This window comes from Ctenopharyngodon idella, chromosome 2 (genome assembly GCF_019924925.1).
Source record: "Ctenopharyngodon idella isolate HZGC_01 chromosome 2, HZGC01, whole genome shotgun sequence".
Classification (NCBI taxonomy): domain Eukaryota; kingdom Metazoa; phylum Chordata; class Actinopteri; order Cypriniformes; family Xenocyprididae; genus Ctenopharyngodon; species Ctenopharyngodon idella.
This window is the reverse complement of record NC_067221.1, coordinates 1884471-1956559: the sequence shown is the minus strand read 5'-3', so window position 1 is coordinate 1956559 and position 72089 is coordinate 1884471. Positions and strand designations below refer to the sequence as shown.

The 72089-nt window shown below is 38.2% G+C and overlaps 2 protein-coding genes across 7 annotated transcripts in view; both read right to left on the bottom strand.

The window, feature by feature from the left end:
• Positions 1 to 11816: 11816 nt before the first annotated feature.
• On the bottom strand, positions 11817 to 47978 carry uggt1 (UDP-glucose glycoprotein glucosyltransferase 1). Of its 6 annotated transcripts, XM_051916124.1 has the most exons (41): positions 47783 to 47978; positions 46881 to 47019; positions 46720 to 46799; positions 44941 to 45071; positions 44730 to 44842; positions 41604 to 41778; positions 41420 to 41516; positions 41249 to 41330; positions 41039 to 41139; positions 40337 to 40436; positions 36855 to 36915; positions 36009 to 36100; positions 34878 to 35028; positions 34678 to 34797; positions 34456 to 34541; positions 33109 to 33244; positions 32710 to 32841; positions 32325 to 32489; positions 30558 to 30678; positions 29929 to 30027; positions 27298 to 27321; positions 25937 to 26031; positions 24238 to 24444; positions 23953 to 24084; positions 23741 to 23871; positions 22015 to 22110; positions 21831 to 21933; positions 20978 to 21057; positions 20612 to 20801; positions 20176 to 20334; positions 19998 to 20083; positions 19813 to 19897; positions 18322 to 18410; positions 18127 to 18231; positions 17306 to 17390; positions 16834 to 17016; positions 16247 to 16407; positions 14712 to 14826; positions 14501 to 14617; positions 14237 to 14402; positions 11817 to 13125 (listed from the first exon to the last, which is right to left on the bottom strand). In XM_051916124.1, the coding sequence occupies exons 1-41, from the start codon at positions 47904 to 47906 to the stop codon at positions 13100 to 13102; spliced, it is 4740 nt and encodes a 1579-aa protein (XP_051772084.1). In that variant the 5' UTR covers positions 47907 to 47978; the 3' UTR covers positions 11817 to 13099. The 6 variants fall into 6 exon arrangements, with proteins under 6 accessions (XP_051772084.1, XP_051772065.1, XP_051772098.1 ...); XM_051916105.1 differs by having other exon boundaries at positions 18127 to 18410; XM_051916138.1 differs by lacking the exon at positions 27298 to 27321.
• Positions 47979 to 52006: 4028 nt separating this feature from the next.
• The window catches only part of hs6st1a (heparan sulfate 6-O-sulfotransferase 1a), a 136854-nt gene continuing 116771 nt past the window's right edge, over positions 52007 to 72089 (bottom strand). Inside the window, exon 2 of the mRNA XM_051916282.1 lies at positions 52007 to 55970. Coding sequence (XP_051772242.1) covers positions 55247 to 55970 — 724 coding nt within the window. The 3' untranslated portion in view covers positions 52007 to 55246. The remainder of the gene's footprint in view (positions 55971 to 72089) is intronic.

The following is a 72089-nucleotide window of genomic DNA, read 5'->3' as shown; positions in this document are numbered from 1 at the left end:
ATTGAGACAAAGCATTAGATTACAAGTTTGTTTTTCTCTTGCTGTTTATGAAAACCATTAAAAAAACAAAAACAAATAACAATAAATATAAGACCCTTCGCACCCGAATCACAACCTCAATGAGATCTTTCATTACAGCTGTAATTTGATGCAATCATAAAAACCGATAACAGGATGACTGACCTGACATTTTTCTTAGAAGAGGCAAGAACATTAAACAAAAGATTCTATTTGTTCTCATTGAATGGCAGAAACAGATATTAAAGAGATCTCATTTGTAATTGTTCTTTCCTGTGGGAAGAATAGAAGAACAGAAATCAAACAGAATGTTGTCCTTTATAATATTATTTGACAATCTGATATTTTCCAAACACTGAGGGGAACGTTCCCCTCTCTCCCATGGGATGTATTGTAAACACCCGATGCCTGATGAGAAACCACATTAATCCCTTTCTTTGGGATATACACAGATCAGGCATAACATTATGACCATCTTCCTAATATTGTGTTGGTGCCAAAACAGCCCTGACCCATCGAGGCATGGACTCCTCTAGACCCCTGAAGGTGTGCTGTGGTATCTGACACCAAGATGTTAGCAGCAGATCCTTTAAGTCCTGTAAGTTGCGAGGTGGAGCCTCCATGGATCGGACTTGTTTGTTCAGCACATCCCACAGATGCTCGATTGGATTGAGATCTGGGGAATTTGGAGGCCAAGTCAACACCTCAAACTCGTTGTTGTGCTCCTCAAACCATTCCTGAACCATTTTTGCTTTGTGGCAGGAGCATTATCCTGCTGAAAGAGGCCACAGCCACCAGGGAATACCGTTTCCATGAAAGGGTGTACATGGTCTGCAGCAATGCTTAGGTAGGTGTTACGTGTCAAAGTAACATCCGCATGGATGTCAGGACCCAAGGTTTTCCAGCAGAACATTGCCCAAAGCATCACACTGCCTCCGCCGGCTTGCCTTCTTCCCATAGTGCATCCTGGTGCCATGTGTTCCCCAGGTAAGCGACGCACACGCACCCGGCCATCCACGTGATGTAAAAGAAAACGTGATTCATCAGACCAGGCCACCTTCTTCCATTGCTCCGTGGTCCAGTTCTGATGCTCACGTGTCCACTGTTGATGTTTTCAGCGGTGGACAGGGGTCAGCATGGACACCCTGACTGGTCTGCAGCTATACAGCCTCATACAAGTTTGATATAAAATCACATTGCGAGATATGAAGTCACGATAATGAGAAACAAACTCACAAGTACTCTTTTATTTTGTTATTTTGATGCAGATCAGGTTTATATACCTGCCTGTGTGAGAATGACGAACTGAACTGAACCTTTCACTGTTTCTGTCTATGTGTGAGTATTGGTAACAGCATTGATTGGTTGGCGCTTGTGGACATCTCTTAGCCTGATGAAGAGTGAGGTGTTACAGCTAAGGAACACTTCTCTAATCACATTTTCATTTTGTTTTACCTAATGGATATTTCTCGCTCTTGCTTTTTTTTTTTTGGTGCGGCATTACGATGATTTAAGCGTTTCCTCTCGCCTTCAAAGTGTCTGCTTAGCATTTGCTTTCATGACTGGCTTTATTTATCTCTCTGTTTTCAAAAGTAATTTCAAGTCTTAATGAAATGCATCGGGTTGTCTAAATCCCTTTTTAAAGGGGAGTGATGGATGGATTGATGGCCGCTTGAAAGAGTGTGGCCATACGGAGGGGTGTCAATAACTCTATTAGCCCACTGGCCAACGCTTGCACGCATATAGTCATAAATCCTTCTCTAATGCATAAAAGCAACCTTAAAGTGCCAATGATTCTCTAAAAGGCATTGCGAAAGGCGTCTCCACCTTGACAAGAGCCATGACGAAATATCCATATGCTCATTTCCATTTCAAAATGATTCTTTGCGCTGGCAAGGACAGAGTGTTAGTCCTTTTAACGGGTATTTTAGATTTATGTTTTGTGCAAAAACACTGGTATTATTATTGTCATCATTCCAACATAAATCATAAGGCACTGAACTAAAGGAGTTTTTTTTTTTACACTAAATCCTATAAAAATGGTCTTTTAATCCATCAAGCTTGTGAAGTTATTAGCGGTACAACCTGTGATGGAAGGAAGTGAGAGATTTCAGAGGGAGGAATAAACTGTGGGCTTCACAGAACAGATGGACGGGTCTCAGCTTCACCTCCACCTTCTGATTCCTGTGCTCCTCCTAATGATTTCAGAAGATTTTCTCAAAGCTCTGATGGACATGAAAGCAGGAAGGGTGTCCGTGGAGGTGGCGGACCCCCCTCTGATAGCCGGTAGTTTGATGTCTGGTTGATCTGAGGGGCAGATGAGGTCTTCTGCCATGGCTTGTCCTTTGCAAAAAGGGGGAACAGAGTTAGATTTATACTTGGTAAATAGGGGTGTAACGGTACATGGATTCGTCCTGAACCGTCACGGTTCGGTTCATACAGTCAGACGACAAATACAGTCAGTCACAGGCGATCCACACTCCAATCCAGAAGGGGGCGCACACGGTAATGCAACACTGTTTGCTAACTGCCACAACAGGAAAAAGCGCAGAAGAACAAGAACAGAGGATCTATGCATAGATATGTTTACGTGTAATCTCTCAACCAGTGTTTCAACCGCAGAAAGACATCAATAAAACAGCTTGAGAATAATATCTCTCGTAGCATTACATTTACCTCAGGCAAGTCATTTAGTGTCCACAGCATGTTAGTTCACTAGAGAAATCAACTCTTTCACTAAATATATGCACTATATTAGCTTATATATTCATTATTTACTTTACCTGTAAGTGATGTCTTAATTATTTAATATATGTTTAAATAAATTTGTCATGGAAACAAGTTATGACAGTAACTGTGTAAATAATTATATTTCAAAATATGCCTGGGATTGACTCTTACAGACAGATACAAACCCAGGCTGAGAAAAACCTGTGAAATAGGCCATTAGTACTGATTTTCCATCTTTATATGAGTCGTGTGCTTTCATTTAGCATCTAAGGGTAGGCAAGAAATGCATGTTTCATGCCCTCGTACACTTCCTCCTCTGTCTGCCACCGCATCACCAGTCTGATTCCATTTTCCCTTTCATGTCCTGCCAAATATCACTTTTTCCCAAGCTCCACACACCTGTTAACCTGCATCTCTTCAGCAGACGGAAGCTCTTTATGGCGTTATATAACAAAAGCATGATTCTGAGATAAATTAAGAAGATGCAAATGATATCTGAATTGTGGTGATATCTCAATTAGGGATAAATGGAGAAATACGTTTAAAAGAAATGCACTACAGTGCAACTCTTCTAAGGTTTTAGATGAGATCTCACTGTCTCAAACTGTGCTAAAAAAAACAACTTGTCAAGAGGAGTCTGTTCTACAATCCAGCGCCCTACAAACTACGACCACTACAAAGAGTGCTTACTTAAAATAATCCACATAATGCTTTGAGTCCCACTACTATGGAAGCTTGTTTCCGCCACGAAAAAAAAAAAAAAAGGTAATTGTGACTTTTTATCTTACAATTCTGACTTTTTTCTCAGAATTGCGAGATATAAAGTCAGAATTGTGATATAAATCAAAATTGCAAGTTATAAAGTCAGAATTGTGTGATTGATTAAATAATATGTAATGTATATATAATGTAATAAATGTGTAATAAAGGTAGGTTTAAGGCACTTAATTAATGACATTTTCCCATATTGCATGACCAAATATAAAGAGAACTATTTACTCCTAATAACCAATTACCAATTCCTTTACTATGAGCTAATTAAACAATAATAATTGTTAATTACAGTGACAATAAATGAAGAACTCACTATTTGTATATCTGCAAGATATTAACTATGAATTAACTATAAACTAATAGTTTATGATTTGTAAGTACTGTATACTTACTATAAAGTGTTACCCACAAGGCATATCTCAGTATATAGTATCAATAATTAATTTTTCTGATTTTGTCTCTTCTAAGAAAAACAATAAAAAATTGAAACTGAGTGATGAGAGATCAACTGTGAGCAATTAAATTTTCATCCAGGTTGAAATGAGAGCTTAACATCCAAAACATTAACAATTAACTCTCTTAACATCCTTCCCTCGGCCTAATTCAGCTCGCTTTTATTTCCCAACATTGCATTGACCAGAAACACGTTTCCACAAAGACACTGACAGGTTCACTGATAATACAGTTTTCATCGCAGACATGATTAATTCAACTAATCCTCCTGTTTAACCCTCTCTGCACTGTGGTGGGGAAATAAAAGATATTTCAATTCGGCTCTCCTCAGAGTCAGGATGTTGTCCACATTTCATTTGAGTACTTATAACGCTGTTGTGCCGACAAGGCTGGAGGGAGTCATTAGGCTGAGGCCCCGGTTCCTCCGTTCTGGAGCGAGAGCAGGACAGCCAGTACACTCACCAGGGAGGACACAGGGGATCAAGGGCAGGGAAAGCGTGCAAACACAAGCTCAGGGCTGAGTTATCAGTATTGACCGTGCTTCAGGCAGGACGCCGGAGGATAGAGGGGCTGTGTGTGTGGTAGACGTGTTCGCGCAAACCTCTTTATTCTTTCAACACCTGCTGAAGGTCAGTCAGATGCGGTGTTGCCAATCACCTGCTGGGCGTGAGGTTGCAAAACACATCCCGCGCCACAGCCTCCTTACCCATGTTAAGTGACGCTTGTCACTTCTTAGAGGATGTCAATCAATGCTAATCAGATTTTCTCTCTCGTTTTAATCTTGTTTTTACACCAGATGCATTTACAACGTCCTTTTGTGTACCTTCGTCACAGATTGACAATAGGAATCACGCCGAGGAACCCCTGCCATGCCTTTGATTTTTTACAATAAAAACACACTCATTTGATGAAAGTGACATGAACTTGTTCTCTGTGGACATCTGAATCAAATGATCAATAGATAATTGTGTCTTTGTTTCTGTGTAGAATTTGTGTTCTTTAAATTCATCGTAGCCTGAACTGTGCTATGGTATTTGTACATGCACTCGGTCATATTATGATTCTCATTTCATACATGTTTACATCTGATCAGACCTAAAAATATTGACATAGTGGCCCTGAAGATAATTTAGGGTACATTTACATGACAATGATGTAAAACAAAATGGAAGTTTTTCTTTGTATAGATGATCCGCGAAAATGACTAAAAACGCTGTGTTATGCATGCCAGGCCAGTAGATGGCGATGTCACTTTGTAAAGAAAGACTACACGCTTGCGCACATACACAATATTTTACAAAGCACGCGTACCAAACGCACATGCCTATGGACTAAAAGAGTAATATGCATGTGCATGCCGTCAACGTTTTCACAGATCCACGTTTTTGTTGTTTGCATGGAAATAATAACAGTATAATTTTCAAAAATGTGCGTTTCCAGGCCACCAAAACACCGTTGTCATGTAAATAAACGGCCAAAATGCATAAAAAGTTAGTTGAAAACGGTGTCATGGAAATGGTCCCTTAGATGTTTGAAGAACTGAAATGAAAATTCTGTCATGAATTACTCACCGTCATGTCGTTCTTTGAAAAACAAATGAAGATATTTTTTAATGAAACCTGAGAGATTTCTGTCCACGTCCTTGTCGCTTTAAAAAGTGCATATTAAAAGAAATCCATATGAATTGAGCGGTTTAATTCAAGTCTTCTGAAGAAGCACAATCACTTCACATTGAGGCTTATATTCACATATGAAGATTGATCAGTGCACATACACACAGAGTAAAATCATTTTTAATAGTGAACTATCCCTTTAAGGCACACTTCAGATGCATGAGTTTGGTTTGCATTATATTAATAAATCATTGAATCAAACTGCAAACAAATGATGCAAGATGATGCTCAGAACAAACTTTCTTTATGAAGTGTGTTTTGCTTGAAAAATGTATTTGTGCTATCTTTCTTTAAAATAAATGCCATTTGTTTTGACATTTTGTTATCGAATGCAAAGACATGCAAACATTAAATGCGTTGTAAATACTTTTTGGCGCCACTGTATGTCAATAACTGAGGGGTCGTATAATAATCTAGTCAATCTGATTGAGCAAGGAGGAAATAGGGCGCCGTTACCTTAGTCTGAGGAGTGGGTCTGTGTATTTTCTCGCTGTTGAAACAACACATGCAGTCTCTGAATAATAATAAAAAAAAAAAAAAATCATAATTTAGGGTAATTTATGATGCTTTGCAGGGAAATGTGAACATGGTAAATGGCAAATATGGTGTGCAATCATCTCTTTATCAATGAGGAAGATCTAGATTTCTGGAAGGCTTCACAGACCTGGTTAATCAGCAGTGAGATCCTGAAGTCATCAGTCAACATGCTGTGCTCTAACTTCTGACGCCAAAAGCTTCATGATGATCATAAATGGGACCTCTGCCACCAAAACCTATTAGTCTTGGCTAATCAAGTGAAAACTCATAGACTATACGGTCTGTCTAATCAACTGTGAGCAGCACGTATATATGCACTGGCTGACACGCATCACTAACTAAATGTGTGAACCAAGGAAACACGGTTTGGCTGGTTAGCATGACCCCGTTAGCCGCCGCTGCGTAGTTATAAAAAGCATTTTTCTGAACTGAGTAACATTCAGAATTAGCCATGTTATGTCATAATAAAAACAAGCAACACATAAATTGCTAATATTTTATTATAGCTGGGAATGCTTAGCTTTATAGACTACAGGCGTTCTTGGTGTGGACACACTTTCGCTGACCTCAGGCTAATGATCTAAACATAGAGCAGAGTCTGTGCTGTGGTTAACAGTAGCCAAAGGCTAATTTAGACTGCTACAATGATCACTAGCTTGTGAGGTCAGATCACAGGCAGTGTGAAAATGACTCATCAAAATCCAACAACATTTAAAGTTTGAAATGTTTGAAGCCTTTGCTGGTGCGTGTGTGAATTAGCCACCAACAAGAAACAACACAGACATCCTTCACCCTGTCTAAGATGTCAATTCAGAGCAGTGAATGATTTGAAACGTATTTGTACTCCTAAAAGACATTGAATGGATGTTCTCAAAAGAAAAGTGCAGTAAAAGCAATAGCTTTATTCCCTCTGCCATCATCTTTATATCTGAGAGTCACTTTGAACAATTAACTATTAAATCCTAGCATGTTCATCATGTTCACGGTTTGCCGTCAGTGACTCGTAGAGTAAGAGCGCCACCCAATGGCTCAACACATTACTGCAGAACGAACATGGCTGCATGCTAAATAACATCCTCAGATTTGTTTGGCTTGTTTGTTCATCTATTATGCCATTTTGAGACAGGTATAGATTGGATATATCCATCAACAAAAAGAGCAGCCCGCTTTTAAAATCAAGGAATTCTTTAGGGGTCTTTTACTGAGAGAACTGACCAGCAGATAGAAAAGACAACAGGACACACAGAGGCAAACTGTGAAGTGAGAATGACAGAAAGGTTATGGGAGGGTGTACCATCACCTGCTGACCCCACCTGCTAGAAGATGAAGGCTAGAAACAGAGGTCAAGGCACCTGTATGGATGAGAGACTTAACAGGAGGGCTGGGTCAGAACAGTCATGGTATGAAAGGCAATCGGATGACACATTTTGCTCCTCAAGATTTTCTACAATCAGCTCAGAATTGCTCTTTGTATCAGCATGACAACTCGCCCACTAAATGGATGTGTCAAGGTGAAAAGATATAAAGGCAACATTTGCACATCCTTTCTAGTCAACAGTTTTGTTATTGTCAACTAAAACAACTAAAATCTATTTTAATTTTTTTATTATTATTATTTTGCTATTTAAATTAAGCTGAAATTAAATAAAATATAAATATTAAAACTAAACAAAAAAAGTAATAAAATGACTAAAACTAAAAAGAACTAAGAAGTTCTGTCATGACAACTTTTGCATGGTAATGGATATGACAATGTTGATATGTTTGGTCTTGGCAGAACAGATCTGCTGCTGCTGCTTTTACTGCTGGTTATTGTTGTTGCTGATAGTTATTGTTGCTGCTGCTGCTGCTGTTGCTGCTGTTGGTTATTGTTGCTGATAGTTATTGTTGCTGCTGTTGTTGCTGCTGTTATTGTTGCTGCTGTTGTTGTTGCTGCTGCTGGTTATTGTTGCTGCTGTTATTGTTGCTGATAGTTATTGTTGCTGCTGTTGGTTGTTGTTGCTGCTGCTGTTATTGCTGCTGCTGCTGTTGGTTGTTGTTGCTGCTGTTATTATTGCTGCTGCTGGTTAGTCAAGTGAAGTCACCTTTATTTATATAGCGCTTTTAACAATGCAGATTGTGTCAAAGCAGCTTTACAGTGATAACTGGTATATAATTTTGGCTGCACAGCAGCTCTTAAAGACAATGGTGTCAGTATCCATCTTAAGTAAATTCAGTATTGATTCATTCTGAAGTAAGAGTCAATAGATATTAATTTAGTTAATTTATCTATATCAGCACTGGAGTAAACAGTGATGTCATCATATAGCTCAGTTCAGTAGCTGCTGCTATTGTTGCTGCTGTTGGTTATCGTTGCTGCTGCTATTTAATTTTACATGTTAGTAATGTTATTATGTGTGTAGTGTGCATCATTTTGTCAATTTAGCTTTTTTTTAAATGCCAGTTTTAGTTTAATTTTAGTACTTCAATTGCCACATTTTCTTTTTCAATTAGTTTTTAGGTATATGTTTTCCCATCTAATATATTTTATTTTAGCTTTATTTCAAAATTAACTATACTTACCAATAACAACACTGAACCAGTTGATTGGGTTTGACTTACACTATAACAGATCAAATCTGCACAATTGCATTTAACCTACCAATCGGACTGGATCTTGCATTTTTGACAAACCTCTTTCCATTTGTGCGTGCCACATGAGCTCAGACTACTGGGCTGTTGAACATTTATCAATAAACTGTGAATTTACTGCAGCAAACAAGATAAAGGCCCAGTCCCAGCTGGCAAAATGCTACTGAAACTGTTCTCCCGCTGGGCCGGGGGTGACATGGGTACAGGCGGCACACGGACAGCCTCCTGCCCAGACCGACAGCCGCTACCGAGATCAAAGTGTAAAGGCAGAAGGCATTGGGATGCCCGGAAACCCAGACAAGGGACGTGGCTTAACAGATGTGGGTGTTGGTCATTACTATCAGTGATCCGTTTTAATGTGCCCGCTGAGTAAGGGACGGCTGACCAGTGCCATCTGGACAGAGACTCCCTCTGTTTCAGCTCTGAGAGACGGAGTCTCCCCCAGCAACAGGAGGGCTGCCATTTTCTGTCCGTCTCGCTCTCTCTCGTCCAATATGATGCCTCTACATCACTTCTCTCTCTCATGAGGCCTCAACAGACCGAGATCACCATGACCAGAGAGCAGAGAGAAAGGAGACCGCAGTGACGGAGTAAAGGTCACAAAAGGAGGGAAGAAAGATAAAACCATGGGAAGAGAGAGAGTCGGGGAGTGCGGTAGGAACAGACAGCACAAACTCATCTAGATGCAAATTCATCCTCCTAAAAAGAGGTCTGGAGAGAAAAAAAAATGCGGCCAAAGCGGAGGACGAGCAGTCTGCGCCTAATGTACAGAAATAAATGGCATGCGTGTTGTCATGGTAACTATGAAGTGACAGAGAGAAAGAGAGAAAGAATGGATCCAGGCTAAAACTATCATCTACATGTAAATGATCCTCTTTCTGGCTCCACTGCTCTGCTCTCAATTGATATTGACAAACTTTTTGTTTTTTTTTCTTCCTCTGTAAATAGAAACGTTAACCCTTTATGCTCCTTGTCAGGAGATTTCCCCACTGAAATTAGGCTAATACTGAAAACTTCTCAAACACTAAACTGAAAGATTTTGATTTGATCAAAATACAGTAAAACAATAATATTGTAAAATATTACTACAATTGAAAAGAACCGTTTTCTATGTGAATATATAGTAAAGTGTAATTTATTTCTGTGATCAAAGCTGAATTTTCAGCATCATTACTCCAGTCTTCAGTGTCACATGATCCTTCAGAAATCATTCTGATTTGCTGCTCAAATAATAATTCTGATGTTGAAAGTTGCTGTGCGGCTTAATATTTTTGTGGAAATTGTGATACACATTTTCAGGACTTTTTATTGAAAAGAATGTTCAAAAGATAACAAGACAACATTTTTATTAAATTATATATATATATATATATATATTTTTTTTTTTTTTGTAAAATTATAAATGATTTTACCATCACTTCTGATTAAAGCATCCTTGCTGAATACAAACAAAAAAAAAAAAAAAATCGAATTCAAATTATCGCAGAAGTACTGGAATAAAAGTTTATAGTTCGGATATAAACACTGATGTCTACGGTAGTGATAAACATTGAGCAAATCACCTTTGACACTTCAAATAAAGATTGTTTCAATTACACAGTTACACCAGTAGGTGTCGACAAGTGACGGTTAAAAAAATATGTATCTGTCCTTGAATCATTCATTCCAGAGATTCGTTCAAAAATGCAGATTTATCCTTTATGAGTGAGTCATTGAATTATTCACTCAAACCATTTTTTTTTTAATAATTCATTCAAATCAATTAAAAATGTTTAAATAGACTGCAGCAATTAACATTTTGTCAGAACCTCTAGTAAATTATATGTCATTTTGTTCAGTTGTCTGTTCAGAATTGTGGGGAAAAAGTGAACTCTCTTTTAAGAAAAAAAAAAAAAAAAAAAAAAAAAAAAATCCAGAATCATGCAGCTCTACTGTATATTTTACATTTTAAAACAATATCATGTTGCATGTCCAAAATCCATGGTATTACTGAGTCCAAATATCAGCAATACCAAGGTACTTTGTTGTGTCAAAGCTGAAAAAAACTTCACAATTCATTAAACCATTGATCAGAGTCAATGACACTTCTGTAGTGCAATAACGAGGGTTTGAGGAGTTTAATTGACTTCATCACTGAGGGAAAATGAGCTCTAATTTGTCTACATAACTGCATTGTTAACGATCATTTGTGAGCCTAATATTATAATGTCAAAACTGAAAAGAACATTAGGAAATGCACTGAAAAAACATTAATGTCCTGCAGATGCGAGACAACGACCAAATAACATGAAACTGCATCACAAATACAGAGGAATCTAAATTTTCAAATATGAACAGTATGCTTTGAACTTTTCATGTGAATAATAAAATGGCAAAAGTTACAATGGCATATACATATATTTTGCTCGTGCTTAAGTTTTATAGCAGTTTCATGATAAATTAGGGGATGTTTAATTATTTACTCACCCTCAAGTTATTCTAAACATGTATGAATTTCTTACTTCTGTTGAATATAATGGAAGATATTTTAATGAATGCTGATAATCAAACAGTTATTGTTCCCCATTGACTTCCATATAGAAAAATACTATGGAAGTCAATGGGGAGGAGAAACTGTCTGGTTATCAGCATTCATTAAAATATCTGCTTGTGTGTTCAACAGAAGAAAGAGATTCAAACAGGTTTAGAACATCTTGAGGGCGAGTAAATAACAAAATTGTCATTTTTGGGTTAGGGTTAGGGAACTATATCTTTACGTGCCAGAGACAGTGCATCTAAAAACAAGATAATAATCATCTCTCTCTCTCTCTCTGCATTATGGTCATAGTTTTACTACTGGATTGCGCTGCCATCATGTGGTAGAATAATTCATTGCAATGAGTGGATTTTTTTTTATTATTTTTTTTAAAAGAGTTCAAAAGTAGACAGAAAAAACTTTAAATAATAATTATTGAATATTTGAATTATTAGCACTAGGCTGTAAAAAAATGAACGCTTCCATTTGGTACATCTTTTATTACAAAACATTGTCATCCCACAATTAATCTTACAGTAATTCCAAAGGATCATAGTTTCGAATCAGTAAAAGAACAGCAGATAAACCACAAAGACACTGTATGCACCTCTCAAACAGAACCAAGGCACTGTACAAGCTTTAAAATCGGACATTATACAGACTCTGAGATCTACTGGCCATTTCCAGGTAATAACCAGAGACGAAAAAGTCTGAACACATCTATATTACTTAAATGCAGAAAAACAAAATCCCAGCCCTTGGATTATGATCAAATGTATGAAGCTAGTGGTCATTCTCAAACCTACAAGAGCACTGCCACAGAAATGGACGTGTAGAACTGAAATCCAGTGATTCTAAAAGAAAACGAACAACCTGTAATTATTACCTGCTAGCAGCGTCTCTGGAGCGTGTTGGTGTTTCTTTGCCCCCTCGAAATCTTCTAAAAACATCAATTTAATCCTGTAGGGCTAAAAGAACCACTGACTGAGTTTCCATTAACTGAATGTCATTATGAATCATTTTAATGTAAAGAAACCATGAACCAACATTAGACTGTGACAACACTACTGGAGCTTTTCAAAGCCCTCAGAGATTTATCCTCCTGCAGAAAAAAAATAAAAAATTCTTCAGCTGTGATTAAATCAACCGAATAGCTTGTTCCTGAGTTAAAAGCTCTTTTGATGAGTGGTGCGATTTTAACATTATGGAAACACCAGAATCCAAAGATGAATCTGGATTTTTACACTAACTGAACTGTGATGCGTCACATCTGTGCTTCGAAGTTTAACTATTATGACATCACTTTGTCGCCGTGGCATTTTCGACACAGTCTGCATCTCATGTTTCACGATTTAATAATCATCTTCATGAGGGCGAGTCAGTGCCTGATCTTACAGCTGAGAGGGACGTTTATCAAATCTGTTTTATATTAAAATTGCGCACATGCAGTTTCTTCTTCAATTAAGTTATTCCCTATGGTACTTTTTGCTCGAGTGGATCTGGTGTTGTTTATGGCAAATGCAAGAGGGTTGTAGGGGGTTAAACATCAAAAGTGCCTGGAAAGAGGAGACGTCCTCTGCCTGTGTCGTTTACCCAGAACCTCCACAACCGCTCAGGTACAAAAGAAAGGATTTTGCATTAATTCTGTTCAAGTCAAGTTCAGCACGAATGTCAACCCATTCCTGGAGGATAGGCTTGGTTTAAAAAGGGTGAAGAAAAGACGACTCTTTGAACAGAGTCCCCTCTCCTTATGTCGCAGAGCGTCAGCTCAAAGCTCTGTGTGTGATTTATCACCTGACAGGAAGAAGAGCAGAAACAGGCGCAAATTAAGCAGATAATTAGAAGAAGGTATTTGGCACTTTCCATGATGAGGCTAAGTGTTGTTGTTGTTCTGTTACATTTCTAAAGAGAGAACTGGAGATATATTAGATAAACTTAATATTTATACACTATCATTCAAAAGTTTGGAGTCAGTGAGATTTGTTTTTATTTTTTTGGAAAGAAATTAATACTTTTATTTAGCATCAACGCATTAAAATTGATCAAATGTGACAGTAAAAACATCTATGTTACAAAATATGTCTGTCAAATAAATGCTGTTCTTTTGAACTTTCTACTCATTAAAGAATACTGAAAAACAATACTACCGTTTCTTCAAAATATTAAACAGCACAACAAATCAGAAATGATTTCTGAAGGATCATGTGACACTCAAGACTGGAGTAATGATGCTGAAAATTCAGTTTTGATCACAGGAATAAATTACAGTTTCCTATATATTCACATAGAAAACAGTTATTTAAAATTGTAATAATATTTCAAAGTTTTACTGTATTTCTATATAAAATAAATGCAGCTTTAGTGAGCAAAACTTATTTCAAACACATTAAAAATATCTTACAGACTCCAAACTTTTAAACAATAGTGTCATAATCTTGACATATGTTGAATAGATATCCAATTTATTGTAAACAAAAACTGAACTGAATTACTGAAATGTTGAGTTAAGTCATTTTAATGATTAAAAAGTAAATGATTGCATAACTTCCCCCCATCAAAACAAAAGAAACATTATTTTTTAATTGTGAAACCAAGGAAATAACACAATGTGGACCCTTAAATGTCAAATAAATACAATGTATTTATGTATGTTTTTAATATTTACATTCTACATATTTTATTTAATTTTATTTATTTCATAAGACATGCAGGCTTGCAAAAAAAGAAAGGGGGAAAAAAAGTACTGTATAATTATTTTCCCTCATGAAGTTGACGAACAACGTTGTTAAGAATTTATATTCTTATTATGCACCATAATCGTGGAAAGTGCCATTCACAGATTACAACATCTCAGTGACAATTACTTCCACAAGACACTAAAAGGAAGAGGACAGATCGGTCTCACCTGGGTGTTTTGTGCCTGTTGTCTGATGGCTGACTGTGGCGCTTTTCTCTTTCTCTCCCAGGAAGTTGTTGTAGATTCTCTTTAGCTCCTGGTCATAGTCGCTCCACTCGGCTACGATACGTACAGCCGCCTGCAGCTTCGGCTCTTTCGTCTGAGGGTTGTTGCACTAAGACAGACAAATGCAAAGTGTCAATTAATGTCCACAAACATGACATGAAAACCCAGTTTTAGTTGCTTTTTATGTGCAGAAAGCAATGGACCTACCAAATCTATAGTCTTGGCTTTCTTTTTAGATGCATCATCACACCAGGTCTCACACCAGAGCCACTCCTGAGGAAGTGACTTGATTGGCACCTGGTGGATCATGTTGTTGGGCAGATCCTGAGAGAGGGAAACAAACAATCAAATCACACTGATAAAGCCTGTTCTGTGTGGGAACTGATAGAGGAGAACAGTTTAAGAACGAACGCCCCACCTGGTCCAGGTTGGACAGGCTGTTGGGGTCTTGACTCAGACCCTGGTACTGGCCTCTCAGTCTGTCTCCAGCTGCGATCTTCCTGAACTTCTTCAGATCCACCACATATAGAGCACTGAGGAGAACACACACACACACACAAATCAAGTCACATTTGCTTATATAGCGCTTTATACAATATAGATTGTCTCACAGCAACTTCAAAGAAATAAAGGGATAGTTCACCCTAAAATGAACATTAATTCATCATTTATTCACCCTGGTGTTGTTCTAATGCTGTATGCTCTTCTTTCTTTTTCAGACTACAAAAGGAGAATTTTTAAAAAAATATCCAGGGTGAGTTGGAGTGAAGTGCAGCACTAATAGAGTCTCATGAACATGCAGTCGCGCGTGTTGAGCATGTGAACTCAATGGCCAATCAGAGACATATCTGTTGAGCGCATGAACTCAATGGCCAATCAGAGAAATATCTGTTGAGCACATGAACCCAATGGCCAATCAGAGACATATCTGTTGAGCGCATGAACCCAATGGCCAATCAGAGACATATCTGTTGAGCGCGTGAACCCAATGGCCAATCAGAGACATATCTGTTGAGCGCATGAACCCAATGGCCAATCACAGACATATCTGTTGAGCGCATGAACCCAATGGCCAATCAGAGACATATCTGTTGAGCGCGTGAACTCAATGGCCAATCACAGACATATCTGTTGAGCACATGAACCCAATGGCCAATCAGAGACATATCTGTTGAGCGCGTGAACCCAATGGCCAATCAGAGACATATCTGTTGAGCGCATGAACCCAATGGCCAATCAGAGACATATCTGTTGAGCGCGTGAACCCAATGGCCAATCACAGACATATCTGTTGAGCGTGTGAACTCAATGGCCAGTCGCAGACATATCTGTTGAGCGCATGAACTCAATGGCCAATCAGAGACATATCTGTTGAGCGCATGAACCCAATGGCTAATCAGACACATATCTGTTGAACGCGTGAACTCAATGGCTAATCACAGACATATCTGTTGAGCGCATGAACTCAATGGCCAATCAGAGACATATCTGTTGAGCGCATGAACCCAATGGCTAATCAGACACATATCTGTTGAGCGCGTGAACTCAATGGCCAATCAGAGACATATCTGTTGAGCGCATGAACCCAATGGCTAATCAGACACATATCTGTTGAGCGTGTGAACTCAATGGCCAATCAGAGACATATCTGTTGAGCGCATGAACTCAATGGCCAATCAGAGACATATCTGTTGAGCGTGTGAACTCAATGGCCAATCAGAGACATATCTGTTGAGCGCATGAACCCAATGGCTAATCAGACACATATCTGTTGAGCGCATGAACTCAGTAGCCAATCACAGACATATCTGTTGAGCGCATGAACTCAATGGCCAATCAGAGGTTTTGACAACACTAATCATGGGTCTACCGAGCCACTTTAAACTGCCAAAATGAATCTGTTTGATATGTATCATCATCTAAAATAAAGGTAGATGAAAAGGCCCTTCTTACCTGATGTGGTATTTACGTCCTGCCAAGTGACTGGCCCAGTAGCCGGACTTCCAGAAACGGTATCCGTCCATTTCTCTTCGGCTCTCACAGAAAGGCGTGTAACCGTACGGTGCCCCCTCCAGATCAAAGTCCCGCAGCTCCTTCAGGTCGGTGCGAACTATCTGTAGGACAAAGCACATTCATCAATCCTAGACTGTCTGATTTTTTTTTTTTGGTCTTTTCATTCACAGACATATTAAAAAGATCACTAAGATCACTGGAAATGAGGGGTGAATGGGATCAGGACATGACATGGTAAGACTTAAACATGCATTTCCCACAAGAACATAAATACTTAAATATTATAATATTTTTATTTATTTGTTGTTATTGTTAATATTTAAACTCCAACTGTATTTTTCTTCACCCAAAGGTGGCAGCAGTGCATCATCCGCTGCGTATGATGCTCTCTCCAGTTCGCATAACAAACACCCTGGGATTACAACTTCTATGAGTGATCTGTCTGTACATAAACGTGCGAAAATAATCTAATAAGGGCAGACGGGTGCTTAATGCTCACTAGAGACTGCATTGCTATGTTTCTGTACCTGATCCGCATCTACAAAGAGGAACTTGTCCACAGCCAGGGGGAAGAGCACATCGAGGAACAGGATCTTATATCCCCAGATGATCCTTTGCTTTTCCGTCTGCTGGTGAAGCCAACGTGGCCATTTATATTGAACCAACTCGTACTGGAAACCATACTTCTCTGCCATATATGGAATAAACTCCTGCAAGAGACACACACACACGAGTATGTAATGTACATACTGTTCAAATGTTTGTAGTCAGTAAGGCCCTGTTTACACCTGGTATTAAGTTGTGTTTTGGTCGATCAGATCACAAGTGAACAATGATAAATACAACCAAAACACATCTTAATACCAGCTGTAAACAGGGCCTAAGATTTTTTTTAAAGAAATGAACACTTTTATTCAGCAAGGATGTATTAAATAGATCAAAAGTGACAGATTTGACAAACAGCCTATATGCCATCATGCTAAATCTTGAACCCAGTACCTTAAAAGTTGGAGACAGGTAGTTTTTGAGGAACCAGAACTTGACAGGTGTCTTGGTGTGTTTGAGCACAGACAGCATCATTATCCTGCAGAGACAGAGAGAGGTCAAAGGTCAACACGGTGTGCCTGCAGTGACAAGCCACAGAAGAGTTATGAGAATGACCTTCTAAACGGAGTTGCATTACACAACCAATAACACTGCCGCTAACAAGATACGGCAAGTCTAGAGATCAGCATTTCAAAGCAGGCCTATTCCCTCAAAACAACAACAACAACAACAACAACAACAACTTTATTTAAGTAAAATGTCACAAAAAGTCAAGATGTGACCCAAGCCAGACGGTCACGCAAAGTTATTGCATTTTCTTAATATGTGAAATTAGAAGATGTATGGGTGTCATTTTTCAGCATCACATAAGGATATACACAAGAGGATTTGTCTGTATTACATGTCAAAGCAGTAGCAATAAGATATCATTGCATAAGAATGATATTAAAGTCATATATTTGTCATAGCAGAAATGTCAGGATCCATTTGAGAACATGAACAGGGCTTTACGCTAACATTGTTTTTTTGTCTATGCAAACAACGGCAGCCCTGAGAGACTTTACTCTGAGCCAGGATATTTTTTTTAATATAACTCTGACTGTGTTTGTCTGTAAGAAGATAGTCATATACACCTAGGATGGTAAATATGGGATAATTTTCATTTAATTAATTTGCATCTCTTTAATATTCAAGCAGAATACCTTAATTTCATATTGGGGTGAAAATCCAATATTTTTGCTTTACAAAATCCTAGTGAAAAGTAGCTGTTTTACCTGAGGAACCTCTCGTACAAGTGACCGGAGGCCACGGAGAAAATGTTGATGACATCGTCTTTCTCCTGTTTGGGCTCTTCTGGCTTTGAAGCACCAGTAAACCCTCTGAAAGAGAGAAAGAAAGAACCATTGAGTAGACAAATATTGTAAGTGAGTGCTGAAGTAGAGCTGAACAGAGCTGCTGGGTTTGTGTACCTGGTTAGAGATGTCCAGAATCCAGAGTCGTTCTCATGGGTACCATCACTGAGAAGCTCCTCGTTCATCATATCAGGCTTTTTCTGCACCTACAAACATGATATAGGGCAACAGAATCTATGCATTAAATCCCATCGCACTAATGCTGAGCACATGCGCTGGTTTAAGACAGTTTATTATGGTAATTCTGAAAAGCTTCATTCACAGACAGGCAGGTTCCTGAAAAAAATGACCAAATAAATACAGCTTTGGTAAGTAAAGACTTTTCAAAAACAAAAATTTAACCAACCCCAAATTTTTGAACAGTTTGTACATCATCTAATAACTTCTCAGTTATTAAATCTCAGTTAAACGCTCAGCTAGGAAGTTAAAATTGTGTCCTGTATTGTTGTAACTTCACAACTCCATGGAAGCTTGTTTTCGCCATGAAATAAAAAATAAAAAAGGTAATTGCAACTTTTTATCTCACAATTCGGACTTTTTTTCTCGAAATTGTGATTTAAATTGTGTTTTAAAGTCAGAATTGCATGATATAACGACAGAATTGCGAGTTATAGTCAATTTGCGAGTTATAAAGTCAGAATTGTGAGTTATAAAGTCAAAATTGTGAGTTATAAAGTCAGAATTGCGAGATATAAAGTCAAAATTGTGAGTTATAAAGTCAGAATTGTGAGATATAAAGCCAGAATTGTGAGTTTTAAAGTCAGAATTGCGAGATATAAAGTCAAAATTGTGAGTTATAAAGTCAGAATTGCGAGATATAAAGTCAAAATTTTGAGTTATAAAGTCAAAATTGTTAGTTATAGACAGAATTGTGAGATATAAAGTCACAATTAACTTTGTTTTATTTTTTTTTATTTAGTGGCAGAAACAAGCTTCCATACAACTCCATGTGGCGACATTCCAAATGACCCACTAATAGGACAAAAAAAGGTTAAATTCCTCTGTTATAAGGACAAACAAATATTTTATTCAAATGCAAAATGCTGTTTCACAAAAAAAAAAAAAATCAGCGGCATTAAATTTATTTCTCAACGTACCAGCCACTGGCAAGTGAGGTTAATTTTGACTGCCAACTTCTGATAAGGAACCAAGCAACCAAACCCTGAGACAAGCACTGCTGCATAAACAAACACATTCCCGGTGGCCCATACAGTATACTTAAAGCCACAACGTGTCAAAAACTCAGAGATATATATATATATATATATACTCATTCTTAATCCACCCACAGCCCCACAGGAAGCAGCACACCTCACATCGGACACACACCCACACACCTGCTGACATATGACAGCCTGTCAGATATTAGAGTATATACTGGAAACGTGAAGACACTCTCGCTCTCCATCTCTCCAGTCCAGCAGAAGAGGAAGGAATATCTCACAGCCACCCAAGAACATTCATCTCCGCTAATACCCTCAGACTCCAGAGACCGAGACCTCTCATGTGACCTCACCCCGACACCTGACCCAGAAACCCATTACTTACTTTCACTTTAATGATCTTGCTCTTGAAGCTGTTGAGGACGACGATTAAATCATCAGATTCGGCAGGAGAGTCCGTGCCATCGTGACTGCGACAGGGGAATTAAAATAGTGAACCGACAAATCAAGTGAAGAGACAGAAGTACATTAGGAAAGACAGACGTGTGACACGCCATAATAATAGGGTACCTGTAGATTTTGTAGATATCATCCGACCTGCCTTTCCGCAGTCTGAGCATCCAGGCTCCTGGGTTTGCTTTTAGCTGGAAATAACCCTGTTACAGACGATCACAGAAAGGGAAAGTGACCTCTGAGACACTTATTGAGGCAATTATTTTTCCCAGATGAGTGTGTGACGTCCACTCACCAGGTTGGCCATGACGATGGTGTCGACTCTGACGGGGTCAGACGCAGTGCCCAGAGTGAACTGCAGCCCACGGGGCGGCTGACCTGTCGTTACGTCAAAACAATGACCCTCCAGTAATAAATGTTCCAGCTCATATTCAGCGGCCACGACACTGTCAACCTGCACAGAAGAGGATATGACTTAATTATTAATGAACACAATAATTAATATTTGCCGATGGTTTAATAAATTGCATAATATATATATATATATATATATATATATAAAACACATGAATGAAATGTATTTGGTAGTATACAAGAAAACAATATTGGGTATTTGTTATAATACAATAAAATGCCGTTTACATCCAGTGGTTTTTTATGCAGTCTCCCAAAATGCCCATAAAAATCAGGTGTATGGATCAACGGCTAATAAGAGTGACGAGGTCTCTTACCTCTTCGAGGTAGATGTTATCCAGATCGTAGAGTGTGTGGACGGACTCAACCATCCAGCTCTCGGGAGTGTTCAGATTGAGAGTAAACAACGGCGACTGAGGCATATCCAAGAACTTCGCCATCGGACCAGAAGCAAAGCTGCTAGCTGTCAAGAATGAAATCTCCGGTTCCAAGACGTATCGATAAAAACTGAGGGGAAAAAACAAATCCTGCTGATGTTTTATCAAAAACAAACATTATATTATACAAAACAGCAAATTATAAAATATTAACTGGAAGATTTAGTGCTTTATATCTTGTAAATTAAACAGTGAAACATGAAGGTGACTCTGGGTGTCGTCAGAGACAGTTTTCTCTCCTCTAACCTTTTCAGTGGGAGATCAGAGAGCTTGGACTGGCAGTTCATGAACACTCGCAGGTTGACGTTGACCAGCTGCTTCAATACCTGAGTGGGCAAACAGGAAGTGACATGAGTCAAGGTACAAACAACCAAATGAACCGGCTCTCACCGACAGCTGGTCTCAGATGCTGACTGACTGTACCTGTGAAATGTCACAGAGGGGGACCAGATGTCCTGTGATGACTAATGCAGGTATATACACAACACATAAGACAAGCAGGACATGATCCTGGATCATCATCCTTTGCTCAACATTCCTGTCAAATAATAATGGCTCTAACATAACCCAGAGGGTCAAGGTTGGGCTGGTTAGCATGGTCCAGTCCAGCCCCTGCAGGTAGATTCGGTAACTCAACCATCTGCTTCCACATGGCTGTCTTGTGTAACTCAAAGGGATACTTCACCCAAAAATGAAAATCCTGTCAATTACTATCATGTTTTTTTTTGTTTAAATATGCAAACTGATCCTCGTGATTTCAAAATAAAAGTTTAAACCCTCATTCTAAATTTGCATGTTTTGATGTCCATATTTTTGTTGAAGAAATTACTGTGGATGTAGCAAAGAAGTGGCCAAATGTTAAATATTAAGTGAACATTTGAATTAAATGTCTTTTGGCTAATATTAAACAAGGATTTGATTTGCTGTAAAGTGTAAAAACACCATGGAGGGACAGAAATCTCTCATTTCATTTAAAATATCTTCATTTGTGTTCTGAAGATGAACGGAAATCTTACGGGTTTGGAACAACATCAGGGTGAGTAATTTTAATTTTGGGGGTAAACTCTCCTTTAAAGTGAAGGTGTGCTGAAGTTCTCACCAGGAGGAGGGGTGCCAGTTTCTGAGCATCTCTGGTCACCGGATCCACAACAGCTACAACATCGAAGTACACTTCCTCTTCCCTTGGTCTGATCTTCACAGCGCTGTGAAAAGGAATGGAGAGGAAGAAGTTGACAAATGAATTCTACAGATTTAAAGATGATGAGAAAAAATAAGCGACATACCTGTATCTGTCTTCTGCAAAAGTGTGCTCAATCCGGGCCTCACCTTTGGGCTGGGAGGACAGCAGGGCGTCCACCTTCATCACCAGATCACTAGCTCTAAATCACAACACACACAACACAAACACATTCAGGTTAAGTCCCAAAATCTACTCTACACATGAATGAATGCAAATGTTTTTCCATGTCGTCACATTCAGAAACGTCAGAACAAATCAGTTTGAAAAGAATTTTGCTGAGGATCATCATTTTCCCCTAAAGGTGATCGAACAGACCAAACCGTAAACTTTGAGGGCTGGTAGTACTCACACTGTCTACAACGTCACCATGGCTCGTCCCGATCGGCCTGACGGGGCGCTACAATGGTCAAAAGTATGTAATGGCTCATAACTCCTAAACCGCTCATTGCAGGCTGTGTCTTATATCATTGGAATCCTTGGCTGAAGGCGGACAAAACATATGTCTCGGAATCTATGGGAATTTTAGGGTATTTTGGATTTTAGTTGTAGGTTTTTGGCCCGATCGGAACCAAACCATTGCAGAGAGAATCTCTGAAGTCTGTCCAAATATCGATTCACATCCGCGATGGGACGCCAAAACGTTCAAAGTGGGCCACTTTTACCAAAACGGCTGTCGCTCTTGAACGGAATGAGATAATTTCACCAAAATTGGTACACACATGTATGGGTTCGGTCTGTGGTCGCTTGAAAAAGGACGTGGCAACTGGCCACTTGGTGGCGCTATAAATGAAAGAAAAAATAAACAAACACAAAAACGTTTATGGCTATGCAACAGTCTATCCGATTGATTTGAAAACTGGCATGAGATGTCTTTGTCCAAGGCGCCACGATTGTCTACGAGGACACTCACATATCTCGAAAAACACTGCCGCCGCCGGCCAATGAAGTTTGAGCAGCTGTCAGACAATCATACCATATGGTAGAACTCCTCATACTGAGAAACTTTGCCTCTAGGATCGCCGCTGTCCATTGAATCGTTCGTTAAATATTGGAGATTATTTTAAAAACCTACTTTTGCAAACTAGTCCTAGGTTTTTGGTTTTTATAACTGCTAAAAAGCTTTAAAAACCATATATTTCCTTAATAAATTGCCCGTTTTGGCTGTAAATGGTCTGCAATCTATGATCTAAGTGGTTACATGTTTGCTAAATAAAACATAATACCTTTTTACGCATGTGCTTAAAGGCTTTAAAGCGCTTGAACCCTGATAATTGCTGTTTGCAGCTATATTGTTATTTATTTTTGTCACTTTTATTGACGCACATAATAGAGAGAGGATAAGAAACTAGATCCGAACTGGTATTGCCCACAAGAGTGCCACCAAAGCTGAGCAAATGGCAAAGTTTGTTCAAACTCTCTCACCGAGACCCAGATTCAAGCGCTGATAAAGACAATCACTGCCTCCTCTATTACAGCCAACACTTCAATAATCAGCCCTCTAAAAGTTTACTGAGAGGATAATGAACATGGTGTCACCGACTCAGTCTGCTCTTCCAGTAAATACACATAAAACGCAACGTTTATTACGTCTCCGTCTTCAAGGCAGACGGACACACTTCATTAAGAGGAAGTAATTACTGCAGAGAGTACATGTGTAATGCATCGTAATCCTTCCACAGCTCTGACATGGAGCTCTGCTATTGGTTATACATGCAATCTGATTTGAATACATAAACGAAAGCATCTGTAACTGGATTGGTCTAGCATACCTGTCTTCTACCATGCCCAGCTGTTGAATCTTGCCCTTGATGCGCTCCCCTGATGTCTTTAGGATAATGCTCTCCAAAAGCAAAAAATCATCCTGGTTAAAGACCTCCCCTTCTTCCAATGGACCAATGATCTGCAGAGAAAAACAGGAAGCTAAATAAAAGCAGCTTTCACAGTATCAGAAGTCTTGCTATACAGCTATCATCTAACTTACTCTTCCATTACTGATCACAGCTCTCTGGCCCTTCTTCAGTTTGAGGACATCCTTGCAGTAGGCAGAGTGAGCCAACAGGAAGTTCACATTGGAGGACTCGTATGCACTCTTAAACAGAGGAACATCCATGCCCTGTAGTGCAGAAAAATGCAGAAGGATCTGGTTAAATTGGTTCTATATTAAATTCTGCAGTTAAAAAGTGACATTCGCAGCAGGAACAGTGAAATAACCCTGAGCAAATAATCCATCACAACTGTAAACGAATTACAGGAGAGCTTATTTTACCCCGACAGCAAACTCCGCAATGTCACTCCCTCCGTAAAGAGCCTGTGCCGTCTCTTCTTTAGCCATTTTGGTGATGAAGTTTTTGGCGTTGTTGGAGGTTTGGGTCTGCATAGCTGACCATATGGCTCGAGCAATCAGGCTGTTCTCATTAGATGTGTTCTCGCTGGGATTATTGATCATTCCTAATCGTACATTATTACTGGTTTTCTAAAGTTAAAAAAAGAAAACAAATTATGGTTAGTTCAGACTTGTTTTTCCCACTCTGTGACAAACATTTAAAGGTTAGAGTTGTATAAATGGAGCTGTTATATAAATGCATATAAATGGCATGCTAGGTTAAAATATCCAGTGTTGTTACTGATTACTAACACTAATGAAAAATTAAGTGAAATAAAGCTGAAACAAAACAAAATATAAATATTAGATAAAATAATTAAAATTATATATATTGCCTTGGCAATTAACTGAAATAAATTAAGTACTAAAAATACTAAAACTGATTATTAAAACTGTAATAGAAACAAAATAGAGCCAAAAAGAAATATAAAAAAAAAACTAATGAACATTATTCAGCACAGAACATATGCATGTCTAAAATTAACATTCACCAAATGCCAAGAAAAAAATATTCGTAACCATGTGAATGCAGCAAAAATAAAATAAGATGAAATAAATAAAACATTTTAATTAAATTAAATATATATTTGTGCTTGAATGTGCCTCTAAATACATATTAAAATTTAATTTGTAAAAAAATTGATATACAAAATTATGGAAGAATAAAATGAACTGTCCAGTGGGATTTTCCACTATTTTCCTATAAATATATGTATACCAAGATTTGGATTGTTCTAGAAAAATAGTTCTAGAAAATTGCAGAAAGTTCTCAACAGTCCAGAAAGTCTTAGTTTTTTCAATTTTTTATCTGGGGTGACCTTTTATAAGAAAGTATAGCCTTTTTCATTGAACTTTTGCAAAAAAACATTGATTAGTTCAGGATACAGGAAATCTTTTATTTAAAAAATAATCAAAAAGTTATAACCTTATTGCGCAAACACATACAGTACCGGTCAAAATACTGGACTCATGACTATTTATTTGATCAAAAATACAGAAAAATCAGTAATATTGTGAAATATTATTACAATTTAAAATAATGTTTTTCTATTCTAATATACTTTAAAATATAATTTATATCCTGTGATCAAAGCTGAATTTTCAGCATCACCAGTCTTCAGTGTCACATGATCCTTCAGAAATCATCCTAATATGATGATTTATTATCAATGTTGGAAACAGTTGTGCTGTGCAATATTTTTTATAACCTGTGATACTTTTATCAGGATTCTTTGATGAATAAAAAGCAAAAAAAGAAAAGCAGTTATTTAAAATAGAAATATTATGTAACAATATACACTACCGTTCAAAAGTTTGGGGTCAGTAATTTTTTTTCTTTTTATGAAAGAAATTAATACTTTTATTCAGCAAGGATGTTTTAAATTGATAAAAAGTGATAGTAAAGACTCATATTGTTAGAAAAGATTTATATATTTATATATTTGCATCACAGAAATAAATTATATTTTAAAGTATATTCAAATTATTTTAAAATGTAATAATATTTCACATTATTACAGTTTTTCTGTATTTTTCTGTACAGCTAACATTGACATTAACTGGCTCAGTGACATTGGCCTACCATGTGACGTATCGCATCATACAGCAGCTGGCGTCCCGAGGGCTGGTCAAAGTCTCCTACTACCCAGAAAGTCACTGGACGGATGATGCCATCATCTGCAAGTCATTGAAGAACAGACACATGAGCTTAAGGAAATTACACAGCCGAGACATGCCGTCCTCATGCAATCTAAAGAGGTGAGTGAAAATGATGTGAGGAACTGAAAGGATTCTTGCTTTAACAATCGAAAAGGAGTTTCTGAAGTGCCCAAGCGGCACACAAAGACAGACAGGCAATTTCAACCTAGATATAAACCTGTAAACGTTTGTAAAAGAAAGATATTACAGGGGACCACAGGATAGAAGGAGATTCTCTTTCATCCATCACACGGTGACAGTTCGGACAGATGACAAATGCACAGCTGTGCGTAAATCAATAGCAAGCTTCAGAAAACTGTTAAAAGAAAACAACAACAAAAAACAGACTTGCAGACACACTTAAAAAGGAATATTCTGGGACATTTACATCAGTGGCATGCTGTCAATAATTTAGGCTCATTCTCAGTATATTTTGAAGAAACAAAAACAATAAACGCTTATTTGCAGGAATGTACTTATGGAAGTCTAGAACATTTCAGAATATGAAGCTTGTGTTTTTGTTCAAGCGATAACATTAATTATTCCATTTGTTTTCATAGCAACTTCCAGTTTCATTCTAACTTCTTCCTGAGTCTCTCCATCAGTGTCGACTCCGGTTTGAACAATGTAAGGCTGAACACCGTTACTGACAATCCTCATTTTGGCTGCGTGAGATTCTCCAGCTTTTTTGTTGTTAAACGACTGAAGCGTGAGCTGTTTAAGCTCCGCCCTCTTCTGAAAAGGGGGCCGGGAGCAGCAGCTCATTTGCATTTAAAGGAACACACACAAAAACTGTGTGTTTTTGCTCACAGTCAAATAGAGGCAAATTTGACAAGCTATAATAAATGATCTGTGGGGTATTTTGAGCTGAAACTTCACAGACACATTCTGGAGACACCAGAGACTTATATTACATCTTGTAAAAAGGGGCATAATAGGTCCCCTTTAAATATTTATAGATGTTTTGCACACTATAAGTGTATTCCTGTAAATGTATTTCCCATTTGTGTACACAAACTGTGAGACAGAGTCAAAATTGTTTCCTGTGGTAATCGACAGCATGCCGCAGATGTGGTACACAGACATCAAGTTTTGAATAACCCAGAATATTCCTTCAAGCAACAGAGAGTGTTATGTTAATGACAGTAATGTAGGAGTTTTCTAACAACATTTGCACTACGTTTAGATGAGATCTATGGGAAGTGGGCCGTCAGTTAAGTGAGTATAACAGCTCAATGCAATTACCGGAAACGTCCCTGGTTGACATCCCTGAAAACAGCATTCAAGAAAAGAGAAATGAAGAAACAAATAAAGACAGACAGATATATTTAGTTTTCTGTGTCTAAAGTCAGGTGTACGCTGTAGTTGTTTCTGTTCTCCATGAGTGTTGCCTATCAGATAATATACAATGAGGCCTAGGGCTGCTCGATTATGGCAAAAATGGCTGCGTGACATTCTCCAGCTTTGTTGTTGTTGAGCAACCGAAGCGCGAGCTGTTAAAGCTCCGCCCTCTTCTGGAAAGGGGGCGGGAGCAGCAGCTCATTTGCATTTAAAATGACACACACAAAAACGATATGTTTTTGCTCACACCTAAATAGGGGCAAATTTGACAAGCTATAATAAATGATCTGTGGGGTATTTTGAGCTGAAACTTCACAGACACATTCTGGAGACACCATTGAAAAACTAATACTTAATAGCATCTTTACACAGCAGAGTTAAGCCAGCTCTGTGCCTGTTCAAAATTCTGTGTAAATACACAATGCCACATAAAAGAAGACCTAAAATATACCGGATCTGACCCACCTCAGCCCCTAGAATCAAAGGTGACACAATGCGGTTTTGGTTCAGTGTAAATGGAGCACAAAATAATGCTGCCCTAAGCAGGGCTGCACGATTACTAAAAATTAACTCGAAATCGCGCTTAAACCAATTGTAAAATCGCAAAGCCTGTGATTTATTTTACGCGCAGCTGGTCAGTGAAGCACGGCTCTGTGATCAGTAATAAATGCTGCTCCATCTGAAATCACTGCTAATTTGAGTCGCTTATAACGTGCTTTTGAAAAAGCAACAGGCGTCAAACATCTTTCCAAACATGAGAAGCATTTATAAACCTCTTGTCCAACAAAAGACAACATTTAATGACATGTTTTTACTCCAAACTCACTCCATAACATCAGTTGAGTGTTTGAAAACATCCGTCTGTGAGATGATGTGGCTTCTTACACAGAATAAGACACAACATATTATTTCATAGTATTTACTGTGATAAAGGCTATGTTGATTAGCATTGCATTATAAATGTACTTTATTTTCATGAAAATACCCGAAAAGGGTTGAATAACTCAGATAATTTGCAGCCTTTGCCAAATCTTAAAATTCTTATTAATTTCCAATTTCATATTTGTATTTATTTCTCATTTTGTATTTATATTTATTTTTAATTTTAAACCTTAATTTTATAGAATTCATTTTTGTTAAAAATGTTATTTTCCCCACTAGTTTAATTCCTGTGTAAATGCATTTATGCCAGATCAAAACAGGATTAAACTGTCTGTGTAAATGCACATTTTCCTGGTTCTATTCTTCAGAATTGGTTTCTAGGACGCTTTTTCCTGTTTAAAGATGCCCTATTATGTAAGTAAAAGGTACTCAAATCAGTTACAGAAGACAAGTAAACAGTCAGCAATACAATAACAACAAAGAGACGAATTATGACGAATAAGTAATAGCGTACAACAGAAACTGAATAAAGTAATGAAATGTAAAATAACACTGCTGTATACATTAAATATAGACTAATCCTTATTAAAACTACTTATGTTATTCATTCAAGAGCAGCCAGTGATTTTCTCTTTGTCTTTTGTTGTTTGATTAACATTAATGACAGCAGCAGATTTATTAGGCTGCCGTCACTTTAAGAGCTGCACTGATCCATTATACTGTTACACACGTGTTTTCTTTCTCAACTGTATACATTTACTTAAGACATAACCGACTGTGTTTACTAGGATACTCGCCAAAACGGCATTTCAGAATTTTTGTGTCTAGGCTATATGACCTTTTAGGCATGTATCCGAAGCCCACAGTATTTTTCCCTGGGGAAAAGCGTCTCTTTCGTGGCTTAAAGCGCTTTTAATAACACTGTTAAATATCAAGCAAGTCCTGCAGTTTAGCAGCAGTAAACTGCATTTTACAACACACTTATTCAGCTGATTTGGATGTTAAGAAAGTGCACCGCTGTGAAGGAAAGGAAGGTGCGCTGGATGTAATGTGGCACAATAACTACATAATTAATAATACCTCAATTATCTTGTTTTCATAATTGCTGGAAGCCAAAATTTAAATCGAAAAATAAAATCAAAATTAATCACACAGCCCTAATGAGGCCAAAGCAGACTATATGACATTAACTGTCTTTTATGTCAGACAGTGTCAAATATGCCAGTCAAGACTTTGGTCACAATAGACAGTGTTGACTGGTTGATATAATTCACAAATCCATGTCCGTCATCTCCATTTGCATGTGACTGTTCATTCTCCAAAGTGAACTATTATAACTCAAAAGGAACACTAAATAATGAGATATTTGTTGCATATGATATAGAAAACAATTTGGTATCAATTACTATTTCTCAGTGAGCATGTCACACTTGGCAAACCTAGACTGCCAAACTCTCTTAAGACAAAAATCTTTGACGATTTCTGAAATTTCTCTCAAAACCGCAGTGTTCACCAGGCAATTAATGTAAGATGGGCAGAACCAGCCAAGAAAGACAGATTTCATTAAAGGCTCCATAGAGAAACCCTCCATTGTTCATGTTTATGTAGGCCAGAGTGTTTCTCATGGAGATCAATAGCAGCAAATCGCCTCACCTTTCTTTGTCATGTAGTTCATGCTGTTGGCCACCGCTGCGTTCTTGTCTTTGGTGTCCAGAAAGAGGAAACGTGCATATTCGTCAATAAAATGATTATCTGGAAAAGAAGAGACTTGTTTTTTTTGGAGATCAGGTGATGGCAAACACTTGGGGAGAAAATGAAAACAAGGTCGTGCTTTGTTCTCAGTTAGAGGTACATTCATATTCATAATTGAATCTAACCAAAGTCATTTCGAATGCAGCTATTTCTGAACATCGAGTGCTATTTGAGTTCAGATTGAAATGAGTCTTTTTTTTCTCAGCTTCCTGCAAATATACTATTCAAAAGCTATTCAAATTCAGTTTCATATTCCTTGCAAAAACAAAGTAGTTTATGAATATCATTTCCGCGTTCTCATTTGTACGTCTTTGTAAATAAATGGGCTTTCAAGAACAAACAAGACATTTAGCACAGGATTCCCAAAGAGGCAGATATTCATTCCTGAGAGAGCATACGTGTTGTATTTCTAAAACTAGCTCGTTTACAGAAAGAAAAGCTATTTATGATTCAACAGGAAAGAACTGCAGAGCAGCAAAACACTGAGGAAACACAAGTTTTTTTAAGAACACAGTCAGGCAAGAACTCACTGGTGGCAGAGAGGTCCAGATAATTCCTGCTGGTGCTCAGGATTCTGGAATTGATTCGTGGGACCACGTTGGGCTGATTCATGATAAAATCCACCACATCATGGTCACTGTTCAGCTCACCCTGAAAGGATTATGGAAAGCATTTCAAAAGATGACACTGATAATAAATAAGCCTGAACCGTACTTCAGATAAATGCAAAAATAAACGCATTAATAAATAAATAAACTCGCTCTCTCTATACAGGGCTTGACATTAAAGGATTAGTTCACATTTCTGAATTCAAATTTCCTGATAATTTACTCACCTCCATGTCATCCAAAATGTTTATGTCTTTCTTTCTTCAGTCGAAAAGAAATGAAGGTTTTTGAGGAAAACATTCCAGGATTTTTCTCCAAATAGTGGACTTCACTGGGGTTCAACGGGTTGAAGGTCCAAATGTCAGTTTCAGTGCAGCTTCAAAGAGCTCTACATGATCCCAGACGAGGAATAAGAGTCTTACCTAGAGAAACCATTGGTTATTATCTAAAAAAAATTTAAAAATTATATACTTTTTAACCAGAAATGCTCGTCTTGCACTGCTCTGCGATATGCAACGCATTACGTAATCATGTTGGAAAGGTCACGCGTGATGTAGGCGGAAGTACCGCGGTAGGGCGAAAAACTCCATCTCATTTTCTCCTCCAACTTCAAAATCGTCCGACATCGTTGTTTTACTTTTTTTTGTAAAGGGCGTTTGACTTAGTCTTTGCACGTTCTCTTTGTAGACTCTGAATCGGTACTTCCACCTACGTCACGCGTGACCTTTCCAACATGATTATGTAATGCATGGAGCATCACAGAGCAGTGCAAGACAAGCATTTGTGGTTAAAAAGTATATAATTTTTTTTATTTTTTTAGAAAATAACCAATGGTTTCTCTAGATAAGACTGTTATTCCTCGTCTGGGATCATGTAGAGCTCTTTGAAGATGCACTGAAACTGACATTTGGACCTTCAACCCGTTGAACCCCAGTGAAGTCCACTATATGGAGAAAAATCCTGGAATATTTTCCTCAAAAATCTTAATTTCTTTTCAACTAAAGAACGAAAGACATAAACATCTTGGATGACATGGGGGGTGAGTAAATTATCAGGAAATTTTAATTCAGAAGTGAACTAATCCTTTAATGTCAAGACCTGTCAGCAGGTTTATTAGGCTGCTGTCACTTTAAGAGCTGACGCACGGATCCATTATACTGTTACACATGCGTTTCTTTCTCAACTGTTTACATTCACTTCAAAAATTACTGACTGTGTTTACGTGAATACTCACCAAGACCGGCATTTTGACATTATTTTGTGTGTATTTGACTGTTTAAGTGCAATGATCAGTGAAAAAGGACTCAATTTAGTACTGAGAGGCGGCTTTATGTGGCGCACACTGGGTGTGAGAACAAAATCTGCGGGAATGAGTAAAATTATGCGCAATACGCGCAATCCCACGCCGAAATTCAAGCCCTGTAACACCAACAATATTCATCTGGAGCAAATGAAACGAGGCGGTTTGTGTGCCAACTCGCTGTCGGAGAGATGAGAGAGAAAGAGCAGCTGGTGTCGTGTAACTATTCTGTGGGAAATGAGTATTGGAAGCATTTCAGATATTTCAGTATCGAGTGACGTGTGATACGTTTTAGCTATTTTTTAGAAACAGTGCAGTAATATAATGTGCTACTTTTTAAAGTAATGTGCAGCTACAGAGACTATGGGTGACAGACATGTAATTCTCACCAGATAGACGGTGCGCTGAAAAAAGCTGGTGGTCTCCAGGATCTTGTGCATGACAACGGTCTCGAGTTCATCGGGGTCCAACTGCTCACGCTGTAAAGGCATTCCATTATACAACACCACGGGCAGCGGGCCAACACCAGTCTGTTCATAATATGCCTTTCCCTCCTGTGGAGACAGAGAAGATATTACCTCAATAAGGGTTATAGTTACTGCTAGAAAGAGCGATTAGCGCAGGAACCACCTCTGGCTGACAGTTACATCTCTACAGTTGACCAAACATTATCACATCCACTATATTTTTTCTCTTTCGGCATTAATATGACATCTGAGATGAGGTACTGCTGAAATATTTAAAGCATACACACTAGAAAAACAAATTCCTCACTTTTCTGTTGTTGTCGTAGGCAGAGTCGGGCCCCAGGATGCTGCTGATCTCTACATACGGATATCTCTTCTCCAACACACCCACCACATGCTCCACCTTCAGCTTGCCTCCGCTGGGAACTCTGTTCAACATCTGAGAGACAGAAGATGATCACAACACATCCCTACATCAACATGTTTGTGGTTTTTAGTCCACGTCTATTAGATTTGAGTGTGCTCCTAAACAAATACAAAATTCACTTGTAGCTGATATACATTTAAAATTCATAGTCTTTCTCTTTTGGAAAAACAGACCAGAAATACTGAGCACTCACTGATTTTGTCAATTGCTCCCCCAATACCACCTACTTCTGAATCTAAATTGGTGTTGTACGAAGCACTGGTGATGATGCTGACTTACTGATACGATGGCGTCAAAGGCCATTTGGCTGTCCGTGTCATCAGCGATGTAGTTGAAAGCTCGAAGCAGAGCCACACCAGCATCCTGCATCCCATCAACATCATCAGAGTCATTAACCACAAACACCACTCCAATCCTGCAGACAGACAGAAACAGAGAATCACAACAGCTCCACTGACAGCTTACAGAGACGACCAGCCACTTTAAGCCTAAATGAGAGAGTTTATTTACAAAAAAAAAAAACAATCTTCAGGATGATTAAAGGGATAGTTCACCCAAAAATGAAAATTATCCCATGATTTACTCACCCTCAAGCCATCCTAGGTGTATATGACTATTTTCTTTCAGACGAACACAATCAGAGTTATATTAAAAATATCCTGGCTCTTCCAAGTTTTATAATGGTAGTGAATGGGGGTCGAGATTTTGAAGCCCAAAAAAGCTCATCCATACATCATAAAAGTAATCCATACGACTCCAGGGGGTTAATAAAGACCTTCTGAAGTGAAGCGATGGATTTTTGTAAGAAATATATCCATATTTGCATCTTAATAAACTGTAATAACCAGTTTCTGGCAAACATCCATACGCAAGTCGACTCACGGCGGATGCATAACCCCTTACCCGACGCATTGACAAACGCAGAAGTGCAGAGGATAGAGCAAAACAAAACACCGGTCATGGATACGAGGATACAAGCTTGAGTTTGTTGCCCGAACAGTGTCTACTCTCACCTACTCCTACGACATGAGTCGGGTCAGAGGTCACACTTCCGCCGTAAGTCAACTTGCGTATGAATTTTTGTCAGAAGCTAGTTATTATAGTTTATTAAGATGTAAATATGGATATTTTTCTTACAAAAACCCATCGCTTCGCTTCAGAAGGCCTTTATTAACCCCCTGGAGCCGTATGGATTACTTTTATGATGGACAGATGCATAGATTTTTGGACTTCAAAATCTCGACCCCTATTCACTACCATTATAAAGCTTGGAAGAGTCAGGATATTTTTAATATAACTCTGATTGTGTTCGTCTGAGAGAAGATAGTCATATACACTTAGGATGGCTTGAGGGTAAGTAAATCATGGGATAATTTTCATTTTTGGGTGAACTATCCCTTTAAGTTGGATACTTTTTAAGGGGCTTTTATGCCTTTATTATATATTGAGAGACACAGAAAAACAGTTCAACGGAGAGGTGAGAATGACATCTGAAAGTGTCCAGATTTGAACCTGCTTTCCTTGGGGAGCGAGTGCGTTGCCACTGTGCCACAGCTCTGACATTAATTCACAGCTGAAACATTAGTCATGTTCTTGTAATAATGTTGGGCCTCTGTTCAGACTGACCTGAGTGGGATGTTGTTGCTGTAAAACATCTCAGCCACGCTGATCAGCTCAGCTGTGTTCACATGGGTCGGATCCAGAATCATCACCTGTGAGAACGAAACACACACACACACACACACGGTTAAATGATTCAGATCTATGTGGGGTTTACATTGTGAATAGTTAATGACTGAAGGAACTTGTCGCACAATGCAATGTTTACACAGCACCTGCGACACTCACCAGATTATGGAAATTCTTCCGGATCTGTCGGATGACTCCAGGAAAGGTGGGCCGCAGCAGCTCCTGCACATTAGAGGGCCAGGACGCATACCTGCCGTCTGTCTCCAGGTTATTAATCCACTGGAGAAAGAGAGAAAGATGGATTATTCTCTATTCTCTCTCTCAGAAAACAGAAAAAGAAAACAAAACATGTTGCTCACGTTAACAGCAGGGCTGCGGATGTCCACGGCATAGTCCGAGTCCGAGGGCTGGACGTTGAGTTTGAGGATGTCGTGGATGTAGGGTGTGTCGATGAGCAGACTGCGCAGACCCTCCATGACCCTCGCCTCATTCCTCAACACATCAAAAATGCTGCAAAAACACATGATAAATATCAACAAACACATCTCGTTTTATGGTAAAGTTTTTTTTTAGGAAATTAATGTGTTTATTCAGCAAGGATGCATTAGATTTATCAAAAGTGACAGTAAAACATTTATAATGTTACAGAAGATTTACATTTGAAACAAATTCTGATCTTTTGAACACAGTATATACTGTATATAATTATAAAAAAAAATATATATATATATATATATATACACACACTATAAATATATACACTATAAATATATATACTAGAAGATAATAATGTAAAGTAACACTCACGGATAATAATGCAATTATGTAAAATGTTTCTTGAGCAGCAAATCAGCATATTAAAACAAAAACATTCAAAAAAAAAAATCTGACTGACACCAAACTTTTGAGCGATAGTGTACATGAAATTATAGTCAAATATTAAATAATTTTTCTTATTTTGTTAATAATTTAATTATCATTTAAAGTCATTTAGACTTTTGCCAATTATATATAAATATAATAAAATAATGAATATAATATAATATAATATAATATAATATAATATAATATAATATAATATAATATAATATAATATAATAATTCGCTTTTTCACCAATATTTTATAATTGCAATTAGATATCCATTAACAAATAAAAGAAATTATCTACTTAAAAAATAGATTACGTTTTAAAATATATTAAAATAGGAAAAAATATCTTTGACGACAATTTTTTAAATATTTCGAATATTAAATATTTTTTCTTATTTTTGTTAAATATTTATTATAATTATCATTTTTAGACTTTTGCCAATTATATATAAATAATATAATAAAATAATATAATAATTGTTGTGTGTTTATAATAATATAATATAATATAATATAATATAATATAATAATTCAGTAACATTTCCAATATTTTACAAATGCAGTTGTTAGATATCCACTAACAAATAAAAGAAATAAACTACTTTAAAAAAGATGTTACCTGAAAATATCCTGCACATCCAGGTCAATATGGAGTCCATTAATGAACAGAGCCGAGTCTCCTGGCTGGAGCCCTAACGTTCCCTTAAAATACTAGAGGAGACATGAGAATATGGCACATTAGTTATGACAAACTCATAATTATCTTTAATATAACCTCCGAAGACCTGCGGGCTGCTAATCCCAGGATGAAACATATGTTTCTGTCACTTCACAGAGCAGAACAGAAGTTGAAAGAGATGCTCAATATGATCTATAATTCAAACAGACTCTTTTGAGCCTCAGGCCATTTCTACTCTATATATTCATGCTTTTATCCACGGCACTCATGTTTGTTATTCGCTAAAGGCACATGCATTAGAGCGAGGGAGCTCGTTAGAGAAACTTAAAGAGCCTCTATTCGTCATGTTTCCCAGCGTGCAATTACAGTGAGGAATGAGGAGCAGGTCCGTTACACGTCCTCATTACGGGAGGCAAGAAACGGCTTTAATCACAGAAAGGAAATGACCGAAACAATGAACGAAGCCACGTATAAACCACATTTGCCGCAATTACTTCATTCATTTCCTTTTCGGTGACAAAACAAAAGCATTTACACACGTTCCGATACAGAGGAACGGGAAGAAAACAAGCAGAGGGATGTAGAGGAATGAGTCTGAACTGACGTCCACCGGTTTTAATACACGGGAACAGAGAATCATCGTAAAGAACTATGAGGCAAAAACACTTGACTTGACTGGGTTTCTTCTTTGAATCCATTATCTCAGCAGTGCAGATGAATGAGAATACCTGCTGACGCCACAGCTTTGAGGAAACATGAGGGGAAAAGGACAATGGCGGCCCTCACCTTTTGATTTTCCTCGATCTCCTTACGGATCTCTGAATTAACCGCCGTTTTTGTTAAGGACCTGAGAGAGGAGAGAGAAATGTGAGCTGTTGTACTGAAAATGATTCATTAGTTCATCATGGTGATTCATTATAATCAAACCTTGAACGCACGCCTACCATAATCTGCATAAAAATGTCTGCGCTGACTGTTTTAATCAACGCTGTTTAACTAGATGAGAACGCTTTCACTGACGTCATGCAGGTCTGCATTCAGAAAGCTTTGAAAAATACATGCAAAAAGACTCTCTCTTTAGAGTCGATGAGTCAGAGCTGCAGTTAACTGCTCTGGGCGAAACATGACTGCTTATTATACTCCACAATGTCAAGGATCACTTTAACAAAATTGCATTTTAGGGTGGGCGGCACATTTAAAATACATTTGCCCGAGAAAAAAAAGAAAAAAGAAAAAAAAAAACAGCTGTGGCTGCACTGTCTGGGTCCAATAAAGCATATTATTTTCATAACTGCTGTTGGGTTGATTATTTTTTTATTTATTTTTTTCTTAAAGTGTTAATTAAACCTTGGACAGCAGTTAAGTCTCTCTTTTCCTTTTAAAACTTCAAGCTCGGAGTAAACTTTCTGATGACTTGAGCGCTCTGAATTTATGAACAGGAAAAACTACAGAGCCAATGAGGAATTAATGAATAAACACAGAAAAGTGGCTTATAAATAGCACGCCACACAAAAGCACGGCACATACTTTCGCTGAAAGTAAAACGCTGTGCGAAGTGATAAAATCTCAGCCAATCAGAAGATATTCAATGTTAAAGGTGCGTTCACGCCATGTTGTAATTACCATAATTACGAGATTACGACTTGTGAAATGTTCATGACCTCGTAGAACTCATAATTACAATTTACAAACTGAGATTTTTTTGGGAGCTCCGACTTGTACCATGTGACTACGGTAACACCTGACTGCGGCAGATTCATATCAGTCTTGATAGTGTTGCTGACGGATTTGGCATAGAAACATATAATTCCGAGCCAAAAATACAATGTTACGTGTTATAGAGGTCAACCGATTGATTGATTTTGTTCCAGTAATCGGTTATCGGCAAAAATCCATACCGACTACAGTTTGCAGTTTGATATTCAGATTTCATTTTACTATAAATCCGCAGTGTGCTGTCGTAAACATGCACATAATATCACATGTCATTCTTTATGATTTGTGAATTCAGGTGACACAGTCCTCTGCTCCGAAATCTGTTTTTTTTTTTCATAGTGACTCTTAATTTTACAATGCGTACAGCTCCAAAAGTTGGACACTTAGAAGACTGAAACCAGTTTCATCTTGACTTGCTTGATTTTTCACAGCAAAGCACTTGTCCATAAGTCCGCTAGTCAGAAAAATAGACATTCTTCATGTTTAACGTCTATTTCCAATAAACACGCAGACCGCGTTAATACAAAATCACTTTCACAATCACCTTTTATTGCATTTCAGTGTTTCTCACTGCACTGTCCTCTTTGTGCATTTCAAAAATCATTCACAAATCAGAATAGTAAGGTTATGCACTCAGTGAAGGGTTAACTGGCTAAAACTGTACTGTGAAACCTTTCACAAATCACACTAGTGAAGTTAAGGACTCAGGGGTGATTAACTGATAAAAAGAAATGTACTGTGAAATTTTTCATTTATCACAATAGTGAAGTTCGGCACTCAGTGAAGGGTTAACTCACTAAAACTGTACTGTGAAAGATTTCACAAATCAGAATGGTTAAATTAAGCACTCAAGGAAGGGTTAACTGACCAAAACTGTACTTTTGAAAGTTTTTACAAATCAGAACAGTGAAGTTAAGCACTTAGCGAAGGGTTAACTGACCAAAACTGCAGTAGGGTTGGGAACCGAGAACCGGTTCTCATCCGGAACCGGTAGTGTTTTTTGAAAAGAACCAGAACTGTGCAAGATTTCTAAGTTTCGGTTCCGAAAACGGTTCTGGTGCGATGGGTGGGCGAATTGCAGGGAGCGTATCCTTTAATAGAGACATCTCACATCATGAATATTATAGCAATGAATGCACTGAAAATCCCTTACGCTACTCATATACGCCAGATTACAATGCAGAGAGAGAGAGAGAGAGAGAGAGAGAGAGAGAGAGAGAGAGAGAGAGAGAGAGAGAGAGAGAGAGAGAGGTGCCCAAAGCTGCACGATTAATCTTTAAAAGATCACGTTCTCGATTTCATCACCCACATGATCTAATTCCTAAATGACAACGATTCGCCCGTGTATATTAAACCTTTGACAAAATAAAATTGCAACATTCAAATCTGCGTTCGCACTGCTTATAAACAGCTTCACAAACAATATTTTCAAACGCACATTATTTCTGTGTGACAAATAGGCCTATTCCAATTATAACAGAAGTATACAAAAGTTTATCATTCAGATAGAAACGCTGGTGTTTATGTATAATAAATTAGGCTACCTTCTGAAAGTAACTGTACTTCAAATAACGACTGTATCTATTGCATTGTTACGCCACTAGGTGTCTATCACTGAATCATTCTTTCAGAAACAAGTCTTTATGAATCCAACTCACAAAAATATTGTTTCACCTGTCTGGATCTTACATGTGTGTTCAAGCATCTTATCTAATTTGTGGTAACACTTTACAATAAGGTTCATTTATGAACTAACCATGAGTGATACATTTGTTACTGTATTTGTTAATCTTTGTTAATGTTAGTTAATAAAAATACAGCCGTTCACAGTTTGTTCATGTTACTTCACAGTGCATTAACTAATGTTAACAAATACAACTCTTGATTTTAATAATGCATTAGTAAATGTTGAAATTAACATTAATAAATGCTGTAGAAATGCAGTTCATTATTAGTTCATGTTAATGTAGTTAACTTATTTAACTAATGAACCTTATTGTAAAGTGTTAGCGAATTTGTTGAGATTTTGTTCTGTTAAATTCATTTTACAAGAATAATAAACACAAAAAGGAATGTCTGAGTTGAGTATTGTGCATTTTTCCCTCACTACTATTTTTTTATTAGTTGTTTAATTATTTTAATGGAACCGGAACCGGAATCGTTAGGCAGAACCAGAATCGGAACCGGAACCGGAAAATTTCCCAACCCTAAACTGCAGTGTGAAAGATTTCACAAATCAGAATGGGTAAATTAAGCACTCAGGGAAGGGTTAACTGTCCAAAACTATAATGTGAAACCTTTCACAAATTACAATAGTGATGTTAGGGATTAGGGAAGGGTTAACTGACCCAAACTGTACTGAGAAAGATTTCACAAATCAGCATAGTGAAGTTAAGCACTCAGGAAAGGGTTAACTGTGTGGGAAATTATATTTCAAAACAAAATGTCAAAACAAGAAAACAAACAAAAACCCAGAAGAAACAGAATTGTGTTGCTTTATCATGTCTGGTTAGGACTGTAATAGATAGATAGATAGAGAGATGGATATTTACCTGGCTTTGGTAGGGAAGTTCTGGCTCAAATCCTTCATGACAGTGAGAGCGTCCACAGAGGGAGCTGCCAGGATACGGGCGGCAGTCTGAAAGCTGAGATCTTTAGGAGGAGGATAAAGAGCAAATGTCATTCAAACTTGCATTTCTGCTCTTGAAATATTCAAGATCTCATTTGAAATAGCCATGACCTGTATACGCTGCGCCAATTTCTTTAATTCTACATATAATGAATTTGATGTGCCAAAGCACTTTTTTCAGTACTATTGGGAATATTGCGTTCAACTCTGTGTGTGTGTGTGTTGGCTCAGAGGTTTTGCTAAATGTGACTAGTCTCTGATGAGTTTACCTTGATAGAGCAGTAATGAGCTCTGGACTAATGGGAGTTGTGTTTGACAACCGCACAAGGCCAGCAGAACCACAGCTAATTAACAATGTGGAAAACGGCACGTTTGCATACTGTCAGAATGACAATTGAGCTACCCGAGTGCTCCTTTAGTCACAGGTAATATAATAATTGAGCCCTGATGTAGTGGCATTATTATAAGTGTGCCCAATATGCATTGAAGCAATGGCAAGAGAGGCTCTGCTCCCTTAACCGTGGTAAAACACAGTAAGAGAGACTGCTCAAGGTCTTCCGCTTTAATACAAACACTAGCATCCAACAAGAAGGCATTAAATGAGAATTTCATAGTTGGCACCCACCCTGCATCTGCCAAACTTTAAGCGGAGCCATCTCATTGGTGCTCTCCACCAAATGCTTCCGGAGCTCCTTCAGCTGTTCCTTAAGTTCGGGATAAATGGTCCTGACAAATATAACAATAAGTTCTATCAACATATATAGATATGTAATCTCGAAAATAAGTAAGCATTTTAGTCAATGGAGAGTTTTGTGTTTATGAAACGTTCAGTTACTTGAGTTTGCCAAACAGAAAGCCCTGGACTTCATCCACAGGATCATTTTCACCTATTAAGGTGGCATTCGCATCAGCTCCAGCTGTGAAAAGAGAAAAGAAAATGAGTTTGTTAGTCTTTAAATTACACTAATATTCTTTCTAAACCACATTATTAAGACTGCTGTCGTACCCTGAACTTGTGTGTCATCTTTGGCTTTGTACTCTTGGTTTTTGATGGCCAGTTCCACTCCATATCCAGACAGATGCACTTTACTCTTGCTGGGGTTCTGCATGGGTATATGGAAGACTTATTCATCTTAAGATGACAAGAAAACTTTAACTGCATTGGGATTTCACCTGGTTTTGATTCTTACAGAGAGAAAGTGGCGTAAAACGTAAGTGATCAGGCCCTTGTTGGCTTTGGCCAGCATCAGCTGATGGAATCTGGAGAATTCTCTGGTGCCCATCTCAGCGTAAAGAATCACAACCGGAGCATCGGGATTGGCAGAGGGGAATTTGTGATCACCTTTGAACAGGTGGGGCTTTGGCCTAAAAAGAAAAATCAATGATATTTAACAGTTTAGGATGTGTTTAAGTTAGCTGACAAACGGACAATTTAAACATCAGTACTATAATAGGTTCAATGTCATTTATTTGTATAAAGGAAAGTGTATGTTTGAAAATGTCAAATGTTTAATGTACAGTAGTCTCTCAATTAATATGAGGACATGAAAACCACATACGCAATAGTTATGAAGAATGTTTATGTAGTTTTAGATGGAATTTAGCATGCCCAACATTTAGACTCATTCGCTAGCATCTGTACAAATAAAAATGGCTTTGCCTTATTTTATACTTATTGATTCTAATTTTAGTCTAATCTAATGTATCTATTATGTGGCATCACTTTGCAGAGTCAAATAAATCAGTGCTTTCAAATAAGCATAACAAATGGAATTACTCAAATCTGAAAGTGCATTATTTACTTCCTGTCCTAATGAACAACACTTTAATGCATCCCAAAGATATTGTCCATTTAAAAATGGATTTTGTGAGTCACTCCAGCAGACTAACTAAAACATTTGACAACACTTTATTTTGAGTAGGACCCTATGAAATCTGTTTTATTTTTTCCTAAATTAGGTTTTTTTCCGTTTTAATTTTTCTGGATTCCGTTTTTTTCCGTTTAAATTTTTTGGACTCCATTTTAATGGTTAAATTAAATTTTAACAATCAAAAAGCATATCTAATTAATTGAAATCATGAAACTTTTACAATTTAACAACAATTTATTGAAAGTTTAACAAAAATTAAATTTTTTAGGGTCCTATGAAATATTTTTTTATGAATACTTTTTTTTTTTTTTTCCTCAGTTTCCATTTTATTTTTTACCAAATTCAGTGTTTTCTGTTTTAAGTTGTCTGGATTCCATTTTAATGGTTTAATTAAATTTTAAGAATTTAATTCATAATATATATATATATATATATATATATATATTTTTTTTTTTTTTTTTTTTTTTTTTTAATTAATTTCTATGAAATGTTTTGATTTGTTTTGTTTGTTTGTTTGTTTTTTCAGAAAATTCTGTGTTGTGTTATTTATTTATTTTTTTTCTGGCAGTCAAATGAAGGAATAAAATATTAATTTAATTAATCTTTTAATCATATGAAATTAAACATTTTTTGTCAAACAAAGTGCTACACAACAGGGGCCGTATTCACAAAACATTTTATCTTACCACTAAGAGTTCATCTAAATAGCACTAAAAGTTCTTAGCTAAGAGTTTTCTCTTAAAGCCTATTCACAAAGCTGCTGAACAAACATTTACTAAGGAATAAACTAAGCTAAGAGTAAGGGCAGGGTTGACCTCGTTGCTATGGCAGTGATTGGCTGATGGTGGAAGAGTCTCTGTCAGCGATTTAATCATAGAAATATTGTAGAATGAGGTATCATGTTGCCATATAGGCTAAGTGTCACTAATTAAACTAGTATATGTTCAGCTAATTGTCCGCCTCTTACATGTTTGCATCTCAAGAGAATGCAGAATTCAAGTGACAAATTATGTTTTATAAACAAAGTTTTGGAGGAACACATTCAAACGGTCTATCTAATCAGCTTGAGTGGAGGTATATATACACAGACGAGAGCCGACTCGCATAGTTACCTCAACAGTTTTCTGCATCCCTCCACCAACCCGCTCCTCACTCTCGGCTGGCTGGGGATATGAGTATGAGGAGAACTCTGGATTTGGGCAAAATTCCAAGCTCGGAGCCCTCGATCCCCTTGGACAGCACGCCATATTATATATATATATATATTTTTTTTTTTTTTTTTTTTTTCTCTATTTGATCATTTGTAAGTGTGAACTAGTGAAAACAACTGCCACAGGTAATCAGGCATTATTATTTATTTATTAAAGATTTATTATTTGGCGTTTTATCGTAGATTCAAATCTATAAATCAAAACATGTATTGCATTTATGAAGAAAAGCTTCAGCACCCAAGGCTCTATCGCTATTGCCTCAATGGTGTACAGTGTCTTTGGGTGGATTGCTAAGGCGGATTGGCAGCAACAATCATTTTAGGACTGTTTTGATTTTGTCTTAGTGACTTAGGAGTCCTCTAGACTACTCTTAACGCTTCACAGATTTAGGAGCTAATTTTAGCACTAAAATGCTTTGTGAAATACTCTTAGAGCAAAAATTTAGGAGTCCTAAAATTAGCACTGACACGCCCATTATTTTTAAGAGTTTCTCCTAAATCGGCAAGTTAGGAGCTACTTTTAGCCTTAAGATGTTTTGTGAATACGGCCCCAGAGCTTTACTGTTAAAATTAAAACATGGAAGAAAAAATGTGCTTATTCCTTAAAAATAAAGCTTTAATAATAATTTACTATTATTATTATTAGTGTTAGTGTTAGTATTATTATTACATTGAGATGTAGGTAAATCCTATTGTACAACAGTAATATATTTCCGTCACTATTTCAAATTAAACCAAACTTTTATTTTGACGGGTGGCAGTAAAGACCTTTGAGTTTCTGTGTGTTTACGATATGACGATAGTTTTTCTCAAATGAAATGGTGAAATGCTCATGAAGTGACACTGGAGATGAAGTTCATGCATTCCTCATATAGTGACGCGGCAGAAGCTGAAAACACTGCGAGTGTCACACGTGCTTCAAAAACCACGTGTCTGCGCCATTCATTCACACAGAGACATGCAGAATTCATATTTAAATAGTCTTTTTGCAGTTTACTCAGGTAAGTACTGAGTAATATTAATTAGCTACATGTACTTACTATAGAGTTACGGTAAGGGTTAGGGTTTGGTTTAGGGTTAGATACTTGTGATTATACTGTTATTACTACAGTAAGTACATGTAATAACGTGTAACTGTCACCTTAAAATAAAGTGCAAATTTGTAAATTCATTCAATATTTTTTCAGTCACGTGCGCTGTAAGGTAACGTTGGACTGAAGGCTGCGGCGACTCACCGTTCTAAGGCATTATCCAGCATGACTTTAAGTCTTTCTGTGTCACAAGATGTCTGTCCATGTACATTGAAGAACGCTTTACAGCCAGGCGGAGGAGGCTCATTAGATGCGATCTACATGAACAAACAGAGCATGTTGAGAAAATAACACGTTGAGTCAAACTGGTTTTCTCCTGAGTTTACATTACACAGCGGTGGGGATGGCCGCTCACCTGCTGGAAGGAATGGACGGTGGATGAGTAGGTCCTCAACGATAAGGCGAACTTCAGCAGGTTAAGCTGCACGGGGCTCAGCAGAACACTGGCTCTTTTCAGGATCAGATCGTAGTAAGCCCGATCCGTGTCTGAAATATAGACCACAGCCCTGTAATCTGATTGGCCAAACGTGTTTCAAGAGCAACAACACAACAAATGTTGGAACTATTTTCATTAACTGCACGTAAATTAATATTAAAGAGTGAGTTCACCCCAAAATGAAAATTCTGTCATCGATTACTCACCATCATATAAGAGATTTCTGTTCCTCGTTTGCAAGACACAAAACTCTAAAGGTTCAAAATGTTCATAAAGAGATTATGGTTTAGTGGTTTAAATAAGTCTTCTGAAGAGACGTGATCCATTTACATGTTGCTTTATATGTACTCGCTTTATACAGTACCGGTCAAAAGATTGGACACATGACTATTTTAAATGTTTTTGAAAGAAGTCTCTTCTGCTCATCAAGGCTGCATTTATTTGATCAAAAATACAGAAAAATCAGTAATATTGTGAAATATTATTACAATTTAAAATAAGGTTTTTCTATTTTAATATACTTTAAAATAGAATTTATTCCTGTGATCAAAGCTGAATTTTCAGCATAATTAATCCAGTTTTAAGTGTCACATGATCCTTCAGAAATCATTCTAATATGATGATTTATTATCAGTGTTGGAATGTTTTTATAACCTGTGATACTTTTTCAGGATTCTTTGATAAATAAAAAGTTAAAAAAGAACAGCATTTATTCAAAACAGAAATCTTTTCTAACAATATAAATCTTTGCTATCACTTTTTTATCAATTTAACACATCCTTGATGAATAAAAGTATTCATTTCTTTCATAAAAAAAGAAAGAAAAAACAATTACCGACCCCAAACTTTTGAACAATAGTGTATATTGTTAGAAAATATTTATATTTTAAATAAATGCTGTTAATTTTTTGTATTTTTTATTCATCAAAGAATCCTGAAAAAGTATCACAGGTGATAAAAACATTCCAACATTGATAACAAATCATCATATTAGAATGATTTCTGAAGGATCATGTGACACTGAAGACTGGAGTAATGATGCTGAAAATTCAGCTTTGATCACAGAAATAAATTACAGCTTAAAATATATTCATGTAGAAAATAGTTATTTTAAATTGTAATAATATTTCACAATATTACTGATTTTTCTGCATTTTTGATCAAATAAATGCAGCCTTGATAAGACACTTCTTTAACTTTCTTTAAAACATTAAAAATGGCAATGTTTCCAAACGTTTGACCAGTACTGTATGTCAAGCAAATGGTTTTGAGTTTCCGTTTACCATATTTGCACTATATATGTTTATATGTAAATAAAAAGTATGAATTACATCTGATCATCATAGTGTCTCTTCATAAGACTTGTATTAAATCGCTCGATTCGTATAGATTTGTTTTACGATATCTTAATGAATGTCTTGAAACGGCTGAAGGGACAGTTCACTAAAAATATCTTCACGTGTGTTTCAAAGATGATCGAAAGTCTTGTGGGTTTGAAATGACATGAGGGTGAGTGATTGATTTTTGGGTGAACTAACCCTGCATAAAAGCAATATTTTAACATATGATATTCAGTACAGCAGCACTCCTGTGATATAATATCAAACATACGATCTCAAAGGCTTCATAACATAGGCTGACAAGCCTTTTCATGTCTAAGAAGTAAAAGTAAAAGATGGATTTCAGATGAAATATTACCATCATGATCATTCTCAATATTCTGATTAGCTTCTACAAAGTCCCAGAACTTTTGCTGACTCTCTTCAGCAAGGAACTCGCTGTAAAATATAAAACATTTTTATTATTATTAAACTGTAGCTATATATTAAACATGCTGTCTTCATTGTGCTCCAGCTAACCTGGCCTCCAGCAGGAGTGGTGTAGACGGCCATTTAGTGGTCAGTGTTGTTGTAACAGCTTTTGAGTCCCCTCTGACAGAGCTGACAGAGCCCAGAGCCAGCAGTGCCGCACACAGCATCCACATCTTCCCACAAAATCCTGAGAAAATCAAATCATCTTGAAGTAATGCTCCAGAGTAGTTAAACATTGCCATTCAAATATGAAAACGAAAGTAAAACAACAGTTCCTTTAAACTACATTACATTAAATACATCAAACTGACACCAACGGACATAAAAGACTAAAACTAGCATCATAAAACGTATACATGTATATCACACGGGTGTTGAAGCATAGCTTCTTGTTTGTTTTGTATTCCACTTCATTTGACAGCGCGGCCTGACTCTCATCCAATCAGAGCACTCAGCGTGGACTTTAAGATTAGCATCATCCAATCAGCGCTCAAATCGAGCAGCAGTTCCGGGTTCTCATTAACTTCCTGCATTATAACAAATTCATTCAAAGCATATTGTACGAGGATAAATTACATTTTTTATATCGTCGAATTAGCACTCAGTACAAATTAGAACACACTGAGTAAAAACAACTGGTATCATATGGCTGATATAATCACAATGCGAACGATTGCTAATCGATTTTACAGATTACGAGAATGAGGTGCGATTAGAATGAAACACCGTTAGCAAATAATATCCAGAAATGAATCTAACAAGAAGAATATAGCGTTTAAATGAGCTTTTCTTTGTAACGCACTGCCAGTATACCTGTGCAAGCATGACTAATCACATACATTTGCTTCGAGCCAGTCACAAAATGCTTGATGTGACGTATTCATACACACTATTATTACAACAAATGTAATGCGGCATAATTATGCTGAGGTTAATGTGAGCAATCATACCAGCACCGGCTTCTGAATCCGCTTCGTGAGTTGCCATGTTTGGACGGTGTAGTAAGTGGTCCATTCCACGGTTCATGTGTGGGACCTGCTCTCTGTGCCTTTCCAGAAAAATAGCTTTAAGCATATGCAAAATCACACATCATATTATAATTGTCACATTAACAACTGTAGCAATAAAGTGTTATATATTATTGTTAACATATATCAGTAATTTCATGTAAGAGAGCAACATATTGCATTTTTTTTCGCTGGCTATACGCTAGACAGCTTATTTGTCATAACCGCCATTTTGGCTCAAGAAGACCGCGCAGGAGCCTTTAACTCTGTTTTAACGTGTAAAAAATGGAAACTGGATTTGTAGCGCTAATTCGTTAAGCTAATTACGAAATACAGCGTTGTTTTGCTTTCCATCGCCCTACTGTGTGTGTGAGAGATGCCTATTTTCATGCTGCTTTTATTTTTAATCAGTTTTTAAACAGCTACCTCCCTACTGTATTCCACTGACACAAATACTGTTCTATATATAGGCTAACCCATATGGTTGGGTAGGTACCATGAAATTTCAAGCATTAACATGCTTAATTCGTGTGAAAGTATTTTTAAAATATGTGACCCTGGACCACAAAACCAGTCATAAAGGTTTTTTTTTTTTTTTTTTTAATTTTCTGAATAAATAATCTTTCCATTGATGTATTGTTTGTTAGGATAGCACAATATTTGGCTGACATACAACTATTTGAAAATCTGGAATCTGAAAAAAAAAAAAAAAAAAAAATCAAAATATTGAGAAAATCACTTTTAAAGCTGTCCAAATGAAGTCCTTAGCAAAGCATACTCACAAAAATACATTTCTGATATATTTATGGTAGGGGAAATTTACAAAATATCTTCATGGAACATGATCTTTACTTAATATCCTAGTAAGTTTTGGCATAAACGAAAATTTTGACCCATACAATGTATTGTTGGCTATTATACCTGTGCTACTTATGACTGGTTTTGTGGCCCAGGGTCACATATTATTATATATTTGTCAACTACTCATTGATTGTAAATCATACTCATGTAGGCCTGTTTCTTGATTGAACACACTGCATGGGAGAGCTGACAGAAAAGTTAAACTTACTGCATAATGTATGATTGCTATTCCTGTTTATCACTGTGAAGCTGCTTTGAAACAATCAGTGTATAAAGCACTATATTAACAAAGGTGAATGTCTCTCATTGTTTGATTCTCAATCATCTTGTAAGAGGAAACAAACATCTAGATTTCAATATGATACTCGGCTTCCAAGCCTTAGGCGATTCTTATATTTGCCGATTTTTTGTGCTTGAGAATCACACAGCCTGCAGAGACGCAGAGATGCTGCTGAACAGTGTAATCCCACTGCCGGGTCAGGTGCATGCTCTTTTTTTATCAAAATTGGACATGATTGGACACCCTGGAACTGTTTGGCTATTACCACCCGAGCCCGAACTGACAAGGGCATGCTTGATATTTCAGCCGGATATTTATGTATATGCTTCCATTGGCCTTTCTTGGGGTATGCAACACACCCCGTGAAATTGTGGCAGAAATTGCACACTCCGGCGTCAAATTAAACAGTAGATCAAGTGTGACAGGTCGAAGTGCGCTTCTAAGGGGACAGAGAGCCCTGGGTGCTTTATGGGGTCAAGGTGGCTCCATTATGCATTAGCATGGACAGAAAAGAGCCGCTCTCCTCTTGCCGCAGTGGCTGTTAACCTTTCCGCTGGATCGCCCACCTTTTATCTCCGAGGGGGGCTGTAAAACCAGCAGCCTGCTGCCAAACGGGTCTGCTCATAAAAATCAATTACCCTGATTAGGAGGCGATTTGCAGAAGTCCTTCAAAGCCAACAATGAGATACAGAACGGAGTTTAATATTCTGAAATTTAGAGAATGATCCAGAAAACGAATGTCGCCACTAAATTCCTCAAGAAGTGCTGTGAGAAAACACTTGAGGAACAGGAATAACAATCGAGTCTGAAAGCTTTTCGAGGACGTGACATCACGTTTCCATGGCACTGACTTTGTAAATTATATGTCTCACCTTTAAAAGCCATGTAAGGACCACCCGCATAAAAGGAGAAATGGCCACATCAGTTCCACATCATCCTCTCTGTGTGTTCAAATCAAAGCTCAGAGCCCACTAACACTCGTAATGTAGATTACAGCGACAACTGATGATTAGAGATCAGTGCCGCTAAAACTTAATTTACTGAGACGAGAAAGCCATTTGAGGTGAATTTTGTGATACGATTGGGGAGCAGGAACCATTTCAGGTGCTGAGAGGGACGTGTCGTTCCCGTCTGTATTATTATTTACCTATTATTATAGTATTATATTTAGCTAAAGCTAAAACCATAAAAATGTCATTACTTGAAATAAAATAATCATTAACTGAAACAAAATAGAATATTTAAAACTTACACACACCTTATCAAAGACTAGAATAACACAAGACGTGTCACTCCTATTGTTTTGAATGGGAGGAAGTGCAACGCGCAATATGGCGGAATAAGTCCCGCCTTCTAAATAAGAGCCAATCGCCGATTGATAAAGTCATCGCGTCACTGCAGCGGCCGTTAGAAGCTCCGGTTCCTATAGAAACAGTCAGACGCGCGCCGCAGAAATGAGGCACGAGAGACGCTCTGAAAAATACCTTTTTTTTTTGTCATGATTCGAGCCTTTAGAAATAATTTATGAGACAGTTGTTGTCAGATTTCATTGGTGATTTCAAATATGAAATTTAATCAAAAGCTTGGCGAACAGCTTTGGAGAATTTGATGTTTCCCCATTCAAAGAGATAGGAGCTGCACTTGAATGCCCGAGAGGCATTTCTAAGATGGCCGCCGAGTGAAATGACTTGACTTAAAGGGACTTTGACCTTATGCGCCAGAGAAACGTGCGCACCGCCATCTTTAGAATTTTGTCTTTGAACTTCCGTTTTTGCAGGAGCAAAGGAGATGCTTGCTTATTCAAAGAATAATTAGCTGGTGAAGTGGATTTACTTATTGTAGAGTTAACAAAAGTTATCATGAGAATTGTAGTGTTTAAAGCAGATGTCTTAGCAAATGTCAGTAGACTGGGAAGATTTTAAAACGAACAGTTCATCATTCGTAAGATCGCTGTGGAAATACAAACCGGAAGTCAAAAGACAACGAGCGCAGCGCTGAAAAGGGGCGGAGCTAAGGTCTATAGAAGCTCTCTCTCTCTCTCTCTCTCTCTCTCTCTCTCTCTCTCTCTCTCTCACTCACACACACACATTCGCAGGTAGCCTAAGTAAATTTAATTTTCAGGTTATCTATCCCTCTAAAATGAGGCTTGGATAATTTTAGGCTCGTTTTGTTTTAATGAATTTGAGAATCTGCTGAGGCCAATGGTTAATTGTTGAGCTCAAAACAAAAGTACGTTGTAGGCCTTCATCGTCCGGGTTCAATACTTATTGTTCAGAGCTATAGAAATTCTCCTAATTCTTCCCCCAGCCACTTCATCTTCTGTCTATATACTGTATTTGTAATACTGGGAATTCTTATTATATCCTGGCAGAACAATGGCCCGGGTGCAAGTGATTCTCGGCGTGGCTCTTGTCCAAAAGACACAGCGTGGCAATTCATTACCCCTGCAGAACTCAGAGGAGCCGGAGTGATTACCCCCATCCATTTCAGACAATAATGGCTGCTGATACGGTGCTTCTCCGCCGTTCAATTCAACAGGACAAAGAAGCGTGTCTTGATATCCGTGCCAGGAGGTATTTTGTAATTACCAGGGAGAGCTCGTCTGAGTCAGCTGCTTCTGCTTCAGCGGTGTGTGCGGAGATGCTGCCTGTCAGCTCTGGGTTTGAGCTCTGAAGGGTCATTCCTGCAGTGCACTTTCATTTCCATCAACTTTGAGTTGGATAAAATATTGAATTTGTTATTATATAATATCAGAATTCCATTCAAAAGTAAAGGGTTGGTAAGATTTTAAAAAAAAATGCTTTTGAAAGTCTCACCTATTTGAAAGGTTTTTACTGTCCTCAATAGCACTTTCCATTCTGTAACATCTCTTTAACAAACAAAACCTCCGACCTTAATGACATTTATTGTCTGTATTAATCAGTTTTAAATCAGTTAAAATGAAAATAATAATCTATAATTGTGCTTGTGTGACACTTTCCCAGAGCACCTCCATAATAAATAAAAATAAAGACAGGAAGCATTGACATGTTTATATATAAAAATGATTTTTTTTTAATGGTGTATTTGACGATCCATTGTTGAAATGATGAGAAAAATACCCAGAGCAGATGAACTGGATGTGACGGATAAATGAGCAGAGCTCAGGGATTCGCTAGTGCGTCTCTCGCACTTACAAACACACACATTCTCTCAAAAAGAGTTGGAGTCACTTTGCTAGACTCACATGAGGTTGGAAACACACTCTACAGCAGCGACTGGCTTCATTTTAGAGACTGAATAAATTCATTCAAATGTGTGGCATTCTCAGCATCACCACAAGGGGTGATATAGCATAAAATGTTAGCCAGTTTTCTATTTCAGATCAACTACTGTCATGGCTGAGCAATAGCAAATAAGTAAAAGTTAAATAATCTACATACAGTAGCTATTTACCTGAATAACACTTCCAGTTTAATGGCACAGACATCTGAAGGTGAGTACTGAGGTTTGTTTCTGCCACCGTAGAGTATGTTTCTGACCTATAACACTTGACAGCACACCAATTCTCTACTCTGATTAGCTGTACGTCATTGCTGAATTAAGACTGAGAAACACTTGGTCACCAAACTATTTTGCAATGAGACCAACATTTACTGAGGGTTTCCATTAAGAGCATATCAGCTGAAGGGAATGACAGCATCACATCAAGATATTAATAAAGGGCTGCCTTCCTAAAGATCATTCATGAATTATGCAGATCGTTTGTTCCCGTATAACATAACAACACTCTAGGTTTGGTTAAATATGCAGTAAGTGAATAGTAGTCTGTCTTTATGGTTACTGAGGAAATAAATTCCCATTGCAGAGCAGTAAGTAAAGTAAAACGTCCCTCGTAACACCTTAAGAGTCAGTTAAAGAGGAAGGAGTCAATCTTCCTCGCTTACTGTTTACTCTGAGGTTGTTGTGTAGCCAGTTACTTAAAGGGACAGTTCGCCCAGAGAAATGAATCTGTATGATTTTATTTCTTCAGTGGAACATAAAAGGAGATGCTTTTTGCAGGATGTTCACGCTGCTCTTATATACAGTGAAAGTGAATGAGGACTGCCAAAAAAAACAACAACAAAAAAAAAACAGTCCATATGATTAAAGGGATAGTTCACCCAAAAAATTACAATTATCCCATGATTTACTCACCCTCAAGCCATCCTAGGTGTATATGACTTTCGTCTTTCTGATGAACACAATCAGAGTTATATTAAAAATATCCTGGCTCTTCCAAGCTTTATAATGGGAGTGAATGGGGGTCGAAATTTTGAAGACCAAAAAAGTGCATCCATCCATGAAAGTAATCCTACGACTCCAGGGGGTTAATAAAGGCCTTCTGAAGTGAAGCGATGGGTTTTTATAAGAAAATATCCATATTTAAAGCCTTATAAACTATAATAACGAGCTTCCGACAAACATCTATACGCTTCCAACATAAGTCAACGGATGTTTGCCGGAAGCTGGTTATTATAGCTTATAAAGTTGTAAAATATGGATATTTTGCTTACAAAAACCCATCGTTTCACTTCAGAAGGTCTTTATTAACCCCCTGGAGTCGTATGGATTACTGTTATGATGGATGGATGAGCTTTTTTGGACTACAAAATCTCGACCCCCATTCACTCCCATTATAAAGCTTGGAAGAGCCGGGATATTTTTAAATATGTCTTTGATTGTGTTCGTCTGAAAGAAGATAGTCATATACACTTAGGATGGCTTAAGGGTGAGTAAAACATGGGATAATTTTCATTTTTGGGTGAACTATCCCTTTGAGTGACTTGGAACACACTTGCACATGTCTTTCTGGTGATTATTTTGTCAGTTTTCATCATTTTTGGGTCATACGGGTTGGGTTAGATGGCAGAATGGTCATTTCTCAGGGCGAACTGTTCCTTTAACAACAAACAACTCAAAGTTAACAAAGATTTGCATAAGGGGAGACATGTGACATCATTCTTGTCCCCTTACTGGCAACAGCTTCAGTCCCTGAGGACCATGGCAAGAGATTGGTCATCATGAAACACACACTCTCGCACACATTCACAAAGAAAAACGTCACACCCAAACATGCTTGCATACTTACAACAGTCATCCTTAACAGAATGCTTAAAATCTCAAACACACACAGTCATCCTACTAAATAATGAGTAGTCTCTGGGAATTGGGAATGGTGGTGACATTTATAAAGGCTGCGTTTGCTGCTTCTTCCTTCTGCTCTTGCGTTTCACGAGCTCTCTCTTTCACACACACAAACTCTACGACACTCCTGTTATTGACTGACATACAGGCATCATTATCGAGTCAAACGCATTGAGCAGGACTTCGCTCGGAAACACAGAGCCCATCCTTACTAAGTGTAAAATAAGACACAGTTTCCTCTTTGGATCTCCCAACTTGGCTACCAAGAAATGGCCTGGATTGGGTGCTGATGACCACCCTGAATTTGTCTCGGCCAGTAACAACGTATAAAGACCTCTCACATTCGGTAAGTTTATATTAGTACACTTAGCTCACAGGGGTGTTCTCGTACAGTATGCTGAAAGCTTAAATAATGGCTATGGTCCACGTGTCGTCTGTCCGTCCGTCGAAATTTGCAGCCGACGTGCAAATAAACACACACACAAAAAAAGGACAATAGAACAGACCCTTTCAAGTCATCACTGATTATGAAAAGCTAATAAATTGCATCCAATAAGTGTTAGGCAGCTCTGTTGGTCTCAGTGCTGTGAGTTTTACCTCTTTGAGGGACGAAAAAATCCCTTTTAAAAATAATTCAAACCATAACAAACTAAGACAGACCGTTATCGTCACAAGTTCATGGCTGAAATGGCAGCAGACATTTAAGCAAATACCTCTATACAGTTTCATTCTTTTAAAATCTGCAGTGAATATAATTTCGATAATTTTTACGCATGGTTTTTTTTTTCCTTCTGTGGGCGATTGCGCCGGTAGAAGTCTTCGCCTCTTGGTTTCAAGTTCAGGCTCAGTGCTTTAAGTTAGCCGGTCACATTTCTGACCTGGCACGCAAAGTTGTCCTGCATTTGGAGTCCTCCCTCTCCGAGACGAGCGAAGGATATCCTGGAGCACAACAGAAGGGGGGAGGGCCGTGTTTGATGGTGGCGCTAAAGTTCTGTCTCTTTCTCGTTAGCCGTTTTCCTCTCCTGCTTGATTGGACCTGGGGGTCGCATTCTTTTCCTCCTCGTCGACCGGTACTTCCCGTCCCCCTCCCCCCAGCACTGCTACCAGCGGTTGATGATGTGATTCATGTAGTCCTCTGTGGGCAATCGGGACGCCTCGGACTCTGGCGCGTCATCCCTGAAATTAGGATCGGAGCTGGGCGTCCGACGAAAGGGAAAGAGGGCGGGCTGGTTCTTTAGGCGCTGCTCTCTTCGCTCCAGTTGTCGCTTGTACATGTAGCGCTGCTGAAAAAGATCCCTGGCGTAGTCATACAACTGCATGTCCAGGTCGTTCAGCTCCTCAATCCGCTGTACCGTGTCGTTATCCAGGTCCACGCCAGCGGCCCGCGTGCTGTTGTACTGCATGAAGGGACGGATGAATTTGAGGCGGAAGGTCCGTTCGAACAAGTACTGCGTTTTGCGCTGGAACTCCGTCAAGCCGAAGAAGGCCATGTCTCGCAGGTTCTTCTTGGCCGACTCGAGCAGCACCTGCGCACGCTTCTTCTCTGGGATGAAGGACATGTTGTAGCAGCCCACCAGGCTGAGGTCAGCTAGCATGCGCACCTGACGGTTATTCGCCAGGTTGTACGGACAATCCATGAACTGCTGTAACGTGCAGCCTGACCAGTCGGTGCCCTCGTAGCAGGGGGGCAGCTCCTCCGGCGTGGGCGTTCGCCCGTCACACATGTGCAGGGAGGTTTTCCACGTGGCTCCGCGCTGGACGTGTCTCCATTCGCTCAGGTAGCGGGACACGGGGTCCCGTAACAGGGTGATGTAGTAGAACTTCCTGTAGGATGACAAAGAGACAGAGAAATGATTAGGACACATTTTCATCTGAATCAAAACAATCTAAATTAATATCTCAGATATACGGCTGCAACTAATTAATATTTTGATAACCTATAATGTCCCTTTCACAAGATGTAATATAAGTCTCTGGTGTCCCCAGAATGTGTCTGTGAAGTTTCAGCTCAAGATCATTTATTATAGCTTGTCAAATTTGCCCCTATTTGGGTGTGAGCAAAAACACGCCATTTTTGTGTGTGTCCCTTTAAATGCAAATGAGCTGCTGCTCCCGGCCCCCTTTCCAGAAGAGGGCGGAGCTTTAACAGCTCACGCTTCGCTCAACAACAACAAAGCTGGAGAATCTCACGCAGTCAAAATGAGGATTGTCAGTAACGGTGTTCAGCCTTACATTGTTCAAACCAGAGTCGACACTGATGGAGAGACTCAGGAAGAAGTTACAACTTTTAGACGTTTCTGAATGGTTAGTGGATGAATTTATGTAGTTGCTGTGGAGTTGATTCAACTTATCCACTAGCATGTGCCGTCATGTTAATCTTTTGTGCAAATCCAGCTTTGAATTGACCCTCGTTTGTGAAGCAGTCTGGCGTAAAATGACGGCATGACAACAACACTCTACTACAACAACTCTTCCTCTTCTCTAAAGCAGCCCAACATGGCCTCACCCCCTTTGTTGTGTGTTCTCGGGGGTGGAGTTTATGTAAATTTTGGGATTTACAGATAAGCATATAACCATAAAATGTAAGTTATGCACAGAGGAATCGATAATCAAATTCATTGTCAATTATTTTCATTGTCGATAATAATCTATTTTATTTATTAGTTGTTGTAGCCCTACTCAGATTTCACGTGCCTACAATTTTTTTCCTCTAAAAAATCTCCACATATGCTGTTTGTCCGATGTACACAATAGTTTGTATTTATCATCTAGATGTAACCCCTCCTGTTTGAACCGCCCGCTTTAAGTGGGACTCGAACCCGGGTCCGCTGGCATGGGTTGTCGGCCTCTAACCAGGAGGCTAAGTCTCTAGAGCGCCTCTTGAGATCAGGGAAGTGATGTTTACTCGCACAGCTCTTACAAGCTGGCCTCCATTACACTTACCCCCTAAATCTCACTCCCATCTGGGTCACGGCACCAATGTTACCCCCCCCGTTCGAACCTGGGTCCGCCGGCATGGGAGTCGGGCGCTCTATCCAGGAGGCTAAAAACCGCAGTCTCTCTTGAGATCAGTTGGCCTCCTAAACCTCACTCCCATCCGGGTCACGGCACCAACGTAACCCCTCCTGTTCGAACCGCCAGTTGCTAGATCACCTCTTGAGATCAGGGAAGTGAGGTTTACACGCACAGCTCTTACTAGCTGGCCTCCATTTCATAGAGACCCTCACGACAAAAAGTTATCAAAAGAATTTCTACAAGGACTAATTGACCTTTATCTTCTGAACAGGAAGTTCAAACTTAACAAAACATCATACACATAGCTAGTAGTGCTAACATGTCCTAACATTAACTTCCCCTTCCCTGCCTTTGCATTTTTTCTTGTTCAAGAAGCTGTTTGACTTAGATATACATCACAACAGAGAAGTGCAGACTATTGCATTTATCACGATTTCTGTTTCATGACGACTTTAATGCCCAGTGGTCATGAAACTAACTGGTACAAACCTGCAGGGTGTCTATACAATGCCGACTGTAAAATTTTGTGAGAACTGACCACAAGATGGCACCGTAATTAATATATTTCTGTTTCTGCTTATACACTGCCTGGCCAAAAAAAAAAAAAAAAAGTTGCTGTTTGGATTAACATCACAACATAAATTATAAATCTGCCTTTAACTAAAAACTTCAAAACAATTACTGCCGAAACTTCGCAATATTCCTGTTATTTACTTGTTAAATCTTTGTTAGTTATCCAGTGCTTACAAAACTACTAGTCAACGAATCATTCAGGCAGCCCACCAACTACTCGACTTTGAACATCTCTACAAGGAAATCATTTCAACAGCTGGGATGGAAGACTGCGTCTTTAACATTTTCTGCACATTAAATTTTTTTATGGGTTTTATTGACTCATTAAAACGCAAGCAGTGTGTAAATTTTTTTCTCATAAACTGAAACTCTAGCTACATTATTCACATCATAAATATCTGTATTGCAGTAAAGGACCAACAGCAGCCACATGGCAATCTTTTACTGGTAGGTAAGAGTTATAATTCCTCTCACCTCCAGCATAAAAATTATTCCGGCGCGTGAGAACACAACCAGTCGTGAACTGTAGAGCTCTTGATTCTGATACGCCTCAGTGAGACTTCATAATGCAGATGAAAAGAGCATAACTCGTCCCACAACACCTCTCTTCCATTCCGAACCTGCACTCCAACACCAAATTAGTGAATTCTCAGATGTGTCCCTCTTGTGCACTTGAGCGTACGTGCTGCAGAATGAATCAGACATTAGTGTAGTGAACGGCCGAGACTTATTTATTTTAACAGCTCTGGTAGAGATGCATGAATTTATTCATCTGTGAAAGACAGTACAAGTCAACCAAAAGCTTGCACATTATGTACAGTGTTGACCCTGAGGGTAAATAAACAGAACATTCACAACAAATTCCCTCTCTTAATCAGTATATCCATCTTGTTTTCTAGTAAAAACATCTTTATATCCTAAAAATAACATATATTTACCTAAGAAAATACATTCTGTGTTAAATTCAGAACACAGAACGAACAAGTAAAAACATCCTTAAAGCAAGAAAGATAGAGATATAAATGCCTTTTTTGGGATGTATATACAGTAGGCAGGAGGTGGACCAGCTCTCCTCGTGTTGTAGATGCAATAACCTCCGATTAAACATCAACAAGAGTGTAGAGAAGATTGATGCCATAACTGCCATAGGATATTAAAAGAATATTCTACGCCATCGGTTATTATTACCATTCATATTAATGGAAGTTTAGCTGCTGCATGACATCTACTAGCAAATCATCTACTATATATAATAAAATATATATTAATATGATATGTTTCTTAGGTTTTGGTTCTTCAGAATTCAAAGCAACTTTTGATTGTTTGTCAGTTGTCAGTGGGGAAGGATGCTGAAGGGTTCTGATGACAAGCCTAATGTTGACCCCTAGGTTTTAAACACTTTTTTCAGAGTAAAATCTTGACATTTATAAACACTCTCTCACTACTGTCTGCCACTTACTCACGCACGCGCGCACACACACACACACACACACACACTCATGCAAGCACAAACACGCACACAGTCCAAATTCTGCTAAAGGATTCAGTGTTTATTCTCACACAGGGTTCAATATTCTTCAGTGTCGAAGCCTCTCTTGTGTTAAACACCTCCATCACACTCAATCTCACTCTTTCTTTGTGAACATCACTCCATTCTCACACATTCTCATTCTGTTATCTTTCAACTCTCCCTGTGTGATGATAGGGTCAGAAAAACATACGTAAATAAATTAATTAATACATTTAAGGAAGCAGGGGCATTAAAAGACAGATTGTTTTAGGGATATAATTTAGAATATAATAGAAAGAAAAATATGCAATATAAAAATATTATACATTATATAAATAAATATTTATAATATAGACTCTGGGTTAAATTCTGGGTTAAAAACAACCCAAGTTGGGTTTAAAATGGACAAACCCAGCAATCGCATTGTTTTAACCCAGTGGTTGGGTTAAATGTTTGACCAACCTGCTGGATAGTTTTATTTAACTCAAATATTGTTAAAAAATGACTGTATTGCTTGATTAAAATGAACCCAAAGTATGTTGGAAATTAACATTTATTAATATGTTTAATAAATGAACATTTATTAATACGTTTAATGAATAATAAACAATAAACATTTATTAAATTGCCTATTAATAAATGTTCACCTTTGATTATTATTGTTTCCTCTAGTAATTATGTGTCTGATTTTTAATTTCCAACCTATTTTGGGTTCATTTTAAGTCAGACATATAGTCATTTTTAAACAATAGTTGGGTTAAATAAAACATTTAACATAACCGCTGGGTTAAAACAATCCATTCACTGGATTAAAACAACCCAATCGCTGAGTTTGTCCATTTTCAACCCAACCCAGCATTTCTTAGAGTGTTATATATATATATATATATATATATATTATAGCATTATATAGTATTTAATTCTATTAATATTTTTAAATTAATAAATAAATAATACAATTATTGGCTATCATATCAACTATCCACCATAACATGACCTTTCAGTGTCGGCCAACATTACACATTGGTTGTTCTAGTGTCCCTAGTTGTCTTCAAATCAAATTATAAGGAGCCAAAAAGTGTCAGTAAGTGAAAGCTATACAAAGAAGCAAATAAAATAGAAATTAAAAGTTTTACCCTACATAAAAAGGCCACACAGGCATCAGAGCACTGACATGCGTTTTACTGTAAAAACATGCCTAGACACGCACACACAATAACTGTCAAAACTGAACACACATAAAGGATGTGTGCTGCCAATCTAATGTTCTCAGAAAGAGCCAACAGGGACAGAAAAAGGCTTAAACACACACACACACACACACACACACACAGAGCCCGGACTGATGGCTCATGTCAAATCAAATAAGCTGAGCTGTTCTGATATACAGCAGCGTTCAGCACAACTCCCAGAAAGAGAGAGAGAACACCAGCGTTTGACCAGAATCTCTACCCAGCATGCACCAGCCTGCAAATAAACATAATCTAGTGATTTCTCCTGATCTGAGAGTGGAGCGGTCGCTCTTTCCTCCTCAGTTTAATATATTCACTCCTGTTGGTTTACACGCTCAGCGCCACCCTATCCGATGACCTTTTTCCTCTGTTTTCAATCATCGTGTGTCTAAAGCCACACTCCTCTGGGGCATTGCTGGGTCGTGAGCGGCTTACTAACATGCAGTTCACGTCACGGCCACTCGGTGGTGACATACACACACTGAGACGTACGTTCATGCACTACAATTAAACACAAATCCAGAGCCTCAGTATCAGTCAGATGTAACTACACTCCACCGAAGCTGAATCTCTTTAAAGGAAACTGAACGGCTGGACTGTTGTAGGAACTATATGTGGGAGGAAAGAGGGAAAGTCAGGGTCATTTTCATTGGGAAAATGACAGAAAACTGCTGGCACAAGCATATCTCGACACACACATACGCAAACTAAACAAAACTTTTCCTGTAACAAAGTCCTTCCTGCATGGACACGGACACACGGCAGCAGAGGGCAAAGTCACGCTCACAGATGCCAGCGGGAGCACGATTTTTTGGGAAAAGATAGACATTGCAATATTTTGTTTTTCTGCAGTGTATTGCTATATAAAAAAAATACAGGAATTTTCACCATATGATTTGAAAACAATAAAAAAATTATTGAAGTATGTGCTACAAGAAAACAGTATGTCAGACTTTCTATAATCTCATGTTTAATTCAATGTGTTACTTACCATTTCTTTGTAATTATTTGTGAAATTCACTAGCAAAATGGTTTCTTTTTCAGCACCAGTTCTTTGCCGTATCGTAAATCTGACTGTGAGGGAATCTGGGGAAATCGGAGTCTCTCTGCAAAGCGTCATTTGAAATTTATGAGCAATTTCCTCAGTCACAAAAACAAACACCTGGAGGGAAGCAGTGCGGCCGAGTCACATCCTCGCCCCACATCACTCAACCTCACACTGCTTCACTTCATCATTACAGTGTGCAAATCATGTTAGAGACACACAGGTACAGTTGAGTGAGACGGGACTGGAAGAAACTCGAAACTACTGTACATGTAGTGATTTCAACTCAAAAAAGCCCAATTCCATCACTCTAAATATGGCTCAGATCCCTCCTTCATTGTACGTGTTAGGGATAAATACACCCAAATTATTGTCCACCAAGCAAAATTCAAATCAGATTCAAGTAATAACACACCTTTTTCAATAAACTGCAGAATTTGAGTCATCAGTTATTTCTGTTGCACAAACAATGTAGGATGAGTTATTCTGCAAAGTCGAATGTTTACACTCTAAAAATGCTGGGTTGAAAACAACTCAAGCGGTTGGGTTAAATGTTTTATTTAACCCAACTATTGTTAAAAATTACTATATGTCTGGCTTAAAATTAACCCAAAATAGGTTGGGAATTAAAAATCAGACACATAATTACTAGAGGAAACAATAATGATCAAAAGGTGGAGATTTATTAATAAGCAATTTTATACATTTTTATTGTTTAATTATTATTCATTAAACGTATTAATAAATTAATAAACATTAATAAATGTTAATTAAAACAACCCAATCGCTGGGTTAAAACAACCCAATCGCAGGGTTAAAACAACCCATTCAATGGGTCAAAACAACCCAATCGCTGTGTTAAAATGACCCAATCGCTGGGTCAAAACAACCCAATCGCTGTGTTAAAACGACCCAATCGCTGTGTTAAAACGACCCAATCGCTGTGTTAAAACGACCCATTCGCTGGGTTAAAACGACCCAATCGCTGTGTTAAAACGACCCATTCGCTGGGTTAAAACGACCCAATCACTGTGTTAAAACGACCCAATCGCTGGGTTAAAAAAGCCCATTCGCTGGGTTAAAACAACCCAATCGCTGAGTTAAAACAACCCAATCGCTGGGTTAAAACGACCCAATCGCTGGGTTAAAACGACCCAATCGCTGGGTTAAAAAAGCCCATTCGCTGGGTTAAAACAACCCAATCGCTGAGTTAAAACAACCCAATCGCTGGGTTAAAACGACCCAATCGCTGGGTTAAAACGACCCAATCGCTGTGTTAAAACGACCCAATCGCAGGGTTAAAACAACCCATTCGCTGGGTTAAAACGACCCAATCACTGTGTTAAAACGACCCAATCGCTGGGTTAAAAAAGCCCATTCGCTGGGTTAAAACAACCCAATCACTGAGTTAAAATGACCCAATCGCTGGGTTAAAACGACCCAATCGCTGGGTTAAAACAGCCCATTCGCTGGGTTAAAACAACCCAATCGCTGAGTTAAAACAACCCAATCGCTGGGTTAAAACAACCCACTCACTGGGTTAAAACGACCCATTCGCTGGGTTAAAACGACCCAATCGCTGGGTTAAAACGACCCAATCGCAGGGTTAAAACGACCCAATCGCTGTGTTAAGACGACCCAATCGCTGTGTTAAGACGACCCAATCGCTGGGTTAAAACAACCCAATCGCTGGGTTTGTCCATTTTCAACCAAACATTTTTTAGAGTGAAGGGTTAGTGGCTTGTTAAATCTCTAACCGCAGGTATGATCAATTATAATGGTGATGACTGCCTTAGCAAACACCACTAATTAAAATCTATTAATACATGATGGACTCATCCTTAGGGATTGCTTTAGCAATGAAATGTGTTTGAGTAGCACTTTACTATAACAATTTCTTAGTTCAACACACATCTGCTATAGGGATCTCTGCCCATCCTAATTCTCAGCGATCTGTCATGGTAATTGATTTACGCCAGTTACTGCTGATCGAGTCACTTCAGTTCAGAACATGGATGTACATGTAAATCCACTGACCTCTTACACTGTGCTATCCGGCATGTCAACTCAAACGTCAATTGTCATAAAAGTGAGAATTGCATCTTCAGCTGTACCAAACCCCATGAGGACAACAGGCCATAAGAGGAACCATATGAGGACATGCTTCTGCCACAGACACACAATCAACCCCACAGCGGATCTGCATGTAAAGTCAAGGCTGGGATTAACAAGTCATGTCTGTGAGGAAGACTAAGGAGAAGCGGCTTAATGATGTGTATAGATCTGAACTCTCAGTGTGTTTGGGAATGGCTGAGGGTCATTCAGTCCTTCAGTGTGTCATGCTCTAGCTAATGGTCAGTTAGTCATATCAGAAAAAAAACATGAACTGGTGGGGCAGCAGACAAAAATAGTAAAAAAATGAAATATTATTACAATTTAAAATAACTGTTTTCTATGTGAATATATTTTAAAAAGTAATTTATTCCTGTGATCAAAGCTGAATTTTCAACATCATTACTCCAGTCTTCAGTGTCACATGATCCTTCAGAAATCATTCTAATATGTTGGGTTTTCATGTTTTATGGGGTCTTTACATAGACATAATGATTTTTATACTGTACAAACTATATTTTATCCACTAACCCTAACCCTGCCACTTTCGGCATGTTTACATTTTCAAAAAACATCACTTAGTATGATTTATAAGCTGTTTTCCTTATGGGGACCAAAAAAAGGGTTTCAGATATTGCCATCTTTGTGGACACACACACACACACCAAAATGAGTGACGTCTTTAATAAGACCTCCACACATCCTCTCTAAGACTGAATCCCTGAAGGATGGAAAAATTTAAAAGATTTGGAGAATGTTATTAAAAAACAAGAGAACATTCATCCATACATCTTTCTCTGTATGTTTAAGAAAGTCACTCACCTCAGGCTTGTCTGGATATGTAATAACAACATGTCTGAAAACGTTTCAGTACAGCAGGGCACAAATCTCTCTCTCTCTCTCTCTCTCTTTCTGGCAGTCCCAACTCAAGCCCTAAGCTAATTAGGATGTGCTGATTGATTAGGCTGCAATAATTAGCTTTTGTGATGTAAATGAAGCTCCCATTTGGTCTGAAATTGATTAGCCACTGTCTGTCCCCGGGGACGAGGCGGATTGAGAGCCACCGCTTGCGTCCATCTCTCTCTCTCAGACTCTCAATGTTTGTAATCAAATACGATAATGGACTTCAGTGAAGTGCTGTAAAAAGAAAACTATCGATGTCTAAACAACTAGATATTTCTCTCCACTCTGAAATGATACGATGGCACAGCCTGCGAGATCTAGTGGAGAGAAATTGAACGTGGAAAGATTTTTTTTTATTTTATTTTTTATTTTTTACTGTAACTGGCCACCACTTTACACATTTTTAAAATAACTTTTTAATCATTAATAAGCCACTTTATTAGTCCTGTGGTTTGAAAAATAAATAAAATAAAAATAAATTAAAAATACAAATATCCCTTGGTTATTTAGGAGCCCCGCACAAGACGTGCAGGAGGAAAAAAATGTAGGCTAAATCATGAGCACGATTTAGCAAATCGAGGGAACGAAATAGTAAATAGTGTGCACAATTTAGCAAATCGAGGGAATGCAGTAGTAAATCAAGGGAACGAAATAGTAAATAGTGTGCACAATTTAGCAAATCGAGGGAATGCAGTAGTAAATCAAGGGAACGAAATAGTAAATAGTGCGTACAATTTAGCGAATCGAGGGAACGAAATAGTAAATAGTGAGCACGATTTATCAAATCGAGGGAACGAAATAGTAAATAGTGTGCACGATTTATTGAATCTAGGGAACGCAATAGTAAATCTTGCGCATGATTTAGCAAATTGAGGGAATGAAATAGTAAATCAAGGGAACGAAATAGTAAATAGTGTGCACAATTTAGCCAATCGAAGGAAAGAAATAGTAAATAGTACACACAATTTAGCGAATCGAGGGAACGCAATAGTAAATCTTGCGCATGATTTAGCAAATAGAGGGAACGAAATAGTAAATAGTGCGCACAATTTAGCGAATCGAGGGAACGCAATAGTAAATCATGAGCACAATTTAGCGAATCGAGGGAATGAAATAGTAAATCAAGGGAACAAAATAGTAAGTAGTGTGCACGATTTAGCAAATCGAGGGAAAGAAATAGTAAATAGTGAGCATAATTTATCGAATCGAGGGAACGCAATAGTAAATCTTGCGCATATTTTAGCAAATTGAGGGAACAAAATAGTAAATTGTGCACACGATTTAGCAAATCGAAGGAAAGAAATAGTAAATAGTTCGCACAATTTAGCGAATCGAGGGAACGAAATAGTAAATCATGAGCACAATTTATCAAATTGAGGGAACAGAATAGTAAATTGTGCGCACGATTTAGCGAAGCGAGGGAACAAAATAGCAAATAGTGTGCACGATTTAGCGGTTGCTTTTAGCGAAATTTAGCTAATTGCAACAAAATAATAAATTAATAAGTAATTTTTCAAATCTTTTTTAAATTTTCAAATGAATGAATTTATAAGTGGCATTCTTAGTCTTTCATACTAAACATTTCTAAAAAAAAATCCTAGCTGGGAAAAATTAAAAAATCCATAGGTGTGAATATGTGTGTGTGTGTGTGTGTGTGTGTGTGTGTGTATCCCAAGCCATGTAATGGGGAGGGTTGGGGAAAGACCTGGCAACCTACCCTGGAAAAATCATTGCTAAGAAAATTCATGGACAGTCTCTTGCGTATGACCACAGAATCACCAAGAGTTAGACATGACTGAAATGGTAATAGATAGGTGTGTGTGAGAGAGACACAGAAAACAGGACTGAAAGGCACAGAGCGAGAGACTGTCTGTTGTTTTCCTGTCTGGAGAGGAGTTCTCCTGAGGAAGGAACAGGACCTGCTTCCACTCAACCAACCTCTGACCCAAAACCTGTGAGTTTAATCCTTCCTGAAAATACGTTCAGAATAACCACACTGACAAGAGCAGAATTCCCTCTACCGATCATCCAATCAGAGATGAGAAAAGTAGTGTTGCGAATGCTGTCTCAAACTTGTTATGCACCCTTCGTGGATAAAACTATGTCCTAAAATTATAAATTAAAATGTTTGCCCTAACCAGCACTGACAAATGATGAGTAACAAGATATTTTGTTGCTTATTTGGCTTCTATTTCTGTATCACTGCTGTGAGTAGCCCCGCCCACTATGAAATATGAAATCTCATTGGTCCAAAATCTCACTTTGAACAACTGTCCATGCAGTGCTGGAAACTTGAAACAGAGTGTTAGGCATTTACTTACAGATTTATTTACCCTAATATTTGTACCAGAAAACTCTTTAGCGCTCAACATTAACCCCACGTGTTTTCATCCGCCTTGGTACTGGATTTATCAGCACTTTCATCTAAGATACCTTAAAGGTGACCTATTATGCTCCTTTCACAAGATGTAATATAAGTCTCTGGTGTCTCCAGAATGTGTCTGTGAAGTTTCAGCTCAAAATACCCCACAGATCATTTATTATAGCTTGACAAATTTGCCCCTATTTGGGTGTGAGCAAAAACACGCCGTTTTTGTGTGTGTCCCTTTAAATGCAAATGAGCTGCTGCTCCCGGCCCCCTTTCCAGAAGTGGGCGGAGCTTTAACAGCTCACGCTTCGGTTGCTCAACAACAAAGCTGGAGAATCTCACGCAGCCAAAATGAGGATTGTCAGTAACGGTGTTCAGCCTTAATTTATGATAAATGTAATACATTTATGTAGTTGCTGTGGAGTTTATTCAACTCATCGACTAGCATGTGCCGTCATGTTAATCTTTTGTGCAAATCCAGCGTTGAATTGACCCTCGTTTGTGAAGCAGTCCGGCGTAAAATGACGGCATGTCAACAACACTCTACTACAACAACTCTTCCTCTTCTCTAAAGCAGCCCAACATGGCCTCACGCCTTTTGTTGTGTGTTCTCAGGGGGCGGGGTTTATGTAAATTTTGGAGTTTGTGATGTCACCAACCCGGGAAGAAGCTCATTGTAGTCCCTACCAGCCGTTTGTTGTAGTCCTTAAGACCCCTTTAATGATTTTCCCCTCCAAAAAACCATGTGGCAACACAAAAGTGGAATATTCCTCAGTCTGAGCCACTAAAAAGAAAACTGGAGAACAATATCACAGTGTGTCTTGAGGTTCACCATGAATTCATTCATCATTGGCATTCACTGTGGACCATGTATACAGGTCTGTTTCCTGAGCACCTGGTCTTGATAAGTGTTGGCTGATGGAGCGTTGCGATTTGTTTGAACAGGTTGGGTGTATTAATATTTGTACCCCAGTGACTGATGATGCAGGTGCTCTATTGGCCGAACACAACGAAGTCAATCACAACTCACAGCTGTGCCTCAAACTTTTCAACCTCTGGCTCTGAGGAATGACATCAGAAAGTGACGAGTTAAGACAGATTAACTGTAGGAAACACACACATACACACCCATGACATGCACACAAACGCACAGAATTCTGGGAAAGCTTCTGTATCTAGGGCTCAAACACATCCGCGCTGACCGATGTTGCATCACAGCAGTGGAATGTTTTGGATGGAAGGAACTGTGAGTTCAGCTCAATGTAAACGTCCTGCTGACTGCCAAATATTCCCGAGTTATTAAGAAGTCTTTCCGAAACTTCTGCCACCACAGGGATCAGGATTCACAAGATTCAAACAAACGTACACTACAGAGAGTTTGAAGTCATGACAAAATTTTAAGGAAAATAAACTATGCTTCAATTGTCTTACATGTAACTAAACACAGCAGGAATCTCATTATGGTTTGAATAGCAATGTCAAAGCTGTCGAAATTCTGGCTCGCAGAACTGTACTTTTCCTCAAAATGATCTGCAGTATTTAAAGTCAATGCGGTAACATGTAGTTATGATACTGCATATTTGAACTCTTGGTAGCTTCAGAAGCTGATAAAATGAACAAAATCCCATCGTCCAAATATCCTTAAAACTGATTCAAATATAGTTTCTTATAAATACACTTTTGAGAGCGAGTTAATGTGCCTAAACTTAACCTGATCCATTTTCAATGGATTTTTGGTACTCAGAGAGTTATGTTTTATGCAATTATTTTGATGGAGGAAAACAAGATACATTTCTAGTTTAAACATTATTTATTCTTCAGATAATCCTCTTCAAATGCAGTAAGTATCAGCTGTGTGCAAAGTGAACCACATTTGGTTTTCAATCACTGAAATGGGTAAAATTCAACAATTTGAACATGGAGCTGCTTTGAGATCCCCATATCTATGGGACTGAACTATATAGGGCCTTGAAAATGAAGATTTCCAAAGGAAAGTTTATTAAGAATGAGAATCTAGAAGGACATTAAGATATCTCGAATACTTTTAGAGTTACAGGCATGCAAACTTTAGAAAAGGAATATTTACGGCACTCAAACAGGTATGTTCTATGCAAATGAGATGGTAGAAAAACATGAGATACATTTCTAGTTTCAACATTATTTGTTCTTCAGATATTCCTTCAGATATTCAGAAAAAAGTATCAGCTTTATTCAAAGTGACCCAAATTTGGTTTTCGACCACTGAAAATGTGTACAATTTACTAATTTACTCATGGAGCCGCATTAAGATCTCCATATCTCTGCGACTGAACTATCGAGGGGCTTTAAAATGAAGATAACAAAAGTAAAGTTTGCTAAGAACCAGAATCTAAAAGGATATTAAGATTTCTTCAATATTTCTTGAGTTACAGGCATGCAAACTTGAGGCAAAAAAACACAAGAATTGCTTTTTTCCCATTTTTGAAGTGTCACCGTTGGCGTATAATAAAACAAAGATTGTTAAAGTCAACAGATTTTACTAATAGACCTACCAATCTCTGTGTAAAAATAAAATAATGATGCTGTCATCTTTCTGAAGTCATTTTTACACCCCTGTAATCTGGCTCCAAATCTCAGGTGAAAATTGTCATTTTTACCCTCCTCTATAAAATAGTGGATTACTCAGTAAATATACATCTGTGACATTTATTATGTTGGCTTTCATCACTATTTGTTTGTCTTTCTACAGAAAAAAAAAAAAAAAATTAACAAAATCAAAAAATTGAGCTGGGGAAGTTTCCGAAATTTGGTTGATTTGACACGGAATAACCCCGCTTCATTACACCATAACAGGCTCTGAGCTGATGAAGAACTTTAATAATGTAGGTGCATTAATCCTGAGTCGTGGCCCACAGGTGTGTGTGTGTGAGACAGAAGCTGTTGTTTTGTGGCCTGTAAGGCTCAGCGGTCGCTCTCCTGCTGGGTTCTTATTAGAGAGAAGGTACATGAGATTCTGCTGCTTCACGCTGATATGAACTGCAGGTACTCTTGATAATTGGCGGCGCTAGTTGAGGACATGCCACACTCTTATCCAATATGGGAAAAATAGCATTTTACCTCTGTCACGGAAAAAAGCCTTCATGCCATTCATATCAGAGGAGAGGGGCATAATAACACAAAATAATGAACTTAGATGTCACGTCTTATATAACATGTTTGGCCACAAATTATGCGCAAACACACACAAGCTGCCTGGCGAGACAGCATTATTTGGTATCACAGCTGTTCCAAACTAGTAGAAAGTTAATAATCACATATTTCTGGCACGGATAAGGATGTCTTAGCATCCCAGAATGCAATGTGCTGACAGAAATGTCAATTATAAATACAAGTATATTTCATTACAGATACAAAACAGTTCTAAATAAAAAACATATGATTTGAGCCAATATATTTGCATTGGTCAGACAACTGACACTGACATTATCAGGAACATACATGCAGACACACACATGGTCTCATGGGAATTTGACTGACCGATAACAGGACACTACACAGAAGCTTTCACGTAGATGTACGCCACCTCATTCCACAGACCTAAAATTCCCATCTTCCTCAACCGCATTCATCTCAATCACACAAGCACTCGGCCCCTCGACTCACTGACTGACAGTCGCAAAGTTAAAAGCCCTCATACACTACAGACAAAAACCCATAGCGTACAGCCGAGCTCCTCATCTCGCTGTTTACATTCTCTAAACACTCCACTCAACTCCACACAGAGCCCATTGACTCCTCTTTGAGGAGCGTGCATGTGACGGCTTTGAAAGGAGAAGGTTGACTCACTTCTGGAAATCTGTCTATTTTCACACTGAAAAGAAACGAGCTTCAGACGCAGCCAAGTTTGGCCACAAAAGGCCCTAATTTGGAAGGAACTTGAGAGCCAATGGAGCTTGAGAGCACTCCCTCGAACCCGGCACTTGGCGTCGGACGCGGTCTGGTCTGAGAGAGAGCGAATGAAGGCTGACACTGTGAGAGCGCTATAGATGACAGGATGGGCCGCTGCATTTGAGTGACAGCTTTCTTTTCAGCAATCACTTTCTATTGAGACGTGAACACAGACAGTGGAGACGTCTCATTGTAACAATGACTGCTGATGAGGTTCCCACAGGTCTATCGCCGCACACACACACAAACACAGAGATGCATTTTTAGGTTGTCATTTTCTCTCTATCAATCAGGGATGCAATGATTTCTGAGCCGTTACCAATATCCGATTATTTAGAATGACATCTGCTGATTGATTACACAGTTTTGAAAGAAATAATATCTTATATTCTCTAAATATCAACATGTTTTCCATGTTTCGGTATAACTGGTCTCAGTTATAAATAGAAAACACATCACTCACATTAACAGAATAACACTTTACAATAAGGTTTCATTTGTTAACATGAACTAACAATGAGCAATACTTTATAATTCTGGTTACTGTTAATCTCAACATTTACTAATACATTTCAAAAATTGCATCTGTTAAAGAGGACTAGGGCTGTCAAAAGTACTGGTACTTCGGTACCAAGTTGGTCCTGAAATTTTAAAAATGCAACGATACCAACTTAAACACCTCTGATTGGCCATTGAGTTCACACGCTCAACAGATACATCTGTGATTGGCCACTGAGTTCACGCGCTCAACAGATACATCTGTGATTGGCCACTGAGTTCACGCGCTCAACAGATACATCTGTGATTGGCCACTGAGTTCACGCGCTCAACAGATACGTCTGTGATTGGCCATTGAGTTCACGCGCTCAACAGATACATCTGTGATTGGCCACTGAGTTCACGCGCTCAACAGATACGTCTGTGATTGGCCATTGAGTTCACGCGCTCAACAGATACATCTGTGATTGGCCATTGAGTTCACGCGCTCAACAGATACATCTGTGATTGGCCATTGAGTTCACACGCTCAACAGATACGTCTGTGATTGGCCATTGAGTTCACGCGCTCAACAGATACATCTGTGATTGGCCATTGAGTTCACACGCTCAACAGATACGTCTGTGATTGGCCATTGAGTTCACGCGCTCAACAGATACATCTGTGATTGGCCATTGAGTTCACGTGCTCAACAGATACGTCTGTGATTGGCCATTGAGTTCACGTGCTCAACAGATACGTCTGTGATTGGCCATTGAGT

Excerpts from the sequence above, each read along its gene's own strand:
- uggt1 (XM_051916105.1), bottom strand. The coding sequence starts at position 47,906 with ATGCTTAAAGCTATTTTTCTGGAAAGGCACAGAGAGCAGGTCCCACAC. Across the intron at positions 47,020-47,782 it reads GGATTCAGAAGCCGGTGCTG|GATTTTGTGGGAAGATGTGG; the intron begins GTATGATTGCTC and ends TGATTTTCTCAG. Across the intron at positions 33,245-34,455 it reads AGCAACAACATCCCACTCAG|GATTGGAGTGGTGTTTGTGG; the intron begins GTCAGTCTGAAC and ends GTCTGTCTGCAG.